We start from the raw sequence: 72,089 nt of genomic DNA, 5'->3' as shown, positions 1-72,089 counted from the left end.
GACCCCCTAGGATTTGGATCAATGACTAAAGAGTACGATCTGCGAGGCTAATATGACGCTCACAAATGCACAACATCATGCATGGTTTGTAGCATCTCTGACACCGCACCTGAGGATGGTGCTATCATAACAGAAACTTTCTACCCAGGCCGAAGCGTTAGAAATGGTGATGAGGTTGCACAAGACACCAATACAAGATCCGGGGTTGGGAGTTTAACAAATCCATGCACAACTACAGAATCTCTACCTGGAAATGTAGAGCTTGAAGCAAGATAGGGCACCGCGGCCAGAGGCGTGTGAGGAAGTATGGTGCGTAAAATGTAAAGGCTAGGGCCATGATAAAGACCACTATCTAGTATTCGTGAACTACTTTGTAGAAGGGGGGATAATGTCATTGAGACCGGAGGCACAAGTAGGGCCGAGTGCGACACCCGTGCCATGGTATGCGATTTGTCAGATAGGAGAAAAACACACGACGGATAACTATCATTTGTTGCAGAAGTATACACAGACTCCCCAGCAGTTGTTTTGTAATTTCTACAGGTCAGTAGGCCACGACGAGCATACTTGTCACAACTACGAGTTAATGATGGATCAGACCCTAGCCTATTGGATGCATACAAAAATGTGAGCCCTCGACCCAGCTGTAGGGATGGCGCACGCTAGATTTTAGCGGCGAGGTCGAGGACGAGGAGGAATGGGACTAGGAAGGGGCTACAGACAGTTAATTTGTTACAATTGCGGAGGACCAGGGCACTATGCCTGTGATTGTACCAACCCAACGAGAATATCCTATTCATACTATGCTCAGTTCGATCATGAAGCAGTAGATTGTCCTACATTGATCACACAGATGCGTGAGAAAGGGGTACTCTAGCCTCCTCCGACTCAGAATATCCAAATGATGAGGTCTGAACCACGCAAAGAAGACCCAAATGTGAACATGATGCTCAGAAGCGATACAACCACAGGGGAGGATAAGGGGAAGCAGCCTGAGGAAGATACATGGGTTCACAAGGCTCCTACAAAGGAACCTGAGTTTGACCTAGAACACGCAAAGGAGACATTCATGGAAGCTAAGAAGAGCTTTGTGGAGGCCTCTACTTCAGGTAGTAAGGATCAACCAGAGCGAGGGATGGATCCTTCTATTCTTACTACCTTTTTGGAGATGTGCATGAAACTACTGTGCGACAATAAGGCAGTTAAGGGAATACAAGAGTTGATCACCAGATGTGCAGGGTCAGAGGAACAGTGTATAGTCCGGAAATTGGGGAAGCATACATTGCGCACCGGGAGGGAAATGAGATTGACGACGCAGATTGGCGAATATGAAATGGATCAGGTAATCCTAGACCTGGGTTCGGATGCAAATGTGTTACCAAAGCAGACATGGGAACGCATGGGCAAGCCCGCGTTACAGTGGTCCCCTATTCAATTATGAATGGCGAACTAACAGAAGATTTTTCCCATGGGGAGTTGTTATAGCTCCAAATATCACCCTTGGTATTTGTGATGCTTGGTTTATGGCCTAGGGCAACCCCTCCTTTCAGACTTGGTCCAAATATTTTAAAAACAATGTTTTACTTCCTGTACACTACTTTTCCCTGTGATAAAAGCATGTACACGTGAGTTAGTCAATACCCAACCTGCGTATATGTGTTAAAACACTTAAAAAATAAATAAATCTCCCTAACTATGGGCGGAGTTCATGGGTTTTACCTGTTGATTACCTCCTAGTGCCTGTGGCCCAACTATTCCCAACTGTTTCCCAACTAAAAACCTAATTTGAGAGAAGTATAAAAAGACTTCCATGGGAAGGCCTTGAGGAGGAGAGAGGAGAGAAGAGATAGAATTACTATACTGAGATTATCCCCTAATCATGTCTGAAGTATCCTTGTGCTTCAAGCACTTCCCCAAGTTCAGGAAACCCTTGCTTCCTTGAGTGTTGATATTCTCCCACTTGCTAGAGATATCACGGTATTGGTTATGGAAGGAGGTTGTTGAAGACTGGGACTGGACAGACCTGGAGGATGATTCCGCTTAGAGCCGAAAGAGGAAGACTCAGGTGAACCTTTTCCATGTTTATTATAGTTTTCTACAATAAAAAGAAACGTTGTCTTGTTCTTGAGATCGAATTTTTTTATGCATCAGATGTTATTGTTATGGTTCATGTATGAATGACTATTTTGATGTATAACTAACCATTTACTTATATGATATAAAGTTGATTTCACAAAAATGCTTTATCTAAATGCTGCTATGTGCATTGGAATTGGTTGATTTGCAGATTCAAAGATCATTAGGAGTTGCAAAGGGTTTGAACCCTGGCTATAACTACCCAAACGAAGGACATCCGAGTATGTTCATCCTCGCATAGTTTGTTTATTTAAGAATGTTGCCTGAGTTGTATGTGTGTTTCTTACTGTATATTACTCCTGCTTTGTTGGGGTTCTGACCCAAAGCCCTAGGGGACTTATTCCCTTAACAAAATTAGTGACTCCACTGGGGATAACAATCTTGTTATTCCTGGTTTGGGTTGTTCAGTGTCAATTAGGGCTCAGTTCTTGGTTTGCTTACTGTGACAGTATTTCCTGCTCCTGTAGTAACTCAGAATTCAAGTCTAATCTTTTTCATCAGCCCTCATTTTTTATTTTTCTTGTAAAACTTAATATACGCACCTTTGTCTATTTACAGAAGCGTACACACGCTTTTTTATGTGAACTGAAACCGCATATACGCGAGTTTATTTTATCAGAAGCACGTGTGCACGCACCTGTGTAGGGACACAGTCGCGTATACCATTTTTTGCATGTTTTTCTCAAATATTTCTACCTAGAAAGATTTGTTTCTTGGTCTGTGTGGTTTCTAAGTGGTCAATTTCTGTCTTTAGAATTTCATTATCCAATGAGCTTACTATTTTGAATTCTCTTCTGCTTTGAAAAGTCTTGGCCTAGGTTTGTTCTAGAGTGAGTTTTATGATTTGTGTTTGAACACACAAGGCTTCTTATAGAGGTTCTTGATTGTTTTGGTGTTCCAGAAGAACAGATTGTTTTCAATATTTGTGTCAAACTTCATTATTGGTCTACTTGCTTTGCTTCCCATAATTTTTGTGGCCATACACTTTTTCTTGCTTTTCAAAAGTTTCTTGTTGATAAATTTGAAAGTGTGTCTTTCTTGACTTCTTGATCAGTTTCTCAAAGCTCTTTTGCTGCTTTTAAATCGTTTAGTGCAAGTTGAAACACCTTTTTGTTCAAGTTTTCATTCGTGTTGAATTTGTAACTTAAAAAGTTTCCTTGTGCTTTGTTTTCGGTCTTTGAGTCTTTGGTAGCATTTTGAGTCCTTTTGAAAAGTTGTTTTCATTGCTTCTTGAAAAAGAAAAGTTCTTAAAAAACATTGTTTTTGCTTTCTTTTGCCAAATTTGATTTTGGTTTCTTTGGTTTTGTGAAAGTGAATTGTGGTTTTTCGAGATTTGCCCTGCTTATTTGGAGGAAAATTTGTATTTGAAACTTGCATTCTCTTCAAACATTTAATTTGGCTTATTAAAAAGTTTTAAACAATTTCTTTCATCTCTTTTTAGAGTAATATAGAATTTTGCATTATCATGTAAACCTTGCATTAGGGTAGTTTTGCATTATTAAAGCATCAATAGTTTTTTAGTTTTTGTGAGTGTGAACTCTGCTATAAGAAAAGAAAAGGAAAAAGTTTTTTCTCTATAGAAGTTTCTTAGAACCCAAGTAGAAATTGCTTTTCATCGAAGAACAAACAAGTGCATTGCATATAAGTTAGTTTTTCATTAATTTCTTTTGCATCATACAAACACCATTGGTTTCATTTCCATATTGTCCCTTTGACTTAAAAGAACAGCCACTTAAAATCAAGCGCTTAATAAAATAAACTAGAACTTTTTGTATTGTCAATCAAAATACACCAACAAGTTTTAGATTTATTTAGGGCCTTGGATTAGGCGAGAGGAGAGTAAACTCTCCAAGGCCACTCTAAATTGTAAAACATAGAAGTTTGATTAAAGAGTGAAATCCAATAGCGTTAGGGAGATCGGGAGAGCTCTGTGACTAGGAGTTAAGCAGGAGGGTTTGTGAAGATAAGGACGAGAGATACCCCCTCTCTTACTTGACGGATCTTACTTCACAACTGTTCCGCGCGGCTTCTAATACAAGTTGGTGTCTTTAGTTGCCTATCCTAGGGATCTGTACACGTGGCTGCAGAGGGGAATCCCATGGCACCTGAGGTTGATGTTGCATCACGTTCAAAGGTACTTCTGGAGGGCACCCTTGCGAAGCTTGGGGGCTTGCACCGGCAAAGCCTGTTGTTTGGAGGTCAGCGTAACTACCTCTGATACCTTCGCTAGTAGACCTGGGGCGTAATTACCCCAGTCTATTTTCGGAAGGCCCTTATTATTTAACTTTCTTGTATTTTGGTGTCCGGTCCTAATCACCTAGAGTGGAAATACTTGGAAGTTGTTTGATTGTTGATTTATTTAGGGACATTTTTAGTGTGTGTTATGTGCTCCTAGTCGGCCTAGCTTTCAATTTTCTTGAGTATTTAAGTAGATCTTATAAAAATAATTCAAAGTGGCTGACCGACCACCTTGATGGTCCTGTAGACTTCGTGGGCTTTCACATATGAGTCCAGAGCCTTCTCCTAGAAGGCGTAGGAGTGATTCTACCAGTGGCTTTCAACCAATGGTAGTAGGTGCATCAGAGATTGATCCTCCGCTTGGGGGCATTAGTTCACAAGATAGACTTGGTACTACTACAGAGTTAGAGAGGAACACGCCAGTTCTTTCTCGAGTACTCTTCCAGTTGGAAGATAGTATTGAAGTGGAAGAGCTTTTAGGGTCAGTTCCAGCTCCGAATTCTCCTCTGCCTCCTCATCATCCAGACATATTGTTATACATTGGAACTCCGACTCACAGGCCTTCAAGCCCAGGTCCACACACATCTATCCCTTCGATGACCACTGCTGGAAGCATGGCATGCACCATGAGTGCTACAAGTATGCAGACTCCCATGTTAATGGAAGGGGAAGGAACTATTTCCATCCCTTCTACATCCTTATTTGGATCTACTGCTAGCACATCCTTATTTGGGTCTACTTCGATTCCATTGACGAGTGGAAGTTCTAAAGCCAATGCATCCATTTTTGGATTCTTCCCTTTTGGAATGCCCTATCAAGGTATTCCTTCAATTCCATTGAATGTACCATCAATCGTCTCCACATCCATGATGAGTGGATCAGATTCTTTTCAGGGTTTCCCATTTGGAAGTGGTCATATACCACATACCAATCTGACAATAGGGTCTATGCCTTTTCCTTTCACAGGTCAAAGTAGTAATCCCTTCCAGAGTTGGAAAAACCCTACGGTTAGTGGGATAAGAACTGGGAATCAGGTTTTTGGTGCATAAGGGAATGTGCCGTATTCCTTGGTCAATTCATTTCAAAGTTTTCCACCCTTAGCTAATGCTCGGAACCCTTACCAGGGGCTGTCAGCTCCTTACAATACCTCATTAGGGGGAAACTTTACCAGTTACAGAGGTTTTCCGACTGGAGTTGGTCAAACTCCGAATTTTGCTGGACCATGAGGGTCACCTTTTGGTTCAGCAGGTTCTACCAGTTACTTCGGGCAACTTGGTGCCTTTCAAAATCCAAGTCATTCTTTTCATACTTTTGGGAACCCCACCCAATCTGGGTGGAATCCCTAAGGTCCTCCATGACTTCCTTTTCTGGCCACGCTTAATCTACCAGACTTGACTAAGTTGACGAACGATCCAATCAGATACAATCTGGCTTGGCCTCTGGTCCCAACCAAACTTCCATCGGATATTCCAAAATTCGAAGGGAAGAGTGGTGAAGACCCAGGCGACCATGTAACCATGTTCCATTTCTGGTGCTCATCTAACTCCCTGATCGATGATTCAATTAGGTTGAGAATATTTCAGCACACCTTAATTGGGAATGCGGCTAAGTGGTATATAGAGTTTCCAGGGTGCACCTTTACTTCTTTCATCGATTTGGCTAACATTTTCTTAGACCATTTCAGTTGCCTGTCCGTTACGAAGCTGGAATTTAACTTCCCACCAATTTTCATCAGGACATGGCTACTCACATTTCAGATGATATCCAGGAATGGAGACGGAGAAAGATTCTCATCAAAGCTGAAATTCCACCTGAATTCCGTCTCGAATGGTTTTTAAAATCATTACAACCCAAGATCTCCAAGGATGTTTCTATGTCCAGCGTTTATTCGGAAGAGCAGGTTATCTTTCGCACCCAGCAGTTAGAACTGATATATTCTCAGTATGGAACTCTTAAGAAAATATTGCCTGATGCTCCTAGACCCATGGTTGATATAGCCAAACCAAATCCAAGCCCTCATGTTGATGGTATAGGTGGATCGATTGATGCAAATTCGGTGAACCTTTTTAACCAATTGCAGCAGTTGTCTCTACAAACTGCTTCTTCCAATCAGGCTGCACCGTCTACTCCTTCACCTTCCCAACCTTCTTCCATAAACATCGTTCAGGCCTCTAACCCCAAAGGAAATAAAAATTCCGATGGGAAGAAGAAGGGACGAGGTAAAAAGAAGAATCAGGATGGGAAGGGTAATGTGAACAAGCCCGACAACGGTGCTGGCGAGGGTGGAAAAGAGTCTAAGAAGAAATTTAAATTTCCATGCAAGTTATGCAGTGGAGATCATTTGACTCATCTCTGCCTGAAAATTCAAGATGCTCAGTGCTTGTTAGTGCAGCAAGGGTCTTCTAGCTCCCAAGCTATCTTAACTAACCCTTTCCCCCAAGGGCAGCAGTTACTTGCTAGCGCAAACTCAAATCCTGGTACCTCTGCTGGGGGAAACTAGGAAGGGGAAAATTCCTCAAATGTTTTCATGATGATTTCTAATGTCAATGTGGCTACATGGTCACGGGATTATGGTGAAGCAGAAACATCTAAGGATAAATCTGTTCCCGAAACTACAGATCCACTTCATATTGACCGACCCTCTATTGATTCTATACCTCGGATACCGAAAGGTTCTACCAAGTGCGCGACTATTAACCCTAATGATAGGAAAGCACAGAACTACTCCATTGTAGAAGATCTAGCTCAAAGTCCTTGCGCTATGTTTGCTTTAAAGGTACTCCAGTCGTGTCCTTCTCAATGAAGTGCTTTGCTTTCAGCGATCGGGGCAATTGATCCAAAAAATTATTTAGTGCTCGCTTTTGATATGCTCAATGTCAAAAAGAGACTTCCTCATCATATGGCTTTTCAAATAAAGTCTACTTATCGGAAAACTAATATTTTTTGAACAGTTATAGATGAGGGAGCTTCCACATGCATAATGTCTATTTCATGTTGGAAGGCCATTAGATCGCCTTTAGTTGTTCCTTCACCCACTCTCTTGACAGCATTTGATGAACATTCTCACAGGCCACATGTGATTATCTTGGCTTTTCCTATATGTGTTGGAGGAAAGGTCATTAATGTCAAAGTAGAAATCGTTGATGCCAACCTCGATTACAATCTCCTCTTAGGACAGAATTGGATTTATGAAATGGATGTCGTAGTTTCGACTCTGTTTCACATCCTTTGTTTTCCTCATGAGGGGAGAATTGTTAAAGTTGATCAATTGGATTATTCTCCAGTTGACCCTTGTGCAACTTCGGATTCTACTATTCCATTGGTGGATAACCCCCGTCAACCTATCGAGAATCTAGGAGTTGGGATGTATTCTTCATTGATGGGTACATTTGATCTTCCCACTCCTATAGCTAGAATCAATGCCATTTCATCCTCCAAAGAGTCTTCACGGGAAGAGTTCTTGCAGACTCATTATTTTTCAAACCCTTGGACCTTGCCTTCGCCTACAACCACATTAGATGAAGGAAAAGTTGGTGGAATGGCATTCCCTATGTCTGCAGCAGAGCTTAGATATCAGTCTATCGTTAACTCTGTAGACGACCATCCTACTCCTTTTTCAGAGGAAGAGTTAGATGGTGATGTGGCCCCAACTTGGACCCTTGACTCTACTTCTGCTATGGATTGCTTAGATATAGTTTTACTATCTGAGGAAGCAATCTTAGAAGTAATGATAGGTGTAGATCGACCATGGGAAGATTTACATCATCATTCATATTTTCTTCCTCCATTGCAGGAAGTCGAATCGAGGTTCTCCAATCTACTTACTAGCAATGTTTGTACGGTTTCAAGCCCTTTGGCTCCAACACACATACGTGCCGAAGGTAATATGTCGGTCATTTCAAAAACCATACTGATAAACTTCTCTAGGAACCCTAATGTGATAGAAAATGTCTTCATCGGAGCCAAGTGTTCCCCTGAAGAGATTCAAATTTACACCGACCGCTTTAAAGAGTTTCGGGATGTATTCGCTTGGTCTTATGGAGAAATGCCTAGTATTGATCCATCCTTCGTTCAGCATGAGATCAAGACGTATGAAAACACTAAGCCAATTCATCAGAAGCTTCGGCTGGTCAATCCTAGGAAAGTAGCAGCTATTAAAGCTGAAGTAGAAAAGCTACTCAAGGCGGGTTTCATATACCCCGTTCCTCTAACGGATTGGGTTTCTAATCCAGTCCCAGTTGATAAAAAACAAGGAACGATCCGAGTGTGCATTGACTTTAGGGATTTGAACAAAGCTTGTCCGAAAGATAATTACCCCACACTGTTTATTGATCAGATAGTTGATGAATGTGCGGGTAATGAGATTTTCTCATTCATGGATGGATTCTCTGGTTATAATCAAATATCTATCCATCTAGAAGACCAGCATAAGACAACTTTCATTTGTCCCTGGGGTACCTTTGCATACAAAAAGATGCCTTTTGGTCTTAAAAATGCTAGAGCTACATTTCCATGGGCCATGTTTTATGCTTTCCATGACATCAAGCATGTCATTGAAGCATACTTGGATGATTTAACTGCTCGTTCTCGAAAGAGAATCGATCATCCCAGTCACCTTCGGTTAGTTTTTGAGAGATGTCGATTTTACAAAATCCGATTGAATCCAAATAAGTGCGTTTCCACAGTTACATCTGGTTGATTGTTAGGGTTCATTGTATCAATTGAAGGGATTCAATTTGATCCCTTCAAGGTTGAGGCAATAATTTAGTTGCCTCCCCCGTCTTCCACCCCACAACTTCAAAGTCTTCAGGGGAAGGCAAATTTCTTGAGATGGTTTATAACAAACTATGTTGAGATAACTAAAGGATTTATGTGTTTGCTAAGGAAAGGAGTTCCATTTTTATTGGATGACTTCGCGCAATGATCTTTTGATGCCTTGAAGTAGGCGTTAATCTCTGCCTCGCTTTTGAGTCCACTGGATTATGGTAGAGATTTCCTTTTATATCTTGCAGCCGCGGAATTAACCATAGTATGGGTCTGGTTCAGGAAGATGATGCTCTCGTAGAGCATGTGATTTACTACTTGAGTCAAGGCTTGGTAGTTCCTGAACTATGCTATTCACCGGTTGAGAAATTGGCCTTGGCAGCCATCCATGTTGTCCAGCGGCTTCGTCATTATATTCTGCTACACAAAACGTTTGTCTTAGCGGCAGTCAATCCTTTCCAATTTTTCCTCAGTAGGTGAGTGATTGGGGGTAAATACAATCGATGGATTGTTATTCTACAAGAATTCAATCTCGAGTTCTTGTCAACCAAGTCTAAGAAATCATTGGTTTTTGCGGAATTAATTTCCAAGCTACCTTGTGAAGAAGATACTGTTTATGAGGAAAGTTTTCTAAACGAACATCTATTCCTCATCTCTTCACAAGATCCCTGGTATGGAGATATCATCATCTATCTCTAGACTTCGAAGTTCCCTCCTGCTTCCTCCAAGGATGAACATAAAAAATTACATCACCTGGCTAAGAACTATGTCATCATTGGTGATACATTATATCGTCGAGGGGTTGATTCAATCCTTAGGCATTATTTAACTTTATAGGAAGCAGAGTCTGTGCTTAATGATTGCCACAATGGAGCTTGTGGTGGTCATCTATCTAGGCTTGCAATAACCTAGAAAATCTTGCTTGTTGGCTACTTTTGGCCTTCGCTTTTCAAAGATTGTATTGAAGTGGTCAAATGTTGCCACCCTTGTCAAGTCTATACTTGGAAGATGCGTGCGCATCTAGCTCCTCTTTTCCCTGTTATCACTGTCGGTCCTTTTACAAAGTGGGGTATTGAATTTACTACTTGTAATCCGCCTTCAGCGGCAAATCACAAGTACATTATAGTGGCTGTAGACTACTTTACGAAGTGGGTTGAGGCCATGCCTACTTATAAAAATGATAGTGAGATAGCGGCATTGTTCCTCTTCAATCAGATTATTTCACATTTTGGTATCCCAAGAGAGATTGTCACTGATCATGGTAGTCATTTCTAGAACCAACTGATGACTGAATTGGCTCTTAAGTTGGGCTTCCGGTAGGAGCATTCATCTCCATATTATCCTCAGGCCAATGGGCAAGTCGAAGCCGTGAATAAGTCCCTCAAGATGATCCTGCAAAGGACAATTGACAAAAATCACTCCAATTGGCATATCATGTTGTATCTGGCTCTCTGGGCATACTAAACCTCGGTAAAGACTACCATCGGTTTTACACCTTTTTAGTTAGTTTATGGGTTGGAATCTATTTTTCCTGTTGAGTGCGAAATTCCATCCCTTAAGCTGGCTGTTGAGATCCTTCCAGAGACCTCTATTCTAGAAGAGTGCCTCCTTCATTTGGAACATCTTGATGAGTAGCGTCGAGATGCCGCCATAATCAATGATGCTCATAAAAAAAGGGTTAAAACTTAGTACGATAAAGTTGTCCATCCTCGAGTCTTTTCTGAAGGCGACCTTGTCTTGGTCTATGATCAAGATAAAGATGCCTTAGGGGAAAGAAAATTCAAGTCTATGTGGTATGGTCCCTTTATAGTGAAATGAGTTTTAGGAAAAGGGGCTTATGAATTAGTCAATTTTGAAGGGAACAAGTTGGCGGAGCCCCAAAATGGGCTCTACCTCAAGAAGTACTTTACTTAGGTTACGGCCGAGCAATGGCTTCTTTGTATATTTTGTATTTTTGTACATATTCTATCAGGATTTTTTGTGATATCGACACTTTTTTGATCTGCTTTGGCAGGTGTTAATGGATGACTTGGTCTATTTTAGATTCGCCGATGGTGCTAGTCGGCACACCTGGAGTCTCGCTTCTATTGGGGTTCTGACCCAAAGCCCTAGGGGACTTATTCCCTTAACATGAGGTTGCAAGGGGTAACAGTTGATATCAAAGGCGTGAGCACACAGACGGATTTTGAAGTAATAGAGATTGTCGATGACAACAATCCTTATCCCTCGTTTCTAGGAATAGACTAGGCCACTGATATGAATGGAGCCATTAACCTGAAGAAGCGGAAGATGATATTCGAGAAAAAGTCCCTATGCATAGTAGTTCCACTAGACCCAGCCAAAGGAGCACGCTGCACTGAACCAGTGTGCGACGATGAAAGCAACGATGAGCTAGATTGTATTTACTAGATAATGGTGCAAGACCAGGATTAGATGAACTCGACAGCAGATGGGAGAATCTCGTGGGAGCGTGACAGCTCCTATACTTTGGATTCAGATGAAGAAGTAGAACGCTGGAAAAACCGGTTACACGAAGTGACAACGCTAAATTGCAACATGATTATTAGATCACTGCGTCGCATGATGACAGAGGCAAGGGAGATGCCAACCTATGATGGGGTGACAGCAATGGATGAGTTCCTGGACAAATTTGAAAGTGCAGTACCGGAACAGTAGCGGTACGGTGCACTGGAATGGTCACTGCCCTCATGATGGTGGAGTACACTTCAAGAGACCATTGTAAACTGGCACAAATGTATAAGGCGGATGATCTTGTGATTTGGAAGCCCCCAGCATCGAATGAGAGCAGGGCAGCCAGGGCAAAGCAACTTGCGCGCTGACCTGTGTCGATGGGTGCAGACGTGTGCCATGTAGCCCACACAAGCACACCCCAGACTAAGGATTGAAAATCGGAACTAGACACAGCAGTAGGAAAAGCAACGCGCCCCAAAAATAGTCCATGTCAGAGCATTTAAAAAGCTCTGCAGAATTATGAACAGAGTTTACTGGGCGAGACGAACTAACTGGGACCTGCGTGTACCAGCGGTTTGATGGGCCTATAGGGCTATAAGCGAAAACTGGAGTGTGGAAGTGGTCCCAACACTGATGAGAAGAGACAAAACTATAAGAGCAGAGAAGAATCCCCCTAAAATAGCTCCCACAATTGGGATAGTACGCGAGGACTCGGGTAAAGGAATTATGCCGTTACAGGAAGCCATTCGGCGAGGGAACTTGAAACTTCGCAAGCTCAAAGAAGATTGGGTACGGATGAGAAGCAAAAGCATGATGTTGGACAAAGAAATCAGCAAACTGGAAGCCGAAGTCGTGCAAGCATGCTGCACCAAGAAACTAAGCACGATGGGGCAAGGTATAGCCAACCATACTATTGCATTGGAAGAATTTGTGACTGTGCTACCATGGCTGTGACCACACCTTACTAGACAAAGTAAACAGGGGAGCACATTGCATAAGGAGGAACACGAGGCGCTGACTGGCACAAAGGTAACTAAAGAAGGCCCGCAGACTGGGTTGGAAGGTGATTTGAAGCTTCACATCGATGGTGTGACCACCTGACTATCCATAGGAAGCACAGTCTCAGTGCTCCAAGAAGTTGAAAGAGAGCACAGGATTATAAAAGAGTCTGTATGGGCACTGCGTGACAAGGAGGTTGCGCGCAGGATTAGTATGACACATAGGTCGCGTCCGTGAACAGGGGGCTACGCTGCCATGTGGGTAGGTTGGGAAGTGACCGTTGGAGTCACTGTTCATGACAAGATGTCCAATTTAAGGCAACGAGGAGCGGGCGACGGACAATTAAGATATGAAGTCAAAACTAAATTTGGGGCTAACTGCCACCAATCTCACATTAATGAGCTGAATAAGGGGGTAATAGTCGAATTTGAATTCAAAAAGGCCTATAAATCACAGGTGGCTCTCCACTGAACAACCCTTGGTGTTTTGAGAATTCAGTTGTTGCGCTACTAATTGGGTATGGACGTGACAAATTTGGAGGCTGTGAGAGCAAGTTCATTATTTGAAACATTACTGAAGGAGACACAATATTTCCTGATCAGAATGATGTTAACAACCAAGGGAGCTATGAAGAGTTCTACACCACTAGTGGGGGATGCACCGGAAATCCCTAAATCACCCCAGACGCTGAGGCCCAAAAAGGATCCACAGACAGTAGGACCGGTCCGTATGTCTCCGAAAAATCCATTGTTCAGTAAACTATCTATGGAAGACAAGGGCAAGATAGTTAATATTAAGATAGATGATGAAGAAGAGGATCTTCAGGCCTTCGTAGAACAGATTGAACTAGATGAAGAAATGGCAGAAGACATTCAGTCAGTGTGCACTGCAGCAAAAATGTCCAAATATGCCCCCCCACGGAGAGGGAAAGCAAAAGTACCCAAGGATGTGGATGTCGTTAAGAGTGCACTTGAAACCCCACTCCTTCCAGATGGAATTCTATTTGAGGGTTCAGTCCTGGGCCATGTGCCCACGATGAAATTTGAAGATTGGGACCTCACGAACAATGAAAAGTTCCCACATTTGGAGACTAGCCAACTCATGAAACAAAGCAAGGAAGGGTTAGTTACAGTGCTGTAGTCACAAAAATGGTTACGCAGGGTTGAGGAGGCCGGGCTACTCCACCTACTATGGATTCCACACTTTCACCGGGCACCAATCATGATATTCGTCATCAGGCAATTGCTTTGCCTAGTGCATGATGGGTACTTGTGGCTAGAGGAGCTGATTCCCATCATGGCAGAGCTTATTCATAGGATTTCTCAGCTTCCCTGTATGGGAAGGGACCCCGTGGAAATAGCTGGCCAAAGCAAAGACTTGGCACTCGCAGAGGCCATGAAGAAGAAATACAATTTGGAACAGAAGAAAAGGGGCTATGTCATTACTAGCATTCAAGACGAAGGGGTGCGCATAGCCACCCAACTGTTGGCAGGAAAAGTGATGAGAAAATGCTGCAGCAATGAGGTACTAGCAACGGTCATTGCACTGGCTGAGAAATGTAATCAGGGGGTACAGTTCAACTGGGCATGGTTCCTCTGCGAGGAGTTCCTGACAAACTGCAAGGAGGCCCAAGAGCAGGGTAAGACATTCCACTACGCGTGGTTGCTCTTATCCATCTTGTTGGTCACAGGGGAATTGTCGGAGGACAGTCAATTTCCTCCTCTTGATCAGGACTTACCAGAGGCAGCGAAATACATGTCGCTGCAGAAACAAGGGATGCTACACGGATCCGTGAAACCAATATTTTCTGGATACTTATGGAGGCAGGCATACAGATGGGGATCAATAAGCGGCCATGCATATCACCCATAGTATACAATAGTCTACGAAGCTTTGCAGACTTTAAGGTAGATATACACAATGTGTTTATCAAGTCGTGGAAGGATCCAGAGTAGAAATGGACCACACTCCCCTTCATCATGATTGATGACGCAGTGTTCACGGTGCTCGACTCATGGCCACCCAAGTGGCGCGCCCTGGATCTGGCAGGACGTGATGAGGCAATGATACAAAGACAGAAGGATGCCACCAAGCTACTAGCACAACAAAAGCAAAATGAGCAATTTGTCGCGGAGGTAAGAGCTTCCCACGAGGCAGCAAAGGCTGCTGCAGAGTAGACCAAGGCCGTGGAAAAAGCAGCAACAACACTGACAACTAGGGCAACCACAAAGCAGGAGGGAAGAGGCTCGGACCTAACCACAGGAAAGGGGATAGATGACATGGCGGAAGGCGCAGACCCGAGCATGAAATCAACACAATTAAAATAGTCACGCAGTACGAAAATAACAGGGCCACAGAAGAAGACCAAGGCGTCCAAACTGGATCGGGAGCCTATTACACTGATAGAGGGTGATCTATACAACATCGGTGACACAGTTCACGAGGTCACTAGGGAAGCACTTCAGGAAGCAATGGCGGAGCAGCAGAATGTGTTGGGGGCCCTCAGGGCACAACTACAGGGACTTCAGGTGCGACCCCCATAAGAAGGAACGGTAGTCACCTACAGTGTCGCGGGAACATCGGAAATAGAGAAGCTATTGCGGGCTAAAATGTCTAACACCGACACGATGCTGGAAGGAGCACTGACAACAGACAGCATGGAGGATAGAGTTGTGGTAGGATGGATCAAGTGACTCGGCCTAAACTTGGCTGCCCTTCCGCGGGATATTTTATACCAACTGCAAGACAGAGCAACAATAGAACTCCGCGCTAGGGAAGGACGTGCAGTACAAATGCTAAGTGAGCAATGAATCAACATCAAGTAGTTTAGAATACAATGTGATGAGGTGGTGGTGCAGAACCAGCAGTTGGAGCAGATCGTAGAAGAAGCATGTCGCTGTGTCCTAGAACTGGAAATTGCGACAGATCTACCAATAGGAATGCGGATCCACAAATTGGCCAGTGGATTCTATGAGGAAAAGGAGGAAGCTACGAGGATCCAGCTGGACCTCAACCTACAAATTGCTGAACTATGATTAAAGGCACAGCCATCCACGCCCCCAGAAGTTTGAGAACAGTGTGCTAGCGATATCCGAAAAGGGCTGGGAGAAATTGAACAGGCAGTGTAGAGTTGTACCACTTTGTTGGAAGAATCCTTTGGGGTCCTCACAACCTTATAGGAGGATCCCACCATACACCGGTTAGAAACATAGGTGTAGGAGCTTCAAATGCAATATGATAGTGTGCGCGGGATGGCGCAGATAGTAGTCCTAACCCAGCGGCTCGCGAGGCTACAACATGTGAAGGCGTTGAAGGAATAAGTGGATGCAGTGCGCCAAAAGGAGGCAGTACTTAAAGCACGCATCTAGCCTTGGATCGATGAGGCCTTCCTCATCACGGCTGACATTGAAGGAAAACTGGCACACATGAAAGCGATGCATTACCTATGACAGGGATTTGACCCTGACAGTGAGCATTCAGCCGAGCAAGTAGAGCAGATCCAGCGGATGCCGGAGCAGTGCGTTGCGGACGTTCACGCAACCTTGACATAGTTGGAAGGACTTCTCACAAAGATCATCACACCAGTAGAAGTGACTCGGGACGAGTCACGATGATTGTGTTAGGGGCCTGTTTGGCAGCAGATCCCCCCATAGCAAGTTTTTGGGGCTTGAAGCCCAAATTTTGGTAAAGTGTAATGTAAAGACTCCGCGAAATGAAGGCATGGAGTGCAAGAGTCTAGGGTTGTCCGCCCTAACATAATTTAATTTAATGTAAAGAGTGTCGGCCTACCCATTGTCTGAGGACCATGGGATTGTATAAATAGAGCGAGGCTCTAAGTGTAAAGTCAGTCTTAAGAATCTGAGAAATAAGAGATAGATGTGAAGGCATGGTTAGAAGTTAGAAGTAGATCTTAAGGTATTGGGTCATAGTGATAGGTAGAGGCTTTGTAGCTGAGTGTGTAGAGGCTTAGTAGAGTCCGTAGCTAAGTGCGCGGACCCCTGCAGCTGAGTGCGCAGGGCAGAGTTGGGATTGTACTTGGACAGAGAATTAATAAAAGATAAGTTGATTCTGAAATATTGTGTGTCTATGCTTCTGTTATATTTATGCATCTCTTTACAATTTTATGATTGCGCGCACTTGTTATGAATGTTGAATGATTAATGAGAATATTGGGTGCTCACAATTAAGTTAAGATCTATAATAATAGCGCAGTAAGGATAAAGGATCTAGATACCACCTCTTCGCGCTCTTTATAGAGCTGTGAGGAAGCAGTTGCGCAAGTTGTGAAGGACAGACGGCTGCGCGGGGCAGTGCAAGCGCGCAGGTTCGGTTCGCGAATTTCCTAGATTTCATCAAGACATCCCTAGGGTGCCGAAACCTGGTTCCAACATCCTCCCATACTAGCTCGGGTGAGACCTCAGTGCGCGCACCACGGAATGTTGCCGAAAGGGCCGGTAGATTCAGGATTTGTTTGGCTAAATCACTTCTGAACCTGGGTTAGGCTCCAACAAGCCAACACCCCAGAAGAAGTTGAACCTCTGGTAGAATTGAAAATTTTGTTTGTCAAAATCCCTTTCCTTCAAGCCATCAACGATGTTCCCATCTATAAAAATTTCATTAAATATGAATGTCTTATAAATCCTGAGAGAAAGAATAAGGATGCCCCTACTATTAATGTCATATGGCATCTATCTAATCTTATTCTTAGGATAATAATCATCTCCAAGTACTTAGATTCGGGGAGCCTAATAGTAGATGTGCACATCAATAACATTGTAGTTCCAAATTAAAACCATGCTTAAACTTAACCTCCAATTATCTCTATGAAAGGCCCCTATTGTGCTACAATTTGCTGATAGATCTACAGTAGCACTTGAAGGTGTCATAGAAGATGTAATGGCCTCAATTAATTGTTCAAAGTATCCCACAAATTTCCTTTTCCTTCATCCCAAGAACAATTTTAATGGTTATCCACTCATCTTAGGAAGAACCTCTTTAGCTACTTTTGATGCATACATTAGTTTTAAGGATGGGAACATTACCATCACTAATAGGAAATCAAGAAAATATCTTGTATTATACCTGCTAGCTTAAGTTGTCTTTGAGGATGACTTTCCCACATGGGTAGAGGAAGAAGAAGAAGAGGACTCTTACCTCTCATCATCCTACCCTATATGTACATTAGAAACCACCATTCACAACATGCAAATTGATGAAGAAAATTTGATTGATAAATTTATGCAAAACCAATACCCTACTTCCATGAGTATTGATGGCTTAAATAAGACTCATCTATAGGGAAGCCTAGTTGTTCTCGAGATAGTTCATGGGAAAAAAATTTAACTATTGGTTTTGAGAAAGATAATTTAAAAACCATATAAATCGACCCCTCTAAAAACACTAACAATTAGTAATTTTATATCAGCTGATAAAGAAAACCAATTTCTCACTGACTTAAGACAAGGTATTGATGCATTTTCATTAAACTACAATGGGATGAAAGGAGTACACGCTTCTATGTGTACTCACCATATATAATTTCAAGGAGGATCATAAACTTGTTCTCTAGCCACAAAGGTGAATGAACCCTCCATTAAAAGATGTTATGAAAGATGAATTACATAAATTGTTGGATGCAAGGTTCATCTATCCAATTTTGGATATTGAATGGGTGTCTCCTCCATTAATTTCTCCTAATAAAAATGGAAAATGGAGGATCTATGTTGACTACCAAGAACTCAATAAAGCCACCAGGAAGGATCATTTTCCCTTACCTTCTATTAACTAAGTTCTTGATGTCCTCATAGGGAAAAAGTTTTTCCCCTGTTTGGATGGATTTAGTGGGAAAAACCAAATCTAGATTAGTCATGAGGATCAACATTAGATTACCTTCACATCTCCATAGGGGACTTTTCTTATAGATTTCTTTCATTTGGCCTATGCAATTCCCCTACCACTTTCCAAAGGGTTTTGCTGAGTATATTCTTTGATATTGTGCATGATTTGGCGGAAATCTATGTGGATAATTTTACACCCTATGGGGATGGTTTCCAAGAGTCTCTATTAGACCTAATAAAATTCTTGCAAAAGAGTGAAGGGATGAACCTCTCCCTGAGCCATTTCTCTTCTAGTTTCATTACTGACAAAAGATGTCAAGTTTTTCTGGATAAATTTATGTTAAGAGGAATTTGAGGGAATTAAAGAAAAACTAATGACAACATCTATCCTCAGAGGTCTAAATTGGGCCTTACCCTTCCATATCCATATGGATGTATCAAACAAGGTGATTGGAGAAGCTCTGGAAAAATTTGAAGGTAAACTCCTCTACGCAGTTTATTTCACCAACAAATATTTTTCTAAGGTTGAGTTAAAATATATAGTAACTAAAAACAAATTCCTTGTCATTGTACATTCTTTAAAAAAAATTAGACATTGCATCACTAGTTATCAAGTCTTTTTGCACACTAATCATCCAACAATCAAGTACTTAATGAATAAACCATATCTTGGCACTCACACAATTAGGTGGTTATTGTTGTTACAACAATTTGGCTTGAGTATTGTTGACAAACCTGGAAAGGAGAATGTTTTTCCATATTTTCTATCAAGGCTAAGCATGCCTGCAAATGAAGAAGTGACAGATAATTAGCTTCATGATGATCATCTCTTTTCCATATCACTCCCATCTCCATGGTCCACTGACATTTCCAATTTTCTAGCTACTGATTAGTTCCATCCACCTATCTTCAAAGGAGAAAAGAAATATTTTCAAAAAGAGTGCCTCTTACATTTAGATTGGGGGAAACATATTCACGCTGCGTCTTGATCAAATTCGAAGAATATGTGTGAGGAAGGTTGAGTTTCAAGAAGTCCTCTCAACTTGCCATGATGGACCATGTGGGATCCATTTTTCCACAAAGATGACAACTTACAAAATCCTGCAATTAAGATACTTTTGTCTAACCCATCATAAGGGTTCCCATATATATACTTCCTAGGTGTGATGAATTCCAAATTATGGGGAAACCGACTCGGAATTATGAGATTCCCCTCCAACCTCAACTGTCTTTTGAGCCATTTGAGAAGTGACATATGGACTTCATTGGTCCCATTAACCCCCCATATAAGAAGAATAAGTACATCATTGTTTGCATGTACTACCTAACTAAGTGCATTGAAGTGAAGGAAGTGAAAGTAACAACATAATAGAAAGTGTTTGAGCTTTTAAGGGAAAATATCTTCTACAAGTTTGGTTTTCCAAGAGAATTGGTGATAAACCAAGGCTCCCAGTTCACCTCTAATCTGATTGAGGGGATAATACCACATTCAACATTGAAGTTTAAATCCATCTTACCCTCAAGAAAATGGAGAAGTGGAGGTTACCAATAGAGCATTGGAGAAAACTCCAACCAAAGTGATCAGTAGAAATAAAAATAATTGCATAGAAAGACTTGTTGAGGCCACTTGGGCCTATAACACCACATGGAAGACCACCACTAGATTTTACCCCTATGAGTTATTATACGGTAAGAAATATTCGTTGTCAATTGAACTTGATTACAACACCTTAAGGATGGCAACCCAACTTGATATTGATTTAACTAAAGTACAAGTTGATATATTGAAATAATTAAATGCACTAGATGAGTATAGAATGCAGGTGTTATTGCACACTGAAGTAATCTAGTTGCAGAGAAAAGTTTGGCATGAAAAGCACATTAAAACCACAGCCTTCCAAAAGCATTGAATGGGCCCTCCTATATGACTCCAAGTTTAAGGATTTCAAGCGAAATTTCATGACCATATAGTCGAGACCTTATTTAGTTGAAAAGTGTTATGATAATGGCTTAGTCATAATTAGGACTATCGATGAGGAACAAGTTCCACTTTTGGTCAGTGGATACCAGTTGAAAGTCTACAAGAAGCCCCTCTCCAGGGCTGAATTTACCAATTCAATAAGTAAGGAATTGAATATGATTAAGAGCATCAGAGTTCCCAATTCCATTCATTTCATGACCAATAAGAAAGAAAAGAGAAATAATAATAATAATTATAATAATAATAATAATAAGAAAAAACCTCCTTTGAGGAAATTGAAGTAGACTCACTAGCTAAAAACATCTATGAGGAAGCTTATAAGTTTGAAAAAGAAAAAAGAAAAACTAAAAATAACTTCAGGTGAAAAGATCCTCCAAGGCATCTAGATCAAGCGCACTAGCTGAAAACCTCCATTAGGCGGCAAGTAGGCCTAAAAAGGGAATGAAAAAAAAACAAGAAAAAAGAGAGAAAAAATGATAATAAAAAAATAAAGAGTGAAAAAAATTGTTTTTGTATCGCCTTAACTTATGTGCAAGTACCACAAAATAAAATAGCATACCATAGAAGAAAACAACAAGATAAGCTTGCACCTACAACCCAAGGCATCAAGTCAAGCATTCCTGGAAGGCCTAGTTGGTACCCCTGCATTATTTTCCACATTTTTTCATCATCCACCACATCAAACCTCCATCACCAGCTCTTGCCCACACATTTTTTCCAATTTCCATGAACTGTTATAGGAAAGTCCTGTAATTCTATAGGATGAACCACTTTTGAGAAAAAGATACATTTCAAGGATTCTTTTGGAACATAAGCTAGAGAAAAGCACCATAAGCATCCTAACATCTGTCTCTTCCATCACCATGCATCATACGATATCTCCTCCTCCACTATTTCCTGTTATGCTCTTGACTTGCGAGAAATCCATAATACCAAAAATACGAAGAAATATAGCCCAAAACACAAAATCATCACATAAAATGAGATAAAATGCAAGATATTTTATTATTCAGAAGTATATTACAATGTTTACTTGCTTCTTTGAGGGAGAAACCTCTAACAAAGTATAGCTCAATTACAATAAGACTCGATGATCTTTCCCCTACTAACTAAGACTATTTATAACTTAATGACATACAAAACCCTAGCTAATAGTGGTCCCTTTCATAACATGGGTTAGCCACTTTATTTATTAACTATGGCCCATTTACAACTAATTGTGGTCCCTTTTCTATAATGTGGGTCAACCACTTACAATTATTATTACTGTGGATAACTGCTTACAGCCTTTATTGACTCTCTAACCAACTATAAATTTGACTAGGTCCCTCGTATTATTACATAAATAAAGGGGTTAGGGTTGGACCCTAACATGCCCTTCCCCATCAAAATCATCCTTTTTCTCAAGGTTGAAGCTGTGGAAACTGCTTAAGAATAGTGGTTTTTTCCCATGTTGCATCTTATGGAGAGGTGTCTTTCCACCTGATGAGGACTTCCTTGATCGTGAGGTCACAGAGACGTCTTTCGAGAGTATTGAGGACTTGTTCTGGTCGGAGCCAAAGTGAGCCTTCCTCATCCAATTCGAGAAGACTTGTTTGATCCCTGCAATTTTTCCCCACCACTTTCGTGAGGCATGATACATGGAAGACTAGATGAATTTTTCAAGTAGGTGGCAAGGTTAGTTTGTAAGCGACTTCCCCTATGCCTTGAAGTATCTGATAAGGACCGTAAAATTTTGGTGCTAGTTTTTGGTAGCCCTTTTTTTTGAGAGATGTTTTCTTATACATTTGGATTCAAAGGAATTCCTGATACCCTTCTTAAAATGAACACTTAGAATGATGTTGGTCAGCCTGTTGCTTCATTCTGTTTTGGGCTTTATGTCAATTACCTTTGAGATGAGGGATCATGGTAGCATGGTTCTGTAGGAGCTTATCAATTGCATATACTTTGGAACATCCAGGGATATAATAAATTGGTGAAGGTGGGAGTTTGTCATACACTGCCTCATATGGCATCATCTTGTTGGCTTCATCATAGTTAGTATTATACCACCATTTTTCTAAAGGAATCCACGGTACCCATTTATATTACTTTTCTAAAGTGGAGCACCTGAGATTGGTGTCCAAATATTTGTTGATTGCTTTTGTTTGACCATTAGTTTGGGGATGATAAGTAGTACTTAGTTGGAGTTGCGTTCCCTGTAGCTTGAAAAGTTCGTGCCAAAATTTGTTGGTGAAAGTGGGGTCTCGATCAGACATGATGGAAATTGGTGTTAACTCCCAGGTTGTTCCCTTTGACTCCCAAGGGAATACGGCCGGGATAACCACTAACCAATATTTGGATTACAGCTTTTAGCCAAACTGTAATCAGAGAGGGTTCTCTCTTTAAAGGTTTGTCTCTGTTTTGTGAAGATTTTACGCTAGTTATGAGTTCAGGGTTTTGGTTTTATATTTTGGTTGGGATGTCTCTCTGTACCTAGGGTGGAAGTATTCTGGCAGTATTAGTCCATTGGGCAGTGGAGTTTGTGGCTACAGGTTGTCTGGAATATTGAGTTGAGTTGCTGAAACTACAGGGCCATTCAAATACATCATGAAACAAAATTGAAATTGTAATTATGAGGTGTGTTTAACCAGTGAAAAGCAATTAAGAATTCTCCACTAAGCTGGGGGTGTAAGAAAGAGATATATTGCACAGGAGCAAACTTGAATTCCTGAAACAACAATCACTGTGAAAGATATAGTTTGGAGGTGCAGCAGTTAAGAATTACACCTTATGACTATAACTGAAGAAAGACATTTATAACAGCATAGATTGAGTTCAGGGTACTCTGTGAATAAATCCTGGAACTATTCTTTTTCTCTGCCATTAACTATGAAACACAGAAACATGAATGAGCTATGAAAGGACAACAAAAGAGACACATAACGAAGAGTTTTAAGGAAAACTTATTGTGCCATGAAGTACGTAGGAATCCTGTAACATTCAGCAAAACACCACAATGCCTCAGATAACGCAGAACTTTGCAAATTCCACTAGCCTTTGTATTAATACTCTGAAAATTTACAGCATAAGGAACTCTAGAAGAGAAATCAACAACAACCCCTGCAAGCTTATGCGAGGGGGGAATATATACAAATGGTGATACAAAATATCTGAAGCGTTGAGTCATCTAAGAAATAAATAAGTTCACCAACTTGTACAGAATAACAGATAAGAAGTTATTACAACTTTGAATACAACATAAATGCTCTTCAATTATGTCAGAAGACTTTTTGACCTTTGGAGGCCACTGAGTCGGTTGAATGTTCTGTTATAAATGATGAATGACGTGTCTTTGTAGTTCTGTCCTCCTGTAGCTTTTCGGCCCTGTCACCTCTGACTGTCAGTGCTTCTTTAGTGGCCGAATAGTTTTGCTGAGTTGGCTCAACCCATTCTTTTCCATGCATGCTGATTTTATCAAAATTTTCCTGTGCATGATAACTCATATATTTAAAATGAAAAAACTTGAATACAGGCTCTGGTTTACAGTATTAAATGTATCATTTTGGTCCAGACCTCCTGTGTGGGCAATTGATGTCTCAGGATTGCCTCTAGAGTCTCATCTACCTCTGTGTATTTATAGAAATTTGGAGGCACTTCAAACAAATGTTGGATCTCATTCATGATGAAAAATAGGTTCTCAACCCTGTTGTAGAGACTCTGCCCTGATGTTGGTCCTGATTCTTCTGAAGTGCTGGGTCTTTCTGTAATCTGATTTGTAGCAAATGTGTTGACCCTTTTGGCATAATTTTCATGGGAAAGAAGTTTTCCTGCGCTGTTCAGTAAGCTAGGAAGGCCTCTGTTCTACAATGCTACAAATTTGTCCATGAATTTATTAACCTTTGTCTGCATATCCTGGCTTCTTCTTTCTAGTGTTTGCACCAGGCTTCTTAGTGTTAGGACTCTTTTTATTAGCTGGATGGTTTCAGTTCTACTGGAGATTCCCATTGTTGCCAGCTGAGCACTTGTTCTATTATTAAGCACATTAATCATTCTATTGGCTACCTCAGGCATGTTGCCTAGAGATGCCCTTGATATTTGGATTTCTCTATGTGCTTTCCCTATGAGCTCTATTTGCTCATGAATGGTCTCAATGTATTTCCATTGATCAGTGATTGATTGGCCAATGTTGGCCCACAAAACTGTCTTAAGCTCAGCTGTCACTTTGTCAAGTGTGAGCTCCTTCTCCAGCTCCTTTATCTTCTCCTTAAGGGCCTTTATTTCCCTTCCTTTTTCTGCTACAGTCTGCTTGGATTTGTCATATCTTTCATTGAGCTTAGCTAGACTCTCCCTGGCCTCATTTAGCTTTGCCATTTCGGCCTCTAAGGCCTGAATTTCATTCTTGAGCTTCTGCATATCCAGGCATGGAGCCTGCTCTGTTGTTGGTGCTGGTGCTGATGTGGAAGGCGCTGCCTGTTCTGTCCGTTCAGTGGGAGGAGCAGTAGTTTGAGGAGGCTCCTCAAGGTTAATTATCTCTGGAGGAGGCTGAGATGTTTGTCCTCCTTCTTTTTGTTGTAATGCTACCTGCAGCGCAGCCTCTGATTCTCCCAATTTCTCCTGTGTCTGGATCAGCTGCTTGTATAATGACACCAGCATAGCTGCTGCATCTTGGTCATGTCTCAGCTGGGCAACTTCTCCAGTTTGTGGGTGAATGGTTGCTGGGACTTTTACCATTTTCCTTAGTGCTGCCATATCTGCATCTCTTAGCTTCAATAATGCTTGTACAGCCTTAATGTCCTTGGGATCATGCCCAAGTTCTATGATTATCTCCTCTAAGGCTTTGATTCTGTTGTCCTTTGCTTGAGAGGATGCTCTCTCCAACTCCAGCTGGGCAGCTGTATTATTTAGGCTATTTTCTAGCCTGTAGTTCTCCAATGTCTTATCTGCCAAGGAGGCATACACCATCTCACCCGTTTGCTTATGTAATTCGATTTTATCCATTGGGTGGATGTCCTTGGCAAGGACCTCAAGGTTGGTCCTTATGTAATCTACAGCTGACTGCGGCTGCAACACTGCTGGCGTGAAATGGCTCATGATCATCTTGCCCTCCTGGACATCATATGCAGACATTAGCCTCTGCTGGTTAGTGGGAGCCATTTTTAACAAATGATTGTATAGCTGTATCCTTATGGGCTCATTCCTCTTCTTTATATCAATGAACTGCTGCTTGATGCCCAGTTCACCTTCTCTTTGTTGGCTTGAGGAGCTCACTTCTCCTCCCACTGTCCTCTCTTGTTCTTGCTGGAAGGAACTTGCAGATGCCTCCATACTAGGTGGGCCCATGCCCAAAGATTGCCCTATAGGCATTTCTTCCTCTGAGAGGGGATTCATTCTGTGTCTTTTCTCCCCATGAGTTGTTGATGTTGTAAGGGGAGTCTCTCTGTCCCTCTTTCTACTTATGTCTTCTTTTTGTGGGGTTTGGAGGACTGAGGCCTCCACTGTTGTCTCCTGCCTAGGAGGCAGAGTGTCCTGAGCTTGCTGCTCGGTGGATTTTGGGGCTCGTGATGTTTGCTCTTGTTGCACTGGCTGTTCCTTTTCTTGTTGCCCCCCTTGTTGCTGTTGTACCTGTGGCTGTTGCTTCACTTCCTGCTGCTGCACCTGTTCATGAGGTGGCTGCTCTGGCTCCATCTCTTTCTCTTTGCCTTTGTTGGAGGTTTGATCAGCAGATTTGGCTGCTTGCTGATGTGCTGAGGAGGATGAGGCAGTTGCTCCTACTTGAGTGCCTGGAAGAGCAAATACCTGTGCACAAAGCTCTAAGTCAGCCATTTTTTGGAGATTTTTAACTGCTCTTTCATTTAATTCTTCTTGTGTGACAGCTTCCTCTAAGGTGCCTCTCCTCCACTTTATTTGATTTGCATATTTTTCTATATGAGGCAACCTTACGTGGTCATAACTGGCCAGCCTATACTTGACCCTTCTTAAAGTTATGAAGTGATTGGGGTCATAAGGTTTCCAAAGGAAACTGGTCTGTAGGCCAAGGGATTCTAGCATTCTGTCTGCTTCTCGCCAACCTTCCTCCCTTTTGTTGTAAATGAAGTGGCCTAATTGATTTCTTACTTTGAGCTGTGCTTTCTTGCCTTTGCCTGAAAAATGTAGCACATCAGCATTCCCAAACTGCTTGAAGTATTCAAGGGCAAACAATCTCATGGGCACATATTTGGGCAATCTGTATGGGGGCAACTCACACCCATATATTCTGATGACTGTGTGGTTTTGGTAATAGTACCAATCCCCAATGCTGTATACCTTGGACAACTGAAGAATCCTCTGCATCTCATCAGTTAGTCTTGGAGGAGGTGAGCTCATAAGCAAAGACATGGTTGGGTGGATGAAGAGGTCTATAAACTCAGAATAAGTATATGGAGAACAGGATCTGCAGTGCAAGGCAGAGGACCAATAAACCACTGACCTTGGATTTCCTTGTTCATCCACTTTCTTCACAGCAAAGTGAAATTTCTCATGTTGATGATACAAAATTAAATGGTAGATGTAGGAGGTGTATCTGAACACCCTTTCTCTTGCCAAGTTCATCAATTGCTCATGTATTTTGTCAGATATGTAGGTGGCATAGTCATAGCAAATTGGAGACTTGCCAGGGGAAAACATGAGCATCATCACCAGCACAGTTTCATCAACAAACTCAATTGAATTATAGCCCAGAATAGGACTGATCATGTCTACAAGGTCCCTGCCCAATTGGTTGAGGTAAACATGAGAAATGGGAGGGTACTTCACAGTGTCAGAGTCAATGTACAATTGATTTAGTTTGGTGACCTGAGCATCTGTCAATTTAGCTCCTTGCTTTATCAGATCAGTCAACGATAAAGGAACTAATTTCTTCTCAGTTTTGAAGTGCAACATCTCTCTGATGGCTTCAGGGGTGACATAGAAAACAACTGAGCCTGAAGGGTCAATCACAGCCCTCTGAGTGGCATCATAGCAGTCAGCGCATAGGTGGATTAGGTCAGGGAACTGGTTGACCTGAGGGAGCTTGAAGATAGGGATGAAAGAATCCCAAATGCCCAATACATCTGTTCCAGTCTCATGTTTACTCTTCAATTCGTTTAACAAGTGGATGTGGTACTTGCTGTGCATTAGCATTTCTTCTGATATTTGATAATCCAGGTCTGCTAATGGTTGCCATTCCAATTGTCTCTGAGGGGCATTTAATGGAGCAATATTCAAGGCTACAGGAGCTACTGGTGCATCCATGGTTACTTTAGGATTCTGTTTGTATGCACTGGTGTTACTATGCAGAGCAACACAAAGGAGTATTTCTTGTAAAGAGAGGTTATTTACTGAGGAACAGAGGATAAAATGGCAATGGCAGCAATTGAAACACTGCACAGAGCACTGATAGGGCAAATGCTTGGCCTTAAGAACTCTCTTCACGGTAAATTGATGCAGCTTGGGTTCTTAGTTCACGAATGCGCGAACCAACTGTATGTTTTGTGAAAGCTTGGGTAAACAAGGCTCTGCCGGGGAATTTTGATTTTACAACCGAAAATGGAGGCTAGCCACAGGGGATTTACCGGTAGACACAGTGTTTTCTTACTCTTTAAGCTATTGTTGGAGAATGCAGGATAAAACCAGGCGCAGAGGGAATGACTGGGATAAATACCTGGTAAACTGTCGATAATAGTCACAAATGCAGGTGGAATTGGCGCACCAACGGTCCTCGGGTCGAATTCAGTAGGTTGACGCTTGTTTGGTCGTAAAATACATGCAGAGGTGCAACAGTCGTTTTTGCAAAAGTAATGAAAAACACGACTTTTCGGCCAAAATATGGATTTTTGGGTTATTTGGCGCTTTTTTTGGATGACGTCAGCATGACGTCATCAAGTGGGGTCAAGGTCGGATGATGTCAGCATGACATCATCGAGTGACGTGGCGGCTTGAGAGTGGTCCACGGGGATGGTGAGGTGGCGGGCAGGTCAGAGCAGTGGCGGACGGGGACGCTGATGCGGCGGTGATGTAGTAGTGACGCGGTAATGACGTGGTAGTGACGTTGGCAAGGCGAGTTCACAAAAACCGGAAACGGTAAGCGGTATAATATCGCACCGCTCTCTATACGGAAGCGGAATTGTCAGAGGGTGCTCCGATACGATTTGGGGGTGACGCATGGCAGAGGCCTGACGTCACCCTCTGACAAATTTCGGAAGGTAACTTTCGGACGTCAGGCCCAGTCCGAAATTCATGAGAGCCGTCCGATGAAAAGGGCCAGATCCGACGGTCGACGGATCATTAATGTGCCAGGTCAATACGGAAGGGGGCGGGAATAAAATAATATTTTTCTTTGGAGGATGCGCCCGGCGGGGACTTTAGGACTTTCGGCGATTTGTATGGTTTTCAATGTATTTTTTAATGCAAATGCGCTTTTGCGCCAAACTTTGGATAAAGCCGAAATGTGGGTTTTTTCATGTATTTTTGCAAATGAGCGGGTTAGGGGTGAAAATGGGTTTATTTACAAGGTTCTTTAGCAAATGAGGGGTTAATGGTTTAGATAACTTCTGAAGGGGGAAGAGGGGTAGGGTTTGGGTTCTTAAACTGACCAGATGTCAATTTAATCCCTGACTGTAAACATATGGCTATAATGCCAAGGGGGAAGGGATATTTATAGAATGCTTGGGGTTTATACACCATAGTGTTTATAATAATAGGGAAAGGGTAACATAGGGGATTTAGATAATAAGAAGTTAGGGGTTAATATGAATGGACGCGGTGAATTAGGAGTGATATCACTAAGTTTATATGAAAACAACTTAGCTTAGGGAGTAGATCAAAATGAAAAGAATTTTAGACAAGAAATGTGGCTTTTAAAGGAATAAGAACCAACATAAAACCTTAAATTCTTTCATGAACACAACTAATGAAGGGATGTTAATAATGAATGTGAAAGGGGAGGAAAGGGAGTTAGTCATGCTCCTTTTCTTTGCTGCAACATGATGGAGAAGAGGAGTTTCTCTATCCACTGATGTTCCTTCATGCTAGACCAGAAAAATTCAGTTGAAATGAATGACATTTCTGCAACCCCATCTACCTACCCATCTACTTGCCTAGCATTTTTTGTTTCTTCATGGAGGGTGCATTTAGACTTGCAGACCCTTATGTGCCTTTTCTTTTCTTTGGCTTTTTCTTTTGACTTTCTATCTAAGGCTACCCTTATTGCTTCCAAAGTCCCAGATTAAGCAGTTGGGAACCTTACTTCTCTACCTAGCTACTGGTCTGCCAAGATTAAACAGTTTGGACAGACTTCTTTCTCTATTCTACAACAAAAAATTGAAACATGGCATGATCCAGATTAGGCTGTTGGACCATCCATCAAAATTGAGACAACATCAAGCAATATACACATGTTGCCTTTCCTTGAAAATATGGGATCTTTGCATCACCAAAGCAGAGCATATTTGGAACTTTCTTTGCCAATCATGAAATATGAAACCTATTGGTATAGGTAGCTAACAGTGGCTCCACATGGGGATGGTTTTTCCATTTGAAAGACCAAGAACAGCAGGTCAGAATGCCTTGGCCCTTGACTTCTTGTATCAAAACTTGGAGTATTCCTCTTTGAAATCCCAAAATTGTGCTCTTCCCATCTTGGTAAATCTCTGAACTTATTTTCCTTTTGCTGATAACTAATAAAACTTGAGAAACTGCATTTTTACATGTTAACAGAAAGTAATATATACACCTGAATATGTACAAGGGAAACTTAGGCTGCAGTTATGGATAGTAGTCAAAATAGTGCTTCAACATCCTGCCATTTACAGGACCTTCATCCAAATCAGTTTCATCAAGATTCCTAAGGAAGTAAGTATTATTTCCTTGCACTGCTTGAACAGCAAATGGTCCTCTCCAAAGGGAATCAAATTTTCCATGTTTTCCCTTATCTTCCCTTCTTGAATCCCATTTGAGGACTTTGTCACCAATGTTGAAATCTTCTGCCTTGGTCCTTCTATCAAAAGCTTTCTTTAATTTTTCTTGTAAAACTTGAACTCTGCTATAAACTTGATCTCTAGTTTGCTGCAAACATATTATTTGATTGATCCTTCTTTGCATATCATTGGGCTCAGCTTGACTTTCTTGAAGAAGTTTCATGACAGGAACCCCTAGTGATGAAGGAAATTTGGCTTCTAGTCCATAGACTAACTCATATGGGCTGATCCCAATTGATCTCTTGGTTGTTAGTCTATCTGCCCATAAGGCATTGATCAGCTTCTTATGCCAATTCTTCTTATTTTCTTCCAACACTTTCTTTATGATGTTTACAAGGCTTTTATTTGATGATTCTGCTAGGCCATTTCCTTGGGGATAGTATGCGGTAGAATGGCCCAGGGTAATGTGAAATTTGTGGCAGAAATTCACCATCTTCTTAGATCTGAAGGCAGCAGCATTGTCTGTTATTATCTTATCAGGACAACCAAATCTAGAAAGAATATTGGTCTCAAGGAACTGAATGATAGTGGAATCATTTGCTTGTCTGCATGGAACAGCTTCAATCCATTTAGTAAAGTAGTCTGTAGCTGTGAGAATCCATCTATGTTGGCCTGAAGATGAGGGATGAATTTCTCCAATGAAATCCAAGCCCCATTGTTGAAAAGGTCTCTCTGTTGCAATAGGCCTCAAAGGAAGTGGTAGTAACTTTCTCTTTCCCTCAAACACTTGACACTTATGACATGAGGTGGTGAATTTCTTGACATCAGAGAAAACAGTGGGCCAATAGTAACCAGCCCTCAGTATCTTATCCACAGTGGACTTCCAATACAAGTGTCCACCATAGTCACCTGCATGAAATTCTTTGGTGACATTGTTAGTCTCATTCTCAATCAGGCAGTTTAACAATATACCCTCATGGTTTTTCCAAAGCAAATTGCCATCCATAACACAAAATCTTGAAGCTTTCATTTTTAAGAACCTACATTTAGTTCTGGACAATCCTGGGGGAGCACACAGGTTGTGTAACACATAACAGATATCAGAATACCAAGGGGATTGTTCAAAGGCTACATTGATCTTTGGAGTCGCCAGCTCCGGTTCATTGTCCAGCTGGTTTATGTCTAAGGCTTGGAAGTTTGCTTCTGTCATTAGTTTGGCCAAACCTTTCCCTTTTATTAGTTTTGTAGGTTTTATTTCAATATCAAATTCCAAAATGTTGGCAATCCATTTTCCTCTTCTGCCCTCTAAGTTTTCTTGAGTATGTCTTTCACAATGGGACTTGGCACATAAGCTATAACATGGGAATAAAGGATGTAAATCCTGAAGTCTTTAATGGCCTTGACCAGAGCATAAGCTTGTTTTTCCATGATCTGATATTTCAGAGGTGCATCTCTAAGAGCTCTACTGAAGAAAGCAATGGGTTTCTCATTTCCTTGGTCATCTTTCTGTAATAGAACAGCAGCAATGGTATGCTGGGAGGCAAAAGAAAAAATGATAAATTCTCTATCAAATTGGGGATTTGTTAAGACTGGGGTTTGGGTAAGGGCCAATTTTATACCTTCAAAGGCTTGATTTGCTTCTACAGTCCATTTCACTTTTGAATCCTTCTTCGACATGTTGTTTAGTAATCTGATCAATTCGGCTAAGTTTGGGATAAACCTTCTTAAGAAATTGATCTTCCCTAAGAAAGCTTGCAATTCTTTGACGTTTCTTGGGTGGGGCATTTGTAAGATAGCTTGTATCCTGTCTGGGTCAATTCTTATGCCATCCTTTGAAATGATATGCCCTAAGAGCTTACCTTCTTCCAAACCAAATAGAGACTTCTTGGGATTCAAGGAAATTCCATATTTCCTACATGTTAAGAAGATCTGCTTTAAATGCTTCAAGTGTTCTTGGTCAGATTTTGAGAAAGGTGTGAGGTCATCCAAATAAATGACAAGAAAGTCATGAATCTCTTTGGCAAAAGCAATATCCATTGCTCTTTGAAACGTTGCCCCTGCATTTTTCAATCCAAAAGGCATTTTTACATATTTGAAAGTTCCCCATGGGGTTGTGAATGCAGTTTTGTCCTGATCATCAGGGTGCACCAGGATTTGATTAAAGCCTGAGAATCCATCAAGTAATGAGATCCTTGAGGCCCCTACCACTCTTTGGAGAATGTGATCCATCTTAGGTAGGGGATATTTGTCTTTGAGGGACACTTGGTTTAGATTTCTAAGATCAACACAAAGTCTTATCTCACCAGTTTTCTTTCTTGCAGGTACCAAATTAGAAATCCAATCAGAAAACCTGATGGGTGCTATAATGCCAGCTTTAAACATTTTCTGCAGCTCTTTTTCAATTGAAGGGAGAAGCATGGGATTGATCCTTCTCAATTTCTGCTTGAATGGCTTTTGATTAGGCTTGAGAGGGATAGTATGCTGGATAACAGAGGTGTCATAGGATTTTAAATCCTCATAACCCCATGCAAAGACATCCTGAAACTCTTTGAAGAGGTCAATATATTTGGGTTTTTGATCAGGAGGTAAGGATGCAGACAATTTTATTATTTTGGGCTTCTCAATAGTTCCAATGTTGCATTCCTCAATGGCAGCATTAAGGGGCTGCATTTTTGGTTTTCTAGGGATATCATTTGAGTCAAAGATGTCCTCTAATGGAGTTAGGCCTGTTGGAAGAAAATTGTCTTTCAGCTCTATGATCTCAGCCTCTGTAGCAGCTATTTCTTCATAACTGGTTTGTTGAATTTCTTATATGTTGTTTTTGTTAAAAAATTTTGGATGTAGGATTTGGTGAGCTGTCTTGGGTGATATTGGCTTGTTGTTCTGTTCACTCTGTATTTGTGATTGACTTGCTCTCTCAGTGTCAATGTTTAATCCTGCAAATTCTTGTTGCAAAGTCAAGAAATTATTTATTTGTGTATCATCTTCAAATACTTGCCAATCTTTAACATTGTTTGGGACAGAAGGTCTGTGTTTTACCTCAGCTGTAAAGCAATGGCTAGGTTCAAAGGGTAGTTTGCAAGTGATTGCAAATGTGGCTAAACTATGAGCATGAAGATTGTGGGTCCTAGAAATTTTGGTGATTTGAAATTCAGTGAAGGAGTTTAGTATTTCCGCAACAGCAGATCTATAAGATCTCAGTCTTTTATCATTGGTGACAAAATTACCCTTTACTTGTTGGACAACTAGGTCTGAATCTCCTAGTATTGAAACCTTTGTGGCTTGTAAGAGTTTTACTAGTTTGAGACCTAGTAAAAGAGCTTCATATTCTACCATGTTATTAGTGCATCTGAAATTTAGCCTATAAGCTCGACCTTCTGCATGATTGTTCTGCTTGTTATGTATCCAAACTCCAGCTCCTGCCCCTAATTTGTTGACTGACCCATCAAATTCAAGGAACCATAGGATCTCTTGTTCTAGGGGAGACTTAATAACTTCTCTGTGATCTGGGATCATGAGTTGAAGTTCTGGTTTTTCATTTAGTTTGTCTTTGAGGACAGTCTCATCACTTGATTGGATCAGCTTTATTTCTAGAGCAACAGCTTGTTCATTAATGTCATGATCTTGTTTGAGTGTCTTGGTTTCATCATCATTTGTAAGACCCGAATTATCATTGAAGAGAATATATGAATCTATATAAGAATGGACAGCATATATGGGGAAGTTTTGAGGTTTTTCTTCACTGCTTACCATGTATTTCATAAGTGATTCTCTATATAACCTCTTGGGTTGACCAAAGATTGAGATGGTGGCATATGACATGTCTAATTGTAGGGAACCTTGGAGTTTAGCCCCCCATGATCTTGATAACAGGATCCCATATTTGGGTGGGATATCAGCAACTACAACGTCCATTAGAATTGTTTTATTTGGGTACTGAACTAGGGACACACATAAGTCTTTTATCAAGCCTAAACACTTAACTTGGCTGGAGTCAAATGAGAATAAGTCCTTATAGGGTCTTGTAATATCCAGATTTAATCTTTCCATGACTGATTTAGGCATCAAGTTGTGAGAGGCACCTGAGTCAAACATTGCATTGTGTAGTATCTTATCATGAACATGCAGGCTGACATAGAAAGGTAAGACCCCTGTAACTGCTGTCTTTCCATCAACCTCTGGACCGAAAAGAAATTCTGGGGTGTCATCCAATACATTGACATTATCTTTGTTATGAGTAATTTGAAGGGATTTCTTGATTTTTTGCCTATAAATGTCATTCTTGGCTAGTTCTGAAAGAGGAATAGCTACCTTCAATTTGCCAATTTCAGCTTCTAAGTCAAAGGGTCTTTCAGATGGGATCTTGGTGTTGTGGGTGACATCCTTTTCCTTGTTCACTAAGTCTTCTTCTTGATTCTTTTCTTGATCTTGAGGCTTGTCGTTCTTACTCATCTCCTGAGGAGTATTACTTGGATTAGGGTGCAAGGGTGATGCAGCCATAGGCTGTTGTTTTGAAGGCAATGGTCCAGTGACTTCTTGAATGGTTATTTCAATTGTAACTGAATCAGTTGTGTCATTTGGTTCAATGACTATGGCTCTTTTGGGCTACTGGCTATCCTTTGTTTTTTCAGGCTGTGTAATATTTATAGTTCTTCTTCTTAGCTTATACTACTTATGAACTTCATAAACAGCTGTGTCATAGCCTTGTTTGAAGTCAAATGACTCACCTGACCTGGTTTGGAATTGTTGAATGTCATCATCGTTATGATCCTCTTGACTCAGAAAAACTTGCTGCTCGTCATTCAGGCCCATCAGGTTAATGTGGGTGTCATCTGTTTGCTCATTCGAAGTGGATGCCTCAGTATAGTTTTCCTGGAAAGGAGGTCTTATGTCTGGATCAGAACTGGCCTTGCCAGCGTTTGGGTTTTGATTTCTCCTAAAATTGGGATTCCTGATAGGGTTATTTTGTGGTGCTTCCCATGATGACTTTCTCTCAACTGATTCTACTCTATCACCCAATCTCTTCATAGCAGTGAGTATTGCATCCAGTTTTTGATCAAAGGCTGAGGGTTCTTCCTTGAAGGTGGTTCTCTTTTCCAATCTTGCCCTGTTTCTTTTGGCAATCAGGTTAGCCTCTACTGTAACAGCAACCTTTTGGGCATCTTCAAGGGTTTCAGGGGCTCTTTCCTTCAACTGATATGCCATATCAGGGTCAAAACCGTCAGGAAATTTGTACAAGGCTAAATCAGGAGGAGGTCTTAAATTCTGTGGTATTGCGTTATATACGTTGTTGAATCTTGCACAATACTCCAAAACGGTCTCTTGAGGACCTCGTTTGATTGTATCATATTCACCAAGTATGTGCAGGGGATCTTTCTTTTTCTCCCACCTGTTAGTAAAGGCTTGATAAAGCTCATCAGGAGTTGTGATGGTATTTACAGCCAGTGATCTAAACCAAGTTCTTACATCCCCTGTCAGGCTCTGAACAAAGATTCTCATTCTCACACTATCATCATCTATTTCATAGTTCTCAAAATGGTCTTGCATCCTCTTGGCATGCTGAATTGCTGTGAAAGGGCCAGTGGAGTCAAAATATGAGATCTTGGATTGGTAGTCCTGAGGTAGAGCTGCAGCATTAGCAGGCAACTGCAGGGGTGCATATCTATTAGCCATATTTGCAGGATTTATAGGGTTGACAGGGATAACTGGGATAACATGAATGACTGGTACAACAGGGGTAGTGGGAACGGTAGAAACTAGAGTGTTGGTCAAGGGAATATGTGCAGTGGATGGAGGTGTGAAAGGAGGGCTTTGAGATGTGGATGGTGAACTGGGGGAATCAAGGGTAGACCGAAATAGAACCTTGATTGGAGTTGGAACAGGGTTTGGATAAGCTGTCTCAGGACTTAAATCAGCAAGAGTTTCCTGTCCTTGCTGCTTCCTAATGATTTTAGGGATTGTATTAGGATTTTCAAAAATAGTTGGTGGATTAGGGTCAGGATTTGACCTTGTATATCGCGGATTCTTCTTGGGAGCCAGCTTCTGAACTTGTTCTTGAGTATGTTTTTAACTGAAGCAGCTTTAAGAAATATACAGAAATTAGAAAATTCTGAGAAATTCCCCAGTGGAGTCGCCAATTATGTTAACTCCCAGGTTGTTCCCTTTGAATCCCAAGGGAATACGGCCGGGGTAACCACTAACCAATATTTGGATTACAGCTTCTAGCCAAACTGTAATCAGAGAGGGCTCTCTCTTTAAAGGTTTGTCTCTGTTTTGTGAAGATTTTAGGCTAGTTATGAGTTCAGGGTTTTGGTTTTATATTTTGGTTGAGGGATGTCTCTCTGTACCTATGGTGGAAGTCTTCTGGCAGTATTAGTCCATTGGGCAGTGGAGTCTGTGGCTACAGGTTGTCTGGAATATTGAGTTGAGTTGCTGAAACTGCAGGGCCATTCAAATACATCATGAAACAAAATTGAAATTGTAATTATGAGGTGTGTTTAACCAGTGAAAAGCAATTAAGAATTCTCCACTAAGCTGGGGGTGTAAGAAAGAGATATATTGCACAGGAGCAAACTTGAATTCCTGAAACAACAATCACTGTGAAAGATATAGTTTGGAGGTGCAGCAGTTAAGAATTACACCTTATGACTATAACTGAAGAAAGACATTTATAACAGCATAGATTGAGTTCAGGGTACTCTGTGAATAAATCCTGGAACTATTCTTTTTCTCTGCCATTAACTATGAAACACAGAAACATGAATGAGCTATGAAAGGACAACAAAAGAGACACATAACGAAGAGTTTTAAGGAAAACTTATTGTGCCATGAAGTACGCAGGAATCCTGTAACATTCAGCAAAACACCACAATGCCTCAGATAACGTAGAGCTTTGGAAATTCCACTAGCCTTTGTATTAATACTCTGAAAATTTACAGCATAAGGAACTCTAGAAGAGAAATCAACAGCAACCCCTGCAAGCTTATGCGAGGGGGGAATATATACAAACGGTGATACAAAATATCTGAAGCGTTGAGTCATCTGAGAAATAAATACGTTCACCAACTTGTACAGAATAACAGATAAGAAGTTATTACAGCTTTGAATACAACATAAATGCTCTTCAATTCTGTCAGAAGACTTTTTGACCTTTGGAGGCCACTGAGTCGGTTGAATGTTCTGTTATAAATGATGAATGACGTGTCTTTGTAGTTCTGTCCTCCTGTAGCTTTTCGGCCCTGTCACCTGTGACTGTCAGTGCTGCTTTAGTGGCCGAATAGTTTTGCTGAGTTGGCTCAGCCCATTCTTTTCCATGCATGCTGATTTTATCAAAATTTTCCTGTGCATGATAACTCATATATTTAAAATGAAAAAAATTGAATACAGGCTCTGGTTTACAGTATTAACTGTATCATTTTGGTCCAGACCTCCTGTGTGGGCAATTGATGTCTCAGGATTGCCTCTAGAGTCTCATCTTCCTCTGTGTATTTATAGAAATTTGGAGGCACTTCAAACAAATGTTGGATCTCATTCATGATGAAAAATAGGTTCTCAACCCTGTTGTAGAGACTCTGCCCTGATGCTGGCCCTGATTCTTCTGAAGTGCTGGGTCTTTCTGTAATCTGATTTGTAGCAAATGTGTTGACCCTTTTGGCATAATTTTCATGGGAAAGCAGTTTTCCTGCGCTGTTCAGTAAGCTAGGAAGACCTCTGTTCTGCAATGCTACAAATTTGTCCATGAATTTATTAACCTCTGTCTGCATATCCTGGCTTCTTCTTTCTAGTGTTTGCACCAGGCTTCTTAGTGTTAGGACTCTTTTTATTAGCTGGATGGTTTCAGTTCTACTGGAGATTCCCATTGTTGCCAGCTGAGCACTTGTTCTGTTATTAAGCACATTAATCATTCTATTGGCTACCTCAGGCATGTTGCCTAGAGATGCCCTTGATATTTGGATTTCTCTATGTGCTTTCCCTATGAGCTCTATTTTCTCATGAATGGTCTCAATGTATTGCCATTGATCAGTGATTGATTGGCCAATGTTGGCCCACAAAACTGTCTTAAGCTCAGCTGTCACTTTGTCAAGTGTGAGCTCCTTCTCCAGCTCCTTTATCTTCTCCTTAAGGGCCTTTATTTCCCTTCCTTTTTCTGCTACAGTCTGCTTGGATTTGTCATATCTTTCATTGAGCTTAGCTAGATTCTCCCTGGCCTCATTTAGCTCTGCCATTTGGGCCTCTAAGGCCTGAATTTCATTCTTGAGCTTCTGCATATCCAGGCTTGGAGCCTGCTCTATTGTTGGTGCTGGTGCTGCTGTGGAAGGCGCTGCCTGTTCTGTCCGTTCAGTGGGAGGAGCAGTAGTTTGAGGAGGCTCCTCAAGGTTAATTATCTCTGGAGGAGGCTGAGATGTTTGTCCTCCTTCTTTTTGTTGTAATGCTGCCTGCAGCGTAGCCTCTGATTCTCCCAATTTCTCCTGTGTCTGGATCAGCTGCTTGTATAATGACACCAGCATAGCTGCTGCATCTTGGTCATGTCTCAGCTGGGCAACTTCTCCAGTTTGTGGGTGAATGGTTGCTGGGACTTTTACCATTTTCCTTAGTGCTACCATATCTGCATCTCTTAGCTTCAATAATGCTTGTACAACCTTAATGTCCTTGGGATCATGCCCAAGTTCTATGATTATCTCCTCTAAGGCTTTGATTCTGTTGTCCTTTGCTTGAGAGGATGCTCTCTTCAACTCCAGCTGGGCAGCTGTATTATTTAGGCTATTTTCTAGCCTGTAGTTCTCCAATGTCTTATCTGCCAAGGAGGCATACACCATCTCACCCGTTTGCTTATGTAATTCGATTTTATCCATTGGGTGGATGTCCTTGGCAAGGACCTCAAGGTTGGTCATTATGTAATCTACAGCTGACTGCGGCTGCAACACTGCTGGCGTGAAATGGCTCATGATCATCTTGCCCTCCTGGACATCATATGCAGACATTAGTCTCTGCTGGTTAGTGGGAGCCATTTTTAACAAATGATTGTATAGCTGTATCCTTATGGGCTCATTCCTCTTCTTTATATCAATGAACTGCTGCTTGATGCCCAGTTCACCTCCTCTTTGCTGGCTTGAGGAGCTGACTTCTCCTCCCACTGTCCTCTCTTGTTCCTGCTGGAAGGAACTTGCAGATGCCTCCATGCTAGGTGGGCCCATGCCCAAAGATTGCCCTATAGGCATTTCTTCCTCTGAGAGGGGATTCATTCTGTGTCTTTTCTCCCCATGAGTTGTTGATGTTGTGAGGGGAGTCTCTCTGTCCCTCTTTCTACTTATGTCTTCTTTTTGTGGGGTTTGGAGGACTGAGGCCTCCACTGTTGTCTCCTGCCTAGGAGGCAGAGTGTCCTGAGCTTGCTGCTCGGTGGATTTTGGGGCCTGTGATGTTTGCTCTTGTTGCACTGGCTGTTCCTTTTCTTGCTGCCCCCCTTGTTGCTGTTGTACCTGTGGCTGTTGCTGCACTTCCTGCTGCTGCACCTGTTCATGAGGTGGCTGCTCTGGCTCCATCTCTTTCTCTTTGCCTTTGCTGGAGGTTTGATCAGCAGCTTTGGCTGCTTGCTGATGTGCTGAGGAGGATGAGGCAGCTGCTCCTACTTGAGTGCCTGGAAGAGCAAATACCTGTGCACAAAGCTCTAAGTCAGCCATTTTTTGGAGATTTTTAAATGCTCTTTCATTTAATTCTTCTTGTGTGACAGCTTCCTCTAAGGTGCCTCTCCTCCACTTTATTTGATTTCATATTTTTCTATATGAGGCAACCTTATGTGGTCATAACTGGCCAGCCTATACTTGACCCTTCTTAAAGTTATGAAGTGATTGGGGTCATAAGGTTTCCAAAGGAAACTGGTCTGTAGGCCAAGGGATTCTAGCATTCTGTCTGCTTCTCGCCAACCTTCCTCCCTTTTGTTGTAAATGAAGTGGCCTAATTGATTTCTTACTTTGAGTTGTGCTTTCTTGCCTTTGCCTGAAAAATGTAGCACATCAGCATTCCCAAACTGCCTGAAGTATTCAAGGGCAAACAATCTCATGGGCACATATTTGGGCAATCTGTATGGGGGCAAATCACACCCATATATTCTGATGACTGTGTGGTTTTGGTAATAGTACCAATCCCCAATGCTGTATACCTTGGACAACTGAAGAATCCTCTGCATCTCATCAGTTAGTCTTGGAGGAGGTGAGATCATAAGCAAAGACATGGCTGGGTGGATGAAGAGGTCTATAAACTCAGAATAAGTATATGGAGAACAGGATCTGCAATGGAAGGCAGAGGACCAATAAACCACTGACCTTGGATTTCCTTATGCATCCACTTTCTTCACAGCAAAGTGAAATTTCTCATGTTGATGATACAAAATTAAATGGTAGATGTAGGAGGTGTATCTGAACACCCTTTCTCTTGCCAAGTTCATCAATTGCTCATGTATTTTGTCAGATATGTAGGTGGCATAGTCATAGCAGATTGGAGACTTGCCAGGGGAAAACATGAGCATCATCACCAGCACAGTTTCATCAACAAACTCAATTGAATTATAGCCCAGAATAGGACTGATCATGTCTACAAGGTCCCTGCCCAATTGGTTGAGGTAAACATGAGAAATGGGAGGGTACTTCACAGTGTCAGAGTCAATGTAAAATTGATTTAGTTTGGTGACCTGAGCATCTGTCAATTTAGCTCCTTGCTTTATCAGATCAGTCAACGATAAAGGAACTAATTTCTTCTCAGTTTTGAAGTGCAACATCTCTCTGATGGCTTCAGGGGTGACATAGAAAACAACTGAGCCTGAAGGGTCAATCACAGCCCTCTGAGTGGCGTCATAGCAGTCAGCACATAGGTGGATTAGGTCAGGGAACTGGTTGACCTGAGGGAGCTTGAAGATAGGGATGAAAGAATCCCAAATGGCCAATACATCTGTTCCAGTCTCATGTTTACTCTTCAATTCGTTTAACAAGTGGATGTGGTACTTGCTGTGCATTAGCATTTCTTCTGATATTTGATAATCCAGGTCTGCTAATGGTTGCCATTCCAATTGTCTCTGAGGGGCATTTAATGGAGCAATATTCAAGGCTACAGGAGCTACTGGTGCATCCATGGTTACTTTAGGATTCTGTTTGTATGCACTGGTGTTACTATGCAGAGCAACACAAAGGAGTATTTCTTGTAAAGAGAGGTTATTTACTGAGGAACAGAGGATAAAATGGCAATGGCAGCAATTGAAACACTGCACAGAGCACTGATAGGGCAAATGCTTGGCCTTAAGAACTCTCTTCACGGTAAATTGATGCAGCTTGGGTTCTTAGTTCACGAATGCACGAACCAACTGTATGTTTTGTGAAAGCTTGGGTAAACAAGGCTCTGCCGGGGAATTTTGATTTTACAACCGAAAATGGCGGCTAGCCACAGGGGATTTACCAGTAGACACAGTGTTTTCTTACTCTTTAAGCTATTGTTGGAGAATGCAGGATAAAACCAGGCGCAGAGGGAATGACTGGGATAAATACCTGGTAAACTGTCGACAATAGTCACAAATGTAGGTGGAATTGGCGCACCAACGATCCTCGGGTCGGATTCAGCAGGTTGACGCTTGTTTGGTCGTAAAATACATGCAGAGGTGCAACAGTCGTTTTTGCAAAAGTAATGAAAAACACGACCTTTCGGCCAAAATATGGATTTTTGCGTTATTTGGCGCTTTTTTTGGATGACGTCAGCATGACGTCATCAGGTGGGGTCAAGGTCGGATGACGTCAGCATGACATCATCGAGTGACATGGCGGCTTGAGAGTGGTCCACGGGGATGGTGAGGTGGCGGGCAGGTCAGAGTAGTCGCGGACGGGGGCGCTGACGCGGCGGTGATGTAGCAGTGACGCGGTAATGACGTGGTAGTGACGTTGGCAAGGCGAGTTCACAAAAACCGGAAACGGTAAGCGGTATAATATCGCACCGCTCTCTATACGGAAGCGGAATTGTCAGAGGGTGCTCCGATACGATTTGGGGGTGACGCGTGGCAGAGGCCTGACGTCACCCTCTGACAAATTTCGGAAGGTAACTTTCGGACGTCGGGCCCGGTCCGAAATGCATGAGAGCCGTCCGATGAAAAGGGCCAGATCCGACGGTCGACGGATCGTTAATGTGCCAGGTCAATACGGAAGGGGGCGGGAATAAAATAATATTTTTCTTTGGAGGATGCGCCCGGCGGGGACTTTAGGACTTTCGGCGATTTGTATGGTTTTCAATGTATTTTTTAATGCAAATGCGCTTTTGCGCCAAACTTTGGATAAAGCCAAAATGTGGGTTTTTTCATGTATTTTTGGAAATGAGCGGGTTAGGGGTGAAAATGGGTTTATTTACAAGGTTCTTTATCAAATGAGGGGTTAATGGTTTAGATAACTTCTGAAGGGGGAAGAGGGGTAGGGTTTGGGTTCTTAAACTGACCAGATGTCAATTTAATCCTTGACTGTAAACATATGGCTATAATGCCAAGGGGGAAGGGATATTTATAGAATTCTTGGGGTTTATACACCATAGTGTTTATAATAATAGGGAAAGGGTAACATAGGGGATTTAGATAATAAGAAGTTAGGGGTTAATATGAATGGACGCGGTGAATTAGGAGTGATATCACTAAGTTTATATGAAAACAACTTAGCTTAGGGAGTAGATCAAAATGAAAAGAATCTTAGACAAGAAATGTGGCTTTTAAAGGAATAAGAACCAACATAAAACCTTAAATTCTTTCATGAACACAACTAATGAAGGGATGTTAATAATGAATGTGAAAGGGGAGGAAAGGGAGTTAGTCATGCTCCTTTTCTTTGCTACAACATGATGGAGAAGAGGAGCTTCTCTATCCACTGATGTTCCTTCATGCTAGACCAGCAAAATTCAGTTGAAATGAATGACATTTCTGCAACCCCATCTACCTACCCATCTACTTGCCTAGCATTTTTTGTTTCTTCATGGAGGGTGCATTTAGACTTGTAGACCCTTATGTGCCTTTTCTTTTCTTTGGCTTTTTCTTTTGACTTTCTATCTAAGGCTACCCTTATTGCTTCCAAAGTCCCAGATTAAGCAATTGGGAACCTTACTTCTCTACCTAGCTACTGGTCTGCCAAGATTAAACAGTTTGGACAAACTTCTTTCTCTATTCTACAACAAAAAATTGAAACATGGCATGATCCAGATTAGGCTGTTGGACCATCCATCAAAATTGAGACAACATCAAGCAATATACACATGTTGCCTTTCCTTGAAAATATGGGATCTTTGCATCACCAAAGCAGAGCATATTTGGAACTTTCTTTGCCAATCATGAAATATGAAACCTATTGGTATAGGTAGCTAATAGTTGGCATGCCATGCAGTTTGAACATCCAATCTAAGAAAAATTGAGCCACCAATGTTGGGGTAAATGGGTGTGGTAGAGTGAAAAAATGAGCATATTTGGAAAGTTTGTGAACATTGACCATGATGAATGGTTTGTTTCTTGACTTTGGGAGACTAGTAATGAAATCCATGAAAACATCCATCCAGTTAGAAGCAAGAAGTGCTAATGGTTGTAAGGTGCCCATTAACTTGATTGTTTCCCCTTTGTTGTGTTGGCATACATCACATTCATCTACAAAAGTAAGAATGGCATTCTTCATGTCGGTCCAAAATAAATAATGATGTTCTCATGCATAAGTCTTCTGAAATCCTAAATGTCCTCCAATTGGAGATGGCTGCAACTCATCCAAGATGTGGGTTTTGAGGGTGGAGGTTGAGGATAACACTACCCGATCTTTGTAGCAAAGAATATCATCCTTCCAAGAGTAGTCTGCTGAGGAATTAGGATCTTATCTTAAGTTATTAATGATTTGGGACAAAGAGGAGTGGAAGAACCATTCATTGCAGGCCTCTTCAATCTAATCTGGTATGGGTACAGAGAGTGATAGAAGGGTGATCTCATCCTCAAATTGGTGCGATAAGGCATAAACCACTACATTGTCACACCCCTTCTTGTAAATTATCTCATAATCATATCCCAGCATTTTGCCAAGCCATTTATTTTTTGTGGCGACGATAGAATCTTCTCTAGAAAATATTTTAGGCTATGATGGTCTGTACAAATAAGTATGGTTGTTAGGTGTCTACTGCATGCAATATTTCCATCATTTTGTTCTCATAAGTAGATTGACCCAAATTTTCCACTGAGTTGTTAACTGGTGAAATCCAATGGTCTACCTTCTTGCATTAATACGGTGCCAATACCTATACCTGAAGCATCAATTCTCGAAATATTTGGTGAATTCTGGTAAGGCCAATAATGGAGTGGAGCACATGGCTTGTTTGAGATCCAAGAAGGCATGTTGAGCTATGCCAATCCAAAGAAATGATTGCACACAAATTTGCGATAGTAGCCCCTAAGACCCAATAATCCCCTCAAACTCTTCAATTTTTTTGGTTAGGGCCAATATTTCATTTCCTGAATCATTTTTCGATCAATCCTCACTCCTTCATAACCCACAATGTGTCCCAAATAATCTACTTCTTCCACGCCAAAGGAGCACTTGGATAATTTGAAAAATAATTTGTGATCTTGGAGAAATTTCAATATATGGTCAACATGTTGAAGATTTTTGTCCCATGTTATGTTGCAGATGAGAATGTCATCGAAGAAGTCTAGGACAATTTTTTTGAGATATGGTTTTAGAAGGTGGTTCATGAAGCTTTGAAAAGTGGATGGAGCATTACAGAGACCAAATGGCATGATCAGGAATCCATAATGGCCTTCATGAGTTTGGAAGGTTGTCTTGGGATTGTCCACTTCCTTCATGCATATTTGGTGATAGCCCAAGCGGAGGTCTAGCTTGGTAAAGAATTTATCACCTTTTAATTCATCAAGCAAATCATCAATAACTGGAATAGGAAATTTTTCCTTGATAGTTGTGGAGCTGTAACAAGGGTCTTTTTCACCTCTAGTTATCTCACATTACAAGTCAATCCGGGAGCGTTTTGTTATTGTAAAGGATATCTCAATTTGAGGCTATTTGTCAGGATAATGATTCGTAGTATAGATCTAAAGAATACAAGAGTAAACGGATGCTAAGCTACGCTAAATTACTTTTGCATAAAGAAATCACACACGCAGCAACTTCGTCGGTCGAGGGTATGGAATTAGTAACCTATCCCCCTAGAAATTGATGAAGGAGTATGGATCATGATCTGGGAGCATTATAGCGTCTGTTGTATCTCACAACAGCCTTGACCCTCCTCTCATGCCACTTCAATAAATGCAAGCGAAAGGAACAGCAAGAAAACAGAATGGAACAGCAATAAAAGGAACGGCAGTAAATGGAACGGCAGTAAAGAAACTAAGTCTCGCGAGGTCAACACTTCCAATCCTTGGCACACACTTACATACAAAGGGAAAGCAATCGTTTATACAAGTTTGCAGCTTAATCAAATGGAACAGCAAATTATTAAAGACAGGAAACGTCAATCATATACATATCAAATGGAACAGCAAATCATTAAAGACAGGAAACGTCAATCATATATACACGATCTGCAATAATCACCAATAGTCCATCACTCCAATCACCTGTAGCTGAAATATTCTACTTATGAATTCTGTAATTGATGCAAACAACTCAGATCAACAGTATGCGAAGAATCCTGAAAGTATGATATGAACTTGTTACAGAGATTTATAACAGGAAAGCTACAGATGAATAAGTATGAGACGACATGCAATCATAACAGATTATAAGAAACAAACCACACAAAGCAGAATTGTAATGATACAATCAGCCAGTGTCCGTTGGAGCCGGGCCCGAAGCTTCCAATGGCGCACTGCCGTAAACTACTTCAGACGCAGGGAGAAATTAACACCAAAGATATTATATTAACTCATCAATGAGAGTACAAAACTAAGTTTCAGATAGACTCAATAGTCTGAGTTCAACTGACAGTAAAATCCGTGAACAGAAAGTTAAAGATACAAAAAATAAATCCCCTTAATTTCCAATGCTGCCCCCCTTTTATACAATCAACGGCGGAGTTCTCCAGACGACAAAACGATTGAACGTAGCGATCCCTCAGGATCAAAGATCCTGAGTGATCCGCTAAACTGTTAACGCCTTCCTTTACTCGGCCTGTATTTCCGAACTGGCAGTCCTTCGTCTCGTTCCGGACTGATCTTCCTTGATTTACTCGACCTGGTCTGAACCTTATTTAGAATTGGAGGGACAGCCGTTATCTTCTCATCAAATTCTCGTTTTGCGTTGCGCTTTCCTGCTTTTACCTTTCCCTGCGTAGAGAAGACAACTATTAGTGATTGGATCATTTTGGACTCGTTCTTATTGCGTTTTCCCTACTTTATAATAAAGAAAAGATTACAAGTATTGCTTAAAACATCACTAAATTATTTATTAAAACATACCTTCCCAATGCTCTACACACCCCCCGACTTACTCTGTTTCATGGCCTCATGAAAACGTTATAATTAACATGGAGAGCAGTAAGAGAATAGGCTGGAGAGGGTACTTCATGAGGGGGTCTGCAACCATGATAGGCAACCAGATTATCAAAGAAGTAATGCAACTGATCTGCAGGCATATTATACAAGGGCTGGTACCCCGGTGCAGGGTGCCAGATAATTGGGCTACGGAACCGATATCCTAACCATGATGGTCCAGCTTGCAGAATGCACTGGCCATAAAAGGGCAATCGTTCAGCAGCCAGCTCAAAGTTCTCGTATTTGAAGGGCTCCCTGAGCTGGACGCTTGGGGTGGAAATCCGATAACGGAATTTGGCAGCCTCCAAGGCGGAATCTTTAATAACCAGGAAGTATTCTAAGCTATTTCGGATCAACTCCTCATGCATGGGTCCTAGTAGTTCTATAACGCCAGGGTTTCTCATAAGGCTTTTGTGTGATTTCCATAGGCGAACTGGATCTTGAGGCTCAACCTTGACCCATAGATCTAGGCTGTGCTCCTGCCTCTGAAAGGCATTGTAAGCCCTGAGCCACTTTAACTGATTGACCCCGAATGAAACAAAGGCTTGCAGCTGTATATCCCCCACAAAGGGACCAGGGTTTAGGTCAGTTTCCTGCTCAAGCACCATATTGTGCAAATAAAATTCGCATAATAATCGTTGGACCTTAACCCCATAATTTTTGCAACAATCAATGAAATCATTAACAGTATTAATCTGAATGGGGGCACCTGCCCTGACAGCTTTTATTTTCAATTTTAAGTATCTTTCAAGGAGGAATAAAGCATAATTCTTCGCGGGGGCCCTGCAAGTCAAAACATCATCATACAACGAACATACAGTGTCCAATTGTTTAATAACAGCATCTAGTCGACGTGTTACCTTAGCAACCTTTTCCTGTTCCTTCTGCCATCCTTCAAAAGCCTGACTCTCCGATTGACTCATGTTTCTCAGCTGCTATTGCAGTTCTTCATGTTTTTCCAGAGGGATCCTTTGTTCCTCTAACTGCTCAGCCCTCTGCTGCAATTCTTCGTATTTTTCTCGAGGAATCCTCTGCTCAACTTCCTGTTGTAGCTCCTCATATTTCTCTCGAGGGATCATTTGTTCCCGTAGCTGTTCAGCCTCCTGTTGGGCCTGTCTTATCTCGCGGCGCAAGGCCTTGGTTTTTGAATCCCTTTCCCATGATTCCTTGGAGGCAGGAAATTTCGCCTGGACCTTCACATTTCGTCGCTTAATTTTCCCTGAAGGTGGTGTCTCAGTGTGAACTGCTCTATTTTCCCCTTCCTTCTTGACATGTATAAAGGGGTACGGTGGTCCCTCTGTAAATGGGATGTCGTCTTGTGGCTCCGTTTTAATTGGAACGGCCGTTGGTTCTAATGAGCTGTTTGGAATATCAGCCTGCTCCTCTATGTCAATAGGAATGGCATTCTGGTGTTCTATTCCAGATGGAACAGCATTTTGTTCCTTAGTATTAATTGGAACAGCTGCAGGTTCGCTGGCAGAGTATCGACCTACTAGATGCCTATAGGTGCTCTGCCTTCTCCTCTGACAGGACCCAGCTGTATTTGTCCTTCTTTTTCTTCTTACAGTCCTCCTTATTCTCAAACTGGCTTTCAGACTTCGAATTTTCTGCCGAAGCTGGCCTATAATATTCAGCAATTTCTGCTGTTTTCTTCTCAACTTCGTAATTTCTCTTGCCTCGGCTGTGGCCACATGGGCGGCCCTCAGTTCTGCTCCGCTTTCATCGAGGGTTTCTTCTGTCATTCGGGGAACGTCCTGTTCCCGACAAACATTTTCATCCTCCATGGCATCAGCAGGTGGATCTCCTCCTAGATTTTTGGGAACGGCTTGTTCCTGATTGGTATTCACATTTTCTTTGTCAACGACAGGGGGGTTTTCTTCCCCTGCCATTCCATTATGCAATTCTTCACGCGTCTCTTCCTCAGAGGGTCCTTCGGGAGGCTCTGCCGGACTGGAGGGTGAAGGATAACCTCTAAGGCTGGCCAAGATGGTGGCCAGCTCTTCTTCCTCCACAGGGGTTTGCGGATGGCTACCCCCCAATTGTTCCATCTCCTTCTCCTGAATTGGCTGCTCAGTAGCTGCCTCTGGATAGCTGGTCTCGGCCGCAGAGTCATCATTCTTATTTCCTTCTTCAGCTTCTACTTCGTTCTCTGTTTGTCCCACGTTTTCCCCAGGTATTTGTTCTGGCGCTGGAGGTTCCTCTATTATTTCAATCGGCTGGTCAATGTTTGGCTGTATTTTTTCCAGCCTACCTCTTATCTTTGCCAACCGAGCTGACTTTCTAGGCCTCTCGGGCTGTTTGGGTGTGCTGGCCACCTGTTCTTCCACCTCCACCTTTCTGCGTTTTTCAAACTGTTCTGGCGTGCCAGAGGAATACCTTCGCTTTAAGGTAGCACGTCTTTCTTCGGGCAATTCCTTACGTTTTTCTGCATGTCTAGTTGCTTTAGGGGTACATTTTTGTTTCCCCAGCTTTATGCGTTTCTTCGTTTGCTCGGTTGTGCCCGAGGGTTGCTTAGGTTTTGGCGATTCTCTGGGTTTTTTAGGTGTTTCAGAGGTGCTAGCGGGGTGCTTCGCCTTTGGGGATGGTGATGCTGCTTCCCCTCCAATTGCTGTAATAAGTTCCCGCCAGCTACTCTGCTGCTGAGCAAGACTGTATGTCACTATCAGGCGGATTAACCCGTGGTGGCTAACCACTGTGTCTTCATGGTGTGCCTTTTTCAGGCTCCGAGAGGCATCATGCAGCAATGAATTTAACAATGCAGGGAGATTCACAGCACATTTTCCTTTTAACACAGCTAAGAGCTTAAGGTGACGCGGCCTTACCACATCTTTTCATCCTTCGCAGGTGATGTAGCTCTGTACTACCTTTGCCAGTTCGCTCCAAGGTTCTCCCAGTGTTGCCGGCAGCACTCCTTTTCCCTTCACTGTCAGCTTCTGCCCTTCATCTTGGAAGATTTCTACGATCTTTTGCAGTCTTTCTTTCTTTGTCGTCCATATTGGACCTAAGTCTGGTAATCCGGTTACTTCCGCGATTATTTCCTTCGTGACTGCTATCTGCTTCCCATCTACCACTGAGTGTTCTTCCTGCAAATTCTGCAGGAATTCCATGGCCACTATTTCGTTTGATTTGCGCAGGCGGCCAAAATAAGTTAACCACCCTGCCTTTTCTAAGATCTTCCGAGCGGCTTCGGAGACTACGAGCTCGCTCGGCTCACTTCTGATAGACTTTCCCCCCATGGTTCTGTTTCAGGGTCTAGATGGAACAGCAATGCAAAGAACGTAATTGCGGCAAAAAAAGAAAAGACACAGAGCATGCATGAATAATTGATCATAAATAACAACTTTTGCAAAAATAGCATTGTCATGTCGTTAACGCATATCGTACCTTCGTATCATATCATTTCCGAATGATGTGTTAACACGTGGCCGGCGGAGTAATGAAGTCACCTCCCCCCCGCGCGAAATGATAGGCTGCCTCAGCCGTCAAATAGAAGAAGGCGGTCATCCCATCACCGAGTCATAATGGAACAGCTTATAAAGTTTTGCCATGTTTCAGATTAGACAAAGAAATACCGAGATCGATGCGACAGATAGATCGCGTTTAACATAAGCCTTCGTGATGTGATGCAGAACATAAGGATAGGACGTCTAGCACTCATGGAAATTCTGAGATAGTCATAGTCAATACCTTTGCCATAATTGGTAATGATAGATGTTCATGTGACGTATCCATTAAGGTGTAAGATATAATTATTACGAGGATAGAAAGAAATATTTAATAAGATCCAAATTGGTGTATATGTTTTGACTCCAATACCATTAACAGAGCTCTGCTGCCGACCGGTGTTTATAACCGTGGCAGAGTTGTTTATTTCACCCAGGAACCATAGTCCTTTGTGTAGTTTTGAAGAGCAATTCTTGTCAACATGCAGGCCATCATGCTGGCTTGGTAACCAAATAACCATGACGCCATTCACCAGAGAGGCGCGAAACGTGGGTAGGCTGGCTCGTGATGAGACCCCTGTTCCAAGGTTTGTTTATATAATGAACCTGTTGGACCATATCCCTGGTGTGGTGGCCATGATGGGAATGCCACTTCGCTTCCAATCTTATGATCATAGTAGGCTGGTTCTTTAATGAAACCCCCTATCCTGCATTTGACAAATAATTTCTTTTGATTTTGCTTTTGCTTTTTTTCTTTTGAGATGGACTTTTGCTCTTGTATAGTTACACATAAGGGTGGTTCAGCCCTCCTTAAGAGTGGGAATGGCGGAAGAAGTCTTGTTATCCCAATAGGAAGATATAAATTTTCTATTCTTATTTCCAAGTAATAATAAAGAAAATTGTAGGAACGTAACATGATGAAGTTTTCCAACAGGGCAGAGGAGGTGAGACTTATGGCTGAAAAAATGATGAGTGTATGGATCCTTCCTCTGTTGCATCAATACTAGGGTTGTTATAGATAGCGATTTATGATGTGCTGATCTCGATATATCATGCCTTTTATATTTGTTGCATATATAGCTGCTACTTATGGCCTCAGGAAAAGGATGGACAACGCTTTCTTCTTATAGATAGGACGAGGGCATACTATTTCTTTCTTACAAGGGAAGGTGGGAGGGTTCTTTTGATGCAATGTCCTAAGATAACAAAAGCACTCAAATGTTGCTTGCTAAAAAAAAGAACTGAAAAAAAACACACAAATGTTGCTCCTTCTAAAAAGGAATAAAATTCAAAGGTGTTGTTCCTTTTGAAAAGGAACAGCAAAAATTCAAAAGTGTTGTTCCTTTTGAAAAGGAACAGCAAAACATGCAGGTGCTGTTCCTTTTGAAAAGGAACAGCAAAACACACTAGTGCTGTTCCTTTTGAAAAGGAACAACAAAAAGTGCTGTTCCTTTTGAAAAGGAACAGCAAAAAAATTCAAGAGTGCTGTTCCTTTTGAAAAGGAATAGCAAAACACGCAAGTGCTGTTCCTTTTGAAAAGGAACAACAAAACACACAAGTGTTGTTCCTTTTGAAAAGGAACAGCAAAACACACAAGTGCTGTTCCTTTTGAAAAGGAACAGCAAAAAGTGCTGTTCCTTTTGAAAAGGAACAACAAAAATTCAAGAGTGTTGTTCCTTTTGAAAAGGAACAGCAAAACACGCAAGTGCTGTTCCTTTTGAAAAGGAACAGCGAAAACACGCACTCGAAACATATATACAAAATTTACAATCTTATATACAAAATGTGGTAATAAAGAATGAACTGCTTACCAATCTATAGGGGAGGAAGTTTTTGCTTCCTCTCCCATCATCTTGATGTTAGTATCTTGGCATAGCTGCTGGCAAAATGATTCCCGAGTGAGCGTTTTGCGATACAGACGAACTCGGTGGCCGTTTACCTTAAATGTATATCCAGATCCATCGATTGTAATCAAAGTAAGGGTCCCATTGTCATGGACTTTTTGAATCTCGTATGGTCCCAACCATCGAGTCTGAAGCTTCCCCGGGAAATCCTGAAATCTAGAATCATATAACAAAGCCCAATCTCCTTCGTGAAATATCTTGTTTTTGATGAGCGCATCATGCCACTTGGCTCGCTGTTGCTGGATGAGTGTTGTATTCTGTAATGCAGCGAGCCTTGTTTCGTCCAACTCATTAATTTGCTGTAATCGATTTTTCTGTGCTTCACTTAAATCCAATCCGACTTCTTGGGCAGTTCGCAGGGTTTGGATCTCAAATTCTATAGGAAAAATGGGTTGCTTTCCAAACACTAAGTGATATGGTGAATAGCCGGTGGTACTTCTCCATGTGGTTCGATAAGCCCACAGTGCCTCCGGTAGTCGGGCGGCCCAATCGCGGCGGTGTGAGGCAACAGTTTTTGTCAAAATTGACTCTATTATCTTATTACTGTTCTCGACTTGCCCATTTGCCTGCGGATGGTATGGGGTAGTAATTTTGTGGTGGATGTGATGGTTATTGAGTGTTGCAGCTAATTTATGTCCCACAAATTGTGGTCCTCCATCTGTAACCACTTCCCTTGGAAGACCATAACGTACAAACAAATGGAACAAGAACTGTATTACCGACTCCTCTGTAGCTCTGGGTAATGCCTCCGCCTCAACCCATTTGGTAACATATTCAGTTGCCACCAAAATGTAGGCTTTTTGGTTTGATGGGGGGTTGATGGGTCCGACAAAGTCCAGAGCCCAGCGTTCGAAAGGTTCGATCACTAATTGAGGCCGCAAAGGCATTTCATCTGCTGGGCCAGGTCGTCCTACACGCTGACAACTATCACAGGCCTGGACAAATTTTTTGGCATCTTTGAAAATTGTAGGCCAGTAATATCCCGTTTGTAATACTTTGTGTGCTGTTCTGCGTTCAGCGAAATGTCCTCCACATGGCCCGTCATGGCAGGATTTCAAGATATCAAAGATTTCGTCTTCTCGAATACATCTTCTGATTTCCATATCTACGCCTGTGTGAAACAGATAGCCCCCAACCCACGAAAATCGATTGCTTTTCTGGACGATCTGTTTCCGTTCATTGGGAGTTAAATGTTTTGGAAGCTTACCTACTGCGAGATAATTAGCCACATCAGCGTACCAGGGAGTCTGAACAGCGACAGCAAATAAGTGTTCATCTGGGAATTGGTCCTCAACTGCTGCTGTTTCAACTGATTTTGGTATTCGTGAAAGAAAATCAGCTACAGGGTTCTCCTTCCCTGGTCGGTCTCTGATTGTAATGTCGAATTCCTGCAACAAGATCAACCACCTGGTTATTCTTCCATTTGTAACAGGCTTGTTTGCTAAATACCTAATAGCAGAATGGTCTATATACAAAATAACGGGATAGCCTGTAATATAGTGTCTAAACTTATTAATAGCATGTATCACAGCTAAAAATTCTTTTTCGGTGACAGTGTAATTTAATTCAGCCGGAGCCAAATTTTTGCTGATGTAATAGATAGCGTATGGTCTTTTCTCTTCTTCTTGGCCCAAAACTGCACCGATTGCTGTGTCTGAGGCGTCGGTTGAAATTTGGAATGGTAAGTTCCAATTAGGTCCTCTGAGAACTGGAGCTGTAGATAGCAACTTCTTTAATTCTATGAAGGCTCGATCACATTTTTCTGTCCATAAGAAATCAACATTTCCAGTTAATGCATGTAGAGGTGCGGCAATATGTGAGTAATGTTGTATAAATCGTCTATAATACCCAGAAAAACCAAGAAAACTGCGTACCTCTGTTTGATTAGTGGGGGTTGGGATAAGCATGAGTATTTGAATTTTAGCCGGGTCTACCTGAATGCCAGCTGCTGAGATGTAATGTCCCAGAATGAGTCCTTCTGTCATCATCATGTAACATTTTTCGTGACTCAAGCAAAGCCTGGTAGCGATGCAGCGCTCTAGAACTTTTTCGAGAGTGTCCAGGGCTGGATCAAAGTCATCTCCATATGGTGTGAAATCATCCATATAGACTTCCAATCCATCATTAATTAAATCTGCGAAGATGCTAAGAACAGCCCGTTGGAATGTGGCCAGAGCATTACATAATCCAAAGGGTAAGACTCGGTAGGCGAACGTTCCCCAGGGGCAAGTAAAGGTAGTCTTGTCCTGGTCTTCAGGGGCAATCTGAATCTGGTTATATCCGCTGAAGCCATCCAAAAAAGAAAAAAATTTCTTGCCTGCTAAGGTGTCCAATACCTGGTCTATGAAAGGGAGAGGGAAGTGATCTTTTTGTGTAGCTTTGTTTAATTCTCTGTAATCGACACAGATCCTCCATTTCCCGTTCTTTTTAGGTACTACCACAAGTGGGGAGACCCATTTGCTATCAGAAATAGGATAAATAAAATTAACGTCTAATAATTTCTGCAGCTCATCTTTTACAACATCCTTTAAATGGGGATTGAGTCTTCTCTGTGGTTGGCGAACAGGTCTTGCATCTTTCTCGATATAGATACGATGTGTACATAGCTGGGGATCAATCCCTTTCATATCGGGATAGTCCCAAGCAAATGCCTCCTGATACTTTCGTAGGAGCTGGATGAGTTTGGTCTCTTGCTCTGGTGTCAGATTAGCGTTAATAGTTTAAGTTTTGCCCGGTTCAATTTGTATTACTTTGCTGTTAGCAACAGAGGTTACAGGTATATTTGGGTCATGGTCATCTTTTAGAGGATCTTCCTCTAATTCGTTATCAAATGCCGCTTTTATCATAAAGCATTGTGTATACGATGTGGATTCTGTTTGATTAATGAATTTATTGATGGCATCATCTTCTGTTTGATCTTTAAAATCTAGCGCTTCCTAGACTGTTAATGGTGGTCTAATATTATCAGTAATATATGAGGCAGGGCGCAGATTGGTCAGTGATATATGAGGTGTGATGCTTGGCTAGGCTGGCGGGTACAAGATTAAATTTTTGATATCCGGCCCTCTGGTTATGGTCATGTTTCCCTGCCGGCATCCAATGTAGGTGTCAGCAGTAGCGAGCCATGGTCTACCTAGAATTAGCGGATGTCCATCTAGTCGGGTTTTTGGATTAATCACCAGAAAATCGGTCGGGTATTCCCAAGAGTCCACTGAAACCATGACATCATACAAGGTGCCTTCTGGTCTTATTACTGATCGGTCAGCTAGCTCTAGTAAAGTGGAAGTAGGTTCTACCGATGTGATTCCAAGCTTCTGGCAGGTTGATGTTGTCAGGATATTAATTGCAGCCCCTAGATCTACTAAAACGTTGGTCAGGGTCTGCCCACGGACTTGAACAGTGACAATTGGGTTTCCAAGATCCTCATATTTAATTGGTGTTTCTTTCCCTGATAAGAGGTCGGATAAGGTGCCGACTACCTGGACTCTAGGGTTAGGGGTTATATTTCTTTTTGATTTTCTGCTACACAGGTCTTTTATGGTTTTTGCATATATGGGAATATCCTGTATAGCCTGAAGGAATGGAATTCTTATATACAAGTTTTGGAGTTCTCCCAAAATATCAAAATCCGGATATTGCATTTGTCTCGGAATGGCCAGTCGTTCTGGGAAAGGTGGAGAAGATGTAATTACTTGCTGATGAACCTGGTCTTTACTTACATCTTCTTGTTGTGACGGCTGTTCTATCGGTAACTGGTTTTCGATATGAGCGGTTCTATGTCCCTCAGTTTCTATTATTCGCCCAGATCTCAACTGAAGATCATTGCACTCCTGCAGAGCAGATTCAATCTCGGAAGATTCTATGATTTGAAGAGATTGAACTGGTTGATTATTTGGGTTAGGGTTGGGTTGGGCTGGGAGCTGCGGTCTTAGGTTGGGCTGGGGATTTTGTTGCAAGGCTGGCAGAGTTGGTTGAGGGAGCGGAATTGATCCTGGTGTTTTATATGTCGATCTTGGCCAGTTGCTCTGCCAGGGTGAACTTTGCGAAGTGGAAGGGGTCCACTGCGGAGGATATGAATTATTTGGCCAATATGGCGGAGGATAAGGAAAGTTTGGCCAACCAGCTTGGTTCATCCAAGGGTTCGGAGTAGGAAACATTTGAGGCGACCAATTTGAAAACGGGTGCTGAGACTGATTTTGCCACATATTCTGTTGCTGAGCATTAAATTGCGGAGATTGAAAAGAAGAGGAGGGATCTTGAAACATACCAGATTGCCTAGGCTGCCATTGACGACGCTGGTTAATAAAATATGCTGATTCTGGTTCCTCTTCTGCTTCTTTGTACACCGCCTTCAAACCAGGAAGCGAGGGACAGCTTTCAGTCGGATGGTCCTTGGTGCAAATAGCACATATTTGAACTGTATCGAGCGGGCATTCTTTCTGGCTATGTTTCTTTCTGCACCGAGGGCAGAAAATTGCCAGATTATGTTCCGCCTCTGCTTGCTTCTGTTTAGCCTGCACAATATCAAGCTGTGTAGTTAATGTCCCCATGATATCAGTTTTAAAATTCTCTAGCAGATTTCCAAGTTCCACTCGTGATACTCCTTCTATTGATGTTCTATTGTCTCTAGTGAAGCGATCATATTCTGCTGGTTTTATCCTTGTGCTGCCTCTTGAGCTCCTGATACACAGATTAATGATGTCAGCAAAATTTTCCTGATAAATGTCTCCTTTTCCCATAATATTCAACGTTTCAATCCATTGCTCTTTCATACCTCTAATCAATGCAGTTTTCAACACGTTATCGGGCAGAGGTAACGATGCATAGGGAGATCTTTGCAAGTTATATTGGAAACGTTCTACATATTCTTCTAAAGTTTCATTTGGTCTGGCTGACATTTGAAAGATTTCATCCTTTAGTTCTCTTGATCTACAGTAATCCTGATATTTTTTTAAGAAGGCCACTTTCATTTCTTCCCAATTGTTTATGACTCCACCACCTAAACCCATGAACCATCTCAGAGCTGCTCCCTTCAAAGTAGAGGGAAACAGCTTTAACTTCTGGGGGTCAGTGGTGTAATTGTATCCCCTGCATAACACATCAAATTCGAATAAAAACGCATCAGGGTCTTCTGATGTGAGTCCATGAAACGTCGGGATATGTTGAAGCGGAATTGCCTTCATCGGTGCATTCACAGCGGAATCTACTATGGGATATTGCAAAGTAGAGGTTTGGGTATTTGGCTGATTCTGCGCCATGGAATCAAATATATGCCAGTAATCTTCAGGAATTTCTAAGAGAGTATCCCTTGGTTGAGGAGGGGTAATCTTAGCGGGAACTGTTTTTACAGTACTCCCTTTATCAGGGATAATGATGGCCCCTACTGTCTGAGGTGAATAAATTCCTTCAACGAGGATTTTTGCAGCGCTTCCTTTATCCGGACTGTTTAAAGGCTGGTTTGGTTCAATAGGAGATCTAGGTTCCTCGATTTCCCCTGTTTCTCCTTCTCCTTCGCAAAGATTGCTAAAATTTCCTTCGTGCACTGGTCCAAGAGTCGAATTGTCAGGTTCTTGAAAGTCCTGCTCCTCTGTCTGACTGTGCACCTCAGCAAAGGCTTCAGATGGTGATTCTGAGGCCTGAAGGGAACTAGCAGGTTGTTTAGAGTTTACTTTCCTATAACCTACTGATTGCTGAGATTCAGCTTTCTTATAAATTTCATCTATAAAGGTCTTTCGTCCAAGGGTCGCCGACCCCTTGGCTTTTTCGGTTTTGGATGGAGGCTTTTGATTCTTTTCTGGCTTTTTCTGCTTAGTCATGCACTCCAATTAAATTACTAAATCAATTCTGCTAGGAAAGCGGACGGTGGAGCAGGGATTTTACATGCTCCGCACGCAGGTTCTTACCTTCCGTTTTTAGAATCCAGTTCTCCCCTAACAGATTCGCACACTACCCTGTTAAAAGACAAATGGCTATACCCTTCCCCGGCAACGGCGCCAAAATGTGGAGCTGTAACAAGGGTCTTTTTCACCTCTAGTTATCTAACATTACAAGTCAATCCGGGAGCGTTTTGTTATTGTAAAGGATATCTCAATTTGAGGCTATTTGTCAGGATAATGATTCGTAGTATAGATCTAAAGAATACAAGAGTAAACGGATGCTAAGCTACGCTAAATTACTTTTGCATAAAGAAATCACACACGCAGCAACTTCGTCGGTCGAGGGTATGGAATTAGTAACCTATCCCCCTAGAAACTGATGAAGGAGTATGGATCATGATCTGGGAGCATTATAGCGTCTGCTGTATCTCACAACAGCCTTGACCCTCCTCTCATGCCACTTCAATAAATGCAAGCGAAAGGAACAACAAGAAAACAGAATGGAACAGCAACTTCAGAAATGGAACAGCAATAAAAGGAACGGCAGTAAATGGAACGGCAGTAAAGAAACTAAGTCTCGCGAGGTCAACACTTCCAATCCTTGGCACACACTTACATACAAAGGGAAAGCAATCGTTTATACAAGTTTGCAGCTTAATCAAATGGAACAACAAATTATTAAAGACAGGAAACGTCAATCATATACATATCAAATGGAACAACAAATCATTAAAGACAGGAAACATCAATCATATATACACGATCTGCAATAATCACCAATAGTCCATCACTCCAATCACCTGTAGCTGAAATATTCTACTTATGAATTCTGTAATTGATGCAAACAACTCAGATCAACAGTATGCGAAGAATCCTGAAAGTATGATATGAACTTGTTACAGAGATTTATAACAGGAAAGCTACAGATGAATAAGTATGAGACGACATGCAATCATAACAGATTATAAGAAACAAACCACACAAAGCAGAATTGTAATGGTACAATCAGCCAGTGTCCGTTGGAGCCGGGCCCGAAGCTTCCAATGGCGCACTGCCGTAAACTACTTCAGACGCAGGGAGAAATTAACACCAAAGATATTATATTAACTCATCAATGAGAGTACAAAACTAAGTTTCAGATAGACTCAATAGTCTGAGTTCAACTGACAGTAAAATCCGTGAACAGAAAGTTAAAGATACAAAAAATAAATCCCCTTAATTTCCAATGCTGCCCCCCTTTTATACAATCAACGGCGGAGTTCTCCACATGACAAAACGATTGAATGTAGCGATCCCTCAGGATCAAAGATCCTGAGTGATCCGCTAAACTGTTAACGCCTTCCTTTACTCGGGCTGTATTTCCGAACTGGCAGTCCTTCGTCTCGTTCCGGACTGATCTTCCTTGATTTACTCGACCTGGTCTGAACCTTATTTAGAATTGGAGGGACAGCCGTTATCTTCTCATCAAATTCTCGTTTTGCGTTGCGCTTTCCTGCTTTTACCTTTCCCTGCGTAGAGAAGACAACTATTAGTGATTGGATCATTTTGGACTCGTTCTTATTGCGTTTTCCCTACTTTATAATAAAGAAAAGATTACAACTATTGCTTAAAACATCACTAAATTATTTATTAAAACATACCTTCCCAATGCTCTACAATAGTGAGCTTGTTAAGGGCCTAAAAGTTAGGAAACATGTGCCATTCTCCATATTTATTTAGAACCCTGACCACTCGAGATGAATAAGGGATGGTGTTGGGACAGATAACATTGGCTTCGAGGAGTTCCTTGATGAGTTTTTCAATTTCATTCTTTTGGTCAAAAGGATATCAATATGGATGGACAGTTGGAGGTTGGGCACACGGGAACAAAGGGATGCTATGATCATGTTCACCCCTAGAGGGTGGAAGCTATTTAGGTTTGTTAAATACCTACTGGTGGAAATCTAATACCTATTGCATATTAGGATAAATATGAGGAGTAATGGATTCAATGGTGTGGATGGAATTAAATTTTGCCACTACTCCATGATGGCCCTTTTTTAAAATATTATCCATTTGATGCAAGTTGATGATAGTAGGAGAACCTTCCTAGAGTCCCCTCAATGTATGAGTGTGGTTGTGCTCCTTAAAGATCATGTATAACTCTTGGAAATCCATTGTGATAGGGCACAGTGTGCGAAGCCATTCAGCACCAAGGACAATGTTGTAACCACCCATTTCAATGGAAAAAATGTGGGTTTTTAGGTGGTAATACCCCATCTGAAGCTTAATATTTTCACAGCGTCCTTCACATTTCATGGTTCCCCCATCAGCAATAAGGACTTAGAAATTAGATACCACCCATACAAAGCAATGAACAACTTCTACTATTCTCTTATGTAAAAAGTTATGAGTGCTACCATTATCAATCAATACCAATATTGGATGATGTTTAATAAAACCTCAAATTTTGAGTGTATGAGGCAAAGAAATTCCAATCAAGGCATGTAGTGATATAACTGGCTCATCTGGCGTAGTTGTGAGATCATCGTCTGGGTTATTTTGGGTTTTACCCTCTTCTTCCTTAGGCACATCAAGAACATCATCCACGGAGATGTTATCAGTAACATCAATTTGAAAGAATTTTGGTTCCTTGCATTTATGTCTGGGGGAATACTTGTCATCACAATAGTAGTATAGTCCTTGTTTCCTTCTTTCATCCATTTATGCCAACGACACCTTTTGAACCTTAAGTGTTTCAGTGGGGCTTGGAGACTTGTTGGGACATGTCTTAGAGATGAAATTTGGATGATTAGACTGGCCATTTAAGGCAAATTCCACATATAAGTCTTTGTTGCATGTGTCCAACCAAGAAGCTGGGTGATGCATTAGGACATGGGCTTGGATGGCTTCCTTTAGGCGACTGATGAAACATTCCAAGTAAAATTCATCTATGAGGCCGTAATTTTTGATGGCCAATTGTTCATAGGATACAATGTAGTCCTTTACTGTACCTATTTTCCTGAGCTTAGTGAGACAACGCAAAAAATGAGATTCTCGATCAAAGTGGTCACATATGGATTTTGAGAACATGTTCTAAGTTTCCCTCCCTAGATAACAATTCTGATGCCACTTCCACCACTGTCATCTCTCCTTATCCAAGTAGTTTAGTTCCATCTTAGCAAATATCATTAAGGAAGAAATATTGTTATATTTATGCTACCCATATTGCTAGGTTAGATCCATCAAATTTGTACATGTCCAGCTTAGGTGTCTGGTGGTTTGAAGAGTGGCGACCACCATGGAAGTGAATGTGATGGTTGGATTCTACTTCTATGTGTGCATCAACACTAAGCTCATCCCTTATGAGTTTGTGAGATGTTGTTATAATGGTCATTAGATTTTCGATCTTGGAGGTAATGGACTCTTGGAACTCATCAAATCTTTTCTCAAGGTTGGCGACCTTTTTGTCTGTCCATTCCGCAACCATAACTTGAGATGTGGTACTGATCATACACAATACCCAATCAAATTATGAGCTTACTTAAGAGTAGTATGATTGGAAAGAGGGCAAGCTTAGGAGTCTAGTGACGTGGGTCACTTGAAGCTACATCAGGAAAAATTTGGGACCACCAAAAAATTAGGTGCTTATGAGTGAATGGTACCACTACAGCCAGCTCATCATCCTGAATCTTATGGGCTAAGCCTCTAGCAAGCATCCTAGGATGGCCAAATTCCAGAAATCATGATACTTCCAATTATCCTGCGAAATTTGGGTTGGGAATGTAGCAAAAAAAACCCCATGGTCTTGGTACTATAGAATGTTTTGCAGCTATCTGATTTGGATTATGGTAGCCAAATCCTCACATCACAAATAGTCTGATCTGCGTTGTGAAAATCCTAACTGCTAAATTTGATCTTGTATGGTGGCGGTAGAAACCCAACTGCTAGATCTTATCTGGATAGCGGTAGTCAACCCCCAACAACTCGATCTAATCTGGAAGAAAAGGTAGGCGGTGATATTCAGATAGTGAAGGGAACTATGGTCATAAAGGAGTGCCAGGTGCTACAGATTGCAATATCCACAGGGGTCCAACAATATTACTCAGCCCAATATTTCGGGGCACTAAATAAGGAGGATCGACCATACCCTTAGTCGTACTAATTAACTACCCTATTGTACATGTGAGTAATCTCCCTTAGTGTTGTTCTCAGTGTACTATAGTAGCAAGACGATCGAAAACTTATCTAAGGTTAGGTTTCAGGTTATCTTAGGGGTCTTTTGATATACCCAAAGGTACATGGAAGTGTAGTCTGTGCGTGGTTCTATCTAATGTGCTACTACTCAAAGGGGTACCCATAGGGGTTACAAGGGATTCCAACAAGCGTGACCACCTCTTATAGTTCTTGCATGCATTCCTCCCTAAATCTACAAGTTTATGTGCTCAACGAAAAATCATGTGGTTTAAATACATCAGAACATGTCTCTTGCCTAAAAGCATTCTAGGAAAATTGGAGGTACAGCTCGTCCTAGAAAGTGCTCTGATACCACTTGTTATGCTCTTGACCTTCGAGAAACCCAGAATACTGTAAATATGAAGCAATATAGCCTAAAACATAGAATTATCACATAAAATGAGATAAACTGTAAGATATTTTATTTTTCATAAATATATTACATTATTCACTTGCCTCTTCGAGGGGGCAACCTCCAACATAGAAGAGCTCAATTACAATAATACTCGATGATCTTTCCCATGCTAACTAAGACTATCTATAACTTAATGACATCCAAAACCGTAACTACTATTGGTCCCTTGCATAACACATGACCGCTTTATTTATTAACGTTGGCCCGTTTACAACTAATTGTGGTCCATTTTCTAGAATGCGGGTCAACCACTTACAATTATTCTTAATGTGGATAACCACTTATGGGATTTATTGACTCTCTAACTAACTATAACTTTTACTAGGCCCCTTGGGCTTATTACATAAATAAAGAGGTTAGGGTTGGACCGTAACATTTTCCATTTCTAACCCTACAACAGCTAAACTTCTTAATTTTTTCCACCATATCCAAAAAAAAAATCCCTCTCCATCAACACCATTAGTTCCTCCATGAATTATCAAGTTTCCTTTCTATTCATAATGGTATTTTAGTGAGCATGATGTACCTCTATGGATGTTACAAGAGACTACATATTATTGTAGCATCTTGTAAAGATCATATAGGTTCAAGTTCCAAAGAATAAAAAACATTCCTAAAGAAGACTCACAACCTCAAAAAAAGGGCCCATAGCTCCATATCAGCAACATCAATAAAATCACTCACTCTAGCTTTGAAAATTGGGCCTAATAATCTACATGATTTCCTTAAGCTACTGCAAGACTGTTTGTCGTGGAAAATTTTAGGGGCTAATATTCACAGGTGGGCTAATTTTCCATGATTTTTCCACAAAAAAGATTCACCCACTTCCATTTTTTATAAAAATGGTTCCCCCAAATTTTACAATATAAAATTATTTTACCTTAAAAATCACCAGTATTATATATAGACTATATATAAAATCATTATAAATTTGAATAATTTTACAAATATATCAATAAACATTTTATAGTTTGCATATTAGGGACTAGTGAGATTCACTAATGCTTTTAAACTTCAAGATAATTTTCCATCATTAAAATCTTCCCTGTTGTGTGTTCACCAGCAACACCTTGAACACACATGTAAGTACACAAGAAGCAACCTCCAAAATCATGAAAAGGTAAGGATTAGGTATGACAATCTTCGACACTCACCCTATGAATTAATTTCAAGGAAAGGAAATGTTGTTTGTGCAAAAATATAATAATTCAGCACCCAAATAAACTAACAGAAGTCTCAGACAGTTTAGCAGACAACTCCAATTTGTCTAAAGTTATTCCCATGTGTGGGAGGATGAATGAGACAAAATTGGTAATATTTTGAAAAATAAGCATTTTTCACCTACTGGCAATGAGATAAAGTGGGAGTATGAATTACACGAAGGCCAACAGGGGTAAATGGGGCTAGCTCGAATGTTGCGTACTGAGCTTTCCTCATTCACCACCTGAAATCATCTCCAATTAACCAATGGATCAACTCAAGTTATCCACATGTTTCCATTCAACATTCTACATTCAACCAAGTTTTAATAATCCCACGACAAGTTTTCCATCGCTATCAGAGAATTATACAGGGTATCTAGCTCAGAATTGCAAAGTTATAGAAAACACACCACAAGAAGCTACACAAGATAGAGGGTTTTGCTACAAGGGTATAGAGCACTAATGAAACCACTCATAGAGACCCTCAATAAAACTGAAGGAGGTTGATTTTCTCAATAAATAATAATTCTGAAGTATTTCCATCATATTACTCGCATTTGGCACCGAGTCTATTGCTTAATTATTGGAATTTATCATTTATCCAATTTTATGTGTCAAGGGCGTGAATTAACATAGGAAAAATTAGCAATTTTTTTCCTATATACATGTTGAATGGTCTTATTATGGAGATATAAGTTATTTTTACGAATTTAGTTGAAGACTATGCATTTTTTACAAATTATAGACAACAAAATCCATGGCTGCCAGAAGAAGCCCTTATTATTGTAGTAGCACAAGAACAATATTTTCCCTTGACTATAAACCTATCCAAACTTGTGGGATAAAATACTAGACTCTTGAATATCTTGGAATACACCATGTTAGGTGGATTTAATATAAAATAACCAAATGATACCACTAAAATTCATTATAATATTGAAGATGGGTCCATCCTAAAAAATTGTCAGTGGTTGGCCTTCTTTGAAAGGAATGGTGATATATGTTGATGAAAAATCCATCAATATGGTCACCACTCTCCCTAAGGGGTGCATTGGAGTAAAGAACAGAGGCAATAGGTTATCAATGCCAAGAGAGGAGTCTTCCTCCCTAATGAATAGCTTGATTAGTATAATAATAAAATCAAAAGAGAAATATTTCCTTGCCCTTGGGATGAGGTAGCCTACCATATTCTTAAATACATTTCTTGTGAGGGTAGGCTAAGCGTAGTGTATGTATACCAACTTAGACTCTTCTACCAATCGATATTTCAAGCTAACCTACCAACTCGTGAGTTATTAAGTATCACATAATTCCTCCTCCAATCTATTAAGGAGATGAGAACCAAGTTTGTGGAAGGGTAAGTAGAATTACTTGGTCCATCATAGCTTGATTAAATTTCTAGTCACATATGCATTAGGAAATCTTCAACATCCCATCCCTTGAATGGATTTTGTAGATATGGATAGATAATCGTTCATAGAGGCCCATGAAGAGTTTGAATGACTTTAGAATATTTTAACAAAGAAGACGGAGGGGAAGGAAGTTTCCAACCCTAGAGAATAGAAGGAAGCCCTAGAGGAGGAAGATAAGGAAATTTTAGCCACATTTGCAGGCCTCGCCACTCACACCAAGCCAAAAGAAATTAGGCTAATTCGACATGTTGTTTTCACTAGGAGAAAAAGCACCAGGATAAGGTATAATGTCAAGCCAAATCCTGATTCTTCTATCCCTTTCACTATGAGGAGACCCCAAATCCTTAGAAATAAAGGGTAAAATATGTAAAGGGGAAAAACTTACAGGGAATCAAAGGTAAAAATAAAATAAATACAAGCACCTATTGAAGAAATAAGGCAGCAATACAATCATAGGGGCATGTTTCCCATCTACAGGAACAATCTACCCACCTACAAGAACAGGATGCCCACCTATAAGAATAGGTTTCCGTACTACAAGAACAACCCACAAAATTGCAAAATTCTAAAAATGCAGCCAAGCAACCAAGAAAGCCGCATTCATATTTTGATCCTCCTCTTGCAACGACATCAAGAAGAATGCTTCTTAAGAACTTAGTACCACAACTAGTAGTTAAGGTGGATAAAGAAAAAGTTGAAACTCATCAATGGAAGAGAATTTTTCAATCCAAAGGTGTAGCTAATATTGCTATAATGGAGGATGAGATGAATAAAATGAGAGAAGAAATGGCCTTCCTAGGGTTGGATGAAGCAAATGGGAGAGAAAAACTTGAGAAAGAGAACAAGCAGGTGAAAATCCAATCACAATAGACACAAGGATTGTTACGGGAAAGGGAAACTCATGTTGAAACCTTGGAAATAGCTTTAGGAACTATGGCACAACTCTCTTTAGAGGAAATTAGTTGCATAAAACCTTCAAAGGCTTACTTATTATTCCTAAAAGAGTAGCAGTGCCAATTTTATATAAACACATTGCACAGAAAGGAACCATATGTCTATAGAAGACTAGGGACTTAATTATTTTTTTCCTACAATGCAGTATAGAGGAAAAACCTAAGGTTGTTGGATTTTATCTTCACAAAATTCTGCATACATATTTGACCATATGGGATCCAAACCCATATCTAGGAGATGCATAGTTATTTACCCTAGCATCTTGTCTAAGGCATGAGGAGATCAAAGTTGAAGATGTAAAGAATACCATGGATGGGGAGCTGAAAGAGACACTATGGATTAGACCTGAACACTGAAACCCATCCATCCTCACCTCCACTCATGCAATTTTGGAAGAAGATCATATAGTAGCACAAGTTTACAACTAGAGATTAGTTGAGGCCATCCTCCACTTTGAAGATACTTTCAGTATAATAGGAGAGGAAAGCTCACAAGCTTCCTAAAGGAGATGGAAATAATTACCCTTAGGTTCAATCCACCCCTACTGTTGTGACTCCAAAAACATCAAAGTTAGGAAGAGGAGTCCAGGGAATGGTAGTAGATTGAAGAGAATGTAAGTTTCCACCCAATAAACATAACCACCTCTGGCTTAGCATGGAATGTCAAACAAGTTGTCAAAGAAATGAATGAGAAAGAGAAAATGGGGGAAGAAGAGTAAGGTTCTCAAAGGGTGAAAAATAGTTTCAATAGGAGGGTGTGATGGGCCTCCCAAGTAGATAAAACATAAGTCCCATCAAACCACACCGAAGGAACATAAATGTTACATTAAACCTTCCTTTTTGCACTTAATAACTCGTTCCTAGCTTAATGAGTTCTTAGGAGGGTCAAGGAGATTTTTTATACTTTATGTGCCTAACATGACTATTGTGTAGGATATTAAAGGGATTTTTCACATATTTCTAGGATATACATCCAAATATATTCATGGAGCCTACTCCTTTTTATAGAAGATTCCAAACTCGGCCAACTGAGGATAGTAAATACTCCTTCCTGTTCCTACATGGTGACCTAAGAAATATGCTCCATTTTTTAAGGGATTTTGGAGGGAAAGTAGTCCTCCCTTCAAGGAGGCTTCCCAATAAGCATGTTGTATAAATACAAAGTTCGAGTAGCCTAGTAGAACAAGTAGGAGCAACATAATAACAAAGTAGAGCACTATAAGAAGTTTAGAGTTCAAATTTTATAACTTTTTCCATGTATAAGAAACTTTTCTGTTAATGGAAGTGATCTTTGATTTCATCTCTTGGTATAGTGTTCCTCTAAATGTTTTGAGATTGCTTGGGTTAAGGTCCATTCTAGGTGCTCAAGGTCCCCCTTGCACCATTTTTGTTCATGCATTTGATTATATCTACAATTTATTCTTGAACATTACTTTTATGCATGGTTATTTAGATAGTTTAAGAGAATTATTTCTTGCAAATTATCATAGTATTAGGTGATGATATTTGTAGTGGTTACATTGTTCAAATAGAATTATTATTTCTGAATTTGTTTCACCTTCTTTATTGTTGTTTATTTTTTGTCCATCATTCACTATTTGTTGTTTATGCATTGTCCCTTCTTTTATAGCTACAAGAAACCATGAAGCATTGCACTTTACTAGATTAACCTAATCAAAAGTAGATATGATGCCTTAGACGTGTTCATTTTATCGTTTTTTATAGATATTCCTTAGATTCTTCTCCTTCCAACCTTGCATTTAGTGTGTTACCATACTCATTAGACTGTCTCATGTAGCAGTTTGCAACTCGCCTCTAAAACTCGCTCATACTTGAACCCAACTCATGTTTTAATTTATTTTATGTATTAAAATGCTCTTAGAACCATGAGAATGGAATTTATAGGTATAAAGACCATGTATATTCCTTTATTTGAATTGTTGTAGAAATTGCTTCTTTCTGGCAGAATTAGGGTTTATTATTTGCAAGCTTTTATTTCAACAATGTGTTTGCTTTCCTTGCAAAATAGAATAGGTGTGCTTTCTGTTGGGCTGTTAATTTGTCATTATTATTATCACTTTTTGATGCTTATTTCACCCATTTCTACCATTCTTTGTCACGTCATTTATCATAATTTATCATATAATTCCATTTTATAATTATTTATGCTCTTATGGATAAATACTATTTTCTCCTTTATTTTTAATAAATTGATGATTATTATGCATGATTTTACCAATGATGGTTTATTAATGGATTTGTTGTAACATCACTCATGATTTTAGCCTCCAACATCTTTTCCAGATTGCAAATTTGATCTCCAACTCACAATTAAATTTTGTCTGAAACGTCCGATGCAAAACCGTCACTTCTTATTCCAGTGAATTTCTGAGTTGGAATATTTAATTGTGAGTTGGAGATCAAATTTGCAATCTCGAAAACATCTTGGAGGCTAAAATCATGAGTGATGTTATAACAAATCCATTAATAAACCATCATTGGTAAAATCATCCATAATAATCATCAATTTATTTTTATTTATTTTTTCTCCGTAAATGCTAATTCTATTAAGAAAGATAAAAATATATACAAAGAGGTTAGAACCTCTGAGGAGGCCGCGGCCATTCCTCTACCAAAAACTCATGGACCTTACAGTTCAGGCTTGATGCCAGATTTACAAAACATACTGCAAAATTTTTGGTTCGGGCACTGACATACTTAAAAAGATTACCCTGACTGAGTTCATCATGCCCTGTAATGACCACAAAAATTAAGACACAGCTAACAAAACCATATCTAAAACAGAAAACAGAGACTGGAATGACATTGGCCCCTCTCCGTAGCCAGAGTATGGACCAGACAGAGACATCTATCCTCAGAATTAACGACACATACCCAAAATTACTTAGACCCCCCGGCAGAGAGTAAACCGTTCTAATCTGCATGCTTGGATGAGTCTGGCATTTCCGCTTCCGCTTGACTGGTAGAAGCAACCCAGGTCACAAATCCACTTTCATCATAAACAGGTTCACCACCATCAGGAGTGGTCACCAAATTTAAAACACCACCTGCCCACTGAGTCAGGCCGCAAGGCACAATATCATTTTGAGCCAGATCCACGGGATGATGTGGCACCTCCGAGACATGGCCACCTTCTTGCTGGTTATCTGCCTGGAACACCATCCCAGTCAGGTCCCCGAGAAGCACGTTGTCTCCCTGAGACTGAGAGGGGGTAGTATTAGCCGAGCTCACTTGATTACTATCTTCCTCTGCGAGAACAATAGTGAGGCTTGCAGTCAAAATGGGCCTATTAAGCTGGCTTTGGAAAGTGAATCTGGCAGTCTGGAAAGAGCTGTTTGGAAGGGGCCTGGCTTGTTCCGGAGGCGGGGAAGAAGGAGACGCAGAGGCAAGAGGAATAACATTTTGAGGAGTTGGGCGAGACGATTGGCCTCTATCCCCTGTATGACTACCTCTGCGAGGAATCCCGCGGCGTCGAGGCATTCTCCAGAGCACAAATTGACTAGCAGATAGATTGAAACAGAGAAAATCAATTACCTGAGGAACGCGAGCAGCTTCAAGGAGTTTACCAATCCACGCTAATAACCAGATTCGAAATACAAGACAGAGGTTCTGAGACAGCTCTGCCGCACAATGAAACACTCCAGTGACTGAACCAGGTGTGATGAACCGATCCATGGCAATATAACAAATTCTCTGCCGATCATGCATGCCTGCATTAACTCCGGCCTGCTGAACCCACATTCGAGACTGCCCAGCAATGAATTCACATACCTTTAAGCACTGCTGCCCACCTGCTACGCGTCCTCGACAGACATTCCACCTGCCGTCTTCCCTGCCAACTGCCTTTGGTATGCGGCTTATCATTAAATTGACGTGATACCACCCGCATCTGGGTAATAATCATCAATTTATTAAAAATAAAGGAGAAAATAGTATTTATCCATAAAAGCATAAATAATTATAAAATGGAATTATATGATAAATTATGATAAATGATGTGATAAAGAATGGTAGAAATGGGTGAAATAGGCATCAAAAACTGATAATGATAATGAGAACTTAGCGGCCCAACATACCCCCAAACTGAATATGTTGCATGTCCTAATGCAACCCCAAAGCCTCTGTATTAACCAAACTAAATGGTTGAAATCTATGCTTTGTTTTTGTTGTTCCCACTTCGGAACAACACTTTTTGTTTTTGTTGTTACCACTTCCGAATAACACTTTTTCGTTTTTTGTTGTTCCCACTTCGGAAGAACACCTTTTTTTTTTTATGTTCTCACTTCGAAACAACACTTTTTCATTTTTGTTGTTCCCACTTCAGAACAACACTTTTTCGTTTTTGTTGTTCCCACTTTGGAACAACACCTTCTTGTTTTTGTTGGTCCCACTTCGGAACAACACCTTTTGTTTTTGTTGTTCCCACTTTGGAACAACACTTTTTCATTTTTTGTTGTTACTGTAGAGCTATAACTAGGGTCTCTCACACCACCAATTATTCCACATTATTAAGTCAATCCGGGATCGTTTTGTTCTTTCAAGGAGTAACTCAATCCGAGGCTGTTCTGTCCAAGTAGTGCTCGGTAGTATAGCGTTCTAATGACTTGAAAGGAAACAAACACTAAGCTATAACTAAACCAATTCAGGAAATGAAATCACACAAGGAAAATGATCAGTCAAGGGTACGAAACCAATAACCCTTCCCTTTAGAAACTGATAAAGAAAGAAAACCAAAGCATGGGCTTATAGGTCAGGGAGCTAGGCAGCGTCTTGCTGGGCTCACGACAGCCTTAGGCCTGCTATCACGTGAAAGCAATAAAGGTAGATTGGTGAAAGTAAACTGGAACAACAATTCTTAAAATGGAACAGCAGTAATGAAATGGAACAGCAGTAAAGAAATGGAACAACAAACTATCATAAACAGGAAACGTCAATCATATAAAATGGAACAGCAAACTTAAATGGAACAGCAACCCAAATGGAACAGCAAACCCAAATGGAACAGCAAATCCAAATGGAACAGCAAATCCAAATGGAACAGCAACCCCGAAGTATGTACACGGTCTATGCTACTGTAGCGATCCGAGAACAATGTATGATGCGACTATGTTTCTGAACAAAGTGATATTATCTTCAAGTCTCACAGGTACTTATTTCATATGAATCCAATAATGATAACATTCATACCAATAACTTGCTGTAGAAATGGATGCAATTCGAATAGATTCAGTTTGTGTAATACAGAGACGTGAATTACAGAACTTATTCAGATTCAGATATTAATTAAGAAGCATAGTCTATCATATAAGAAATGTATCGGATTACTGTAATGAAAGAAATAAGCAAACCACACAAATCACCGTATGATACAACAGCAAGTGACCGTCGGAGCTGGGCCCTTGGCTACGATGGTACACTGCTTAGAGTTACTTCAGATACAGAAACGAAGTGAACACCAAATCCTTTATATTGATTGCATAACAAAAGTGTACAAAATCAGATCTTACAAAAGCTCAGTGATCAAAATCGTTCTGAGTTTTTAATTATAATAACAGTCGTTCCCCCCACGCTCGATGGCGTGGTACCTTTATATAACATAAATGACGGAGATGTCTAGATACAAAAGATAAGCTTTAAAGCAGCGATCCCTCAGGATCGAAGATCCTGAGGGATTCGCTAATCGTTCAGGTCTCTTGCGTTCTCCGTCACGGTATCCTACGCTCTTTTCCTGGATTATTCGGCTCCAATTTTACTTGATCTTGTCCGCATCCGGTTCCCTGTC

The sequence above is a fragment of the Pinus tabuliformis genome, chromosome 4_1 (assembly GCF_031772625.1).
Source record: "Pinus tabuliformis cultivar Carrire ecotype Pingquan chromosome 4_1, CPIR1, whole genome shotgun sequence".
NCBI classification, from domain to species: domain Eukaryota; kingdom Viridiplantae; phylum Streptophyta; class Pinopsida; order Pinales; family Pinaceae; genus Pinus; species Pinus tabuliformis.
The sequence above is the reverse complement of the archived record's forward strand: the minus strand, read 5'-3'. Positions refer to the sequence as shown.